The sequence below is a fragment of the Ochlerotatus camptorhynchus genome, unplaced genomic scaffold (genome assembly GCF_037179485.1).
Source record: "Ochlerotatus camptorhynchus isolate MF236.1 unplaced genomic scaffold, CSIRO-AGI_Acam_v1.1 ptg000927l, whole genome shotgun sequence".
NCBI lineage: Eukaryota > Metazoa > Arthropoda > Insecta > Diptera > Culicidae > Ochlerotatus > Ochlerotatus camptorhynchus.
The window spans coordinates 128899-200987 of record NW_027041373.1 but is presented as its reverse complement, the minus strand read 5'-3'; the positions used below and the strand labels follow the sequence as shown (position 1 = coordinate 200987).

The following is a 72089-nucleotide window of genomic DNA, read 5'->3' as shown; positions in this document are numbered from 1 at the left end:
ATTTTTGAGTCTCAATCAGCGATTTTATGACCGATGAGCACACACGATGAGTGAGAACTCAGTGATAATAAAATAATTGATTTTCACTCCACTTAATCGAAAGTGACATAAACAAAAAAAAAGAAAACAAGTAAAACATGTAATCATAGCAACTTATGATTTCATAATTCCGAGAAAAAATTGTTTGATTCGAAATGAGAAGTTGCAAACTTGTCCACAAACGATCAATTTCATTCCATTTCCATCTTTTCACGTCATGCATTAAAGAAGGACCAACTCAGCATTTTTCCTACCTTTTCAATAGTCGAAGGTTTTCATAAGCGAAAAAATGTTTGTCGAAGAAAGCGAAATGATTATCACTGATTGGAACAGTTTCTGATAAGAGTGAGCAGTGCATAAACAAACATCTATATTGAGAGTTAACACGAAATCGTGGAGTATGCATTATGCAAAATTCTGCTGCAATAAGGCACCCAGTAAAATAAATAAGAATAAGACGAACTGCGGATCGGTATCGTTGCTCACATTTTTCCTTTCTGGTCGAGACGTGCAGTGCAGCTTGCGAGTAGGCTCATTTCTGGCTCTACTCGTGCATATAAATAAGGCATGAATTTTAAAGTATGCTTTCCGTTGACTGATACATCGCGATTATGGAATATGCAGTCGAGCAGTATGACGAGACGCTAAATAGCACGTCGTTATTACCGCAAGGTGAAAACCAAGACGCTACATGCAATCAAACAGAAAAGTTATCAATGGGTTTGATGACGACTTATTGTTTCGAATGCATCTTAATACAATAGACAACAAATAAAAAAAAATCTATCTCATTAAAGAGGATGCACTTCAACCACGTCAAAACAGGGGCACCAGTGGTGTAGTGGTAAGCGTGATTGCCTCTCATCCCAGCAGGCCTGGGTTCAATCCCAGTCGGTGCCACCGGGATGTTCTGAGGCAATAACATCTCTGATGATGCCTTCCTTCAGAAGGGAAGTAAAGCCGTTGGTCTCCGGTTCATGAGTTGATGGGTCGATAAGTAGGGTCCAGGTGGTGGGAGCTGCCTCCCTGGCGTCGGTAACATTGATGCTCAGCACGGAAAACAAGATCAACGGAAAACAAATTAAGGAAAATTAACCACTTCAAAAATATTGTGAAGCTTTTAATAGTCACGATTGGAAAAGTTGGCTTTTCGGGCAGCGAATGTACTAACGTAAGATAGGATCGAGCACTTCGATCTAAACTTAATCTTCTCTATTGCATGATTTCCATATGTTGCCTTAGCCTTTTGCTGTGTACTGAATTATCGGTCCATTAGCTGGCGTATTAAAATAGTGGCACCAGTGGTTTAGTATAGTAGTAAGCGGGACTTCGGGACTCTCACTCCAAACGGTCTTGGTTCAATTCCAGTCGGTGCCGTCGGGATTTACTGAGGCATACAATCTCTAATCACGCCTTCCTTCGGAAACGAAGCATAGCCGTTGGTCACCGATCCATGAATTGGTGGGTCGCTAGGGAGAGTCCATGTGTAGAAGCTGCCTCTCTGACGTCGGTAGCATTGGTACTCAGTACGAAAAATAAGATCGACGGAAAACAAGATCGACGGCAGACAAATCAAGGAAAAAAATAAAACATTAAATGTGTTCTAGATGCACTTCTACAGTTATTAATTGAGAGCTTTCGATGCCTGTATAATTTTTACGTTAGTATGAGACTTCCGGGTTACTAGCTCAGTAGCATGAGACCCCTGAACTGTGTCACAGGGCCGGCATGTTACTTGGTACTTCGGAGGGGCCACGCGGAGCAAAGTTTGCAGAAACTGTGGGATTTCAATAGTGATGGTGAAATTAACTGAAAGCTAAAGTGTAGGTGGTCTAGTAATTTATTTAACTGCACAGCAAAAACTTTGCAAATTTTAATTGTGATGTAAACATTCATTCAAGTAGACTTGTATTGTTGGTTGCAACTAAAACTGGACTGCTCCAAAAATGCAAAAAGTGTGATAAAAGTGCACGTTTACGTCAAATCGTTTTGTTGTCTTGGGTGCAGTGCTGCAAAATCTCGACAGTACACGGTGATATTGACAATTCTGCTTTGGTTACTCATTTGAGCTAACAGTCATAGTCAAGACAAACCATGTCAATTGTCAATGACAATGCTGTCAGTGACGAACATGTGTAGATTTTTAAATTAACTAAATTTGTAACGAAATTATATGACTTGAGCAAAACAATTACATGGAGCTATTTTAGTGAACAAGCATCTACGTCCTGAACTACTTGGATAACAATAATGTGACACAGAATGTACTAAATTACACGATTTGTTACCAGGTGAATCTTTGTCATTGACGAAAAAATGAATGAGATTTTGACGAAAGTTTTTTTGAGGATCAAGTCTGTCAGTGACTATGTGACGAACAATTTTGTCAATATCGCGTGAAAGTCTGTCAATGACAATGACAAATCTCAGCACTGCTTGAGTGCACTTATTTCTTACTCCATAAGCAATAAGTGCACTAAAGACACGCAAAAGATTTAACGTAAACGTGCACTTTCATCACACTTTTTAATAAGTGAAAACGCGCTTATTTGTCCAGTTTGGTGGAAAATGCGTAATATTTCATTTCAAGCAAAGGAGCAACTTGTAAGCAATGTTGTTTACAAAGATGCGCTTTTGTATACAACTGTAATTTTTCATGAAATGCCTCAACATTTTACACGATTTATAATGTAAACTTATATGATATGTGACGCTCCATTTATGTGCATCATATTGAATAGAAATTTACACTTCTTTTTCGAACTGTGTGGAATTATGGTGCGGATTTTGAGTTTTATTGGGCTATTGTGGGGTGTGTTCTATGGGTTTCTGCTGCTTTGGTAAGTACCGGTGATGTTTGCTGGACGATGGCGGGCGCTCGCGGATGGTGCTTTTGTTGAGGCCGATGTTGTTTGACCGCGATGGCGGTCCGTGGCTTGATCAGTCCGTCGGCAATGGCGGATCGGTGGCTTCGACTGGTATGGAAGATGGCTCCTGATGACTGGAGCTGTGGTCACAAAAAATGCGGATTCGAAGGCTTGGGTTCGTGCGTTGCGATGGCTGTTCGCAACCATGGAATGTAGCGATCCATGTGCAGCTACCGAAGTAGCCTTTTCTGGGTCAACGTCGTCTCCCTTCGTTGGCAAATATCGACTGACCATGACAAGGCCACCTTGGTCGAGCCGAGAAGGGTTTTCCTCTTTTTCAATTAGGACTTCCGCGTCCGAGGATGCTCTCCTGTCTGGCGATTATCAAGCCGGAGAGTGGAAAGTCCTCGACTTTTAGACCAAGACAGTAGTGACTGACTTGGTCGAAACGTGCCCATCGTGAGGATTTGTACGTGGGACATAAAAAAAGTACTGAATGACAAATGGTTGTTTAAAACCAAGCCAAAATCAGAATTTGGTCAAACTCAGTTACCTAAACGAACACCAGAAATAGAAAAAGGTCGTTCACTGCACTTTGAGGCACTTTGTTCGGTTTACTTTTGTGCTTTAGACTTACTATCCACTCACGACTTGTAAGCACGAACGCCGGTTTACTTCTCAGCAATGGTTGCCTATCCCAGATATCAAAAGCCCTCCTTTTCCAATCCAGTTTTCCTTCCTTCCGTTCCTTATTTCCTCCATTTTCCTTCCTTGTAGCTTATCACCACCCATCCATACCATCTTCTTCTCCTACCTGAGCGGGAGAAAATAACTAATGAATACGTAATTCTGATCTGATACCAAAACTTGGTATTGATCAGCATGACATAAGAGAAAAAATACCAAAAAATTTCATTGCAAAATTCTTTGAAAATAACAAAAATTGATATTTGGATACCAAAAGAATGCCTGGGTGGTATGGTTTTGGAATTGCAATTGCATAATTTGGTATTGGAATGGTAGTGTGGGAACATTTTTTGGTATTTCATCTCTTATATCAAGCTCATCCATACAAATTTGAGGTATCGAGACATTCGTTCCTGCTCGGGTATTCAGTTTTCCTACCACAGTTGATCACAACACCCTTTCGATCCTGTCTCGCCCAATTATGGTTATAAAAATATCAATTTCAAACTAATCCTACTAACACAAATTTATACCTTTTTCCGTTACAACAATTTTACCAATAATCATACTAATCCAACTAACCCAGCATACAAAAATACTACAGTGTCCTCAAAAAGCACAAATTTAAATCCAGGACATTGTAACTAAACGGTTACAAGTATAATCATTTGTAATGTGGCAATAACAATCATGCTATAGGTCCAGGGAAGTCGAGAAATTGTTCAACCCGAAATATTCCTAGATTGGACCGAGAATTGAACACAGTCACATCCAGCATGGTTATAAATATAGTTTTCTAATTATTTTTGTTTCGTCTAGAATCAAAAATTAAAAAATACTATAATCACATCAATGAAACAATTTCACGATTTTACTAATAACTCAAAGTATATGTTTATGTTTTATGCTCGTTAATACAATTGTAAATTTTATCTTTTAATAGCTTTGAACTGGTCTTTTAACACTGTTCATGAAATTTAAGTTATTGTCGTGCCTCCACTAAACTGAAGTTCGTGAGTCTGAGCTGCGAATTTTGAAATCAAAATGTTCACTGATGTCGTATGAAATTCAAGTGATACCAGTGAAAAAATCGCATCAGCTTTCAGTCGCATGCACAATAAGTAAAAACGTTTGTAGCATATGAATTATTGGTTTACTCAAAACAGCATTTTAATTTAATCATGGAAACTTTACCAAATAATGCCCCAAAATTCATATTGAGGAGCTTGACTAGCTTGGTAGCTGCCGCTTTTGCTTACTCAGTAGTAGATCGTGGGTTTACTCCCATGCTCCTTCAAAATAAAACAATTACTATGGTCGTATCGCCTGCTTAAGCGAATCCTGTCCCATCTCCTACCAAACTAGCCAACTTCGTAGCATCTATGGGGGCGTCGGTAAGTCACTGGCCTCTCGTTAAGTAGATGCTATACCAGCAATATCCTTCCAGTCCCCGTAACGGATAAGATGGACGGGGCCGGCAATGGTAATTGTCATGCTTTTCCTGATCTGAACTCTGATTGGGAGGCTATGCACTCCGAAATAGATTTCCTTAAGCAATCTATACATGACAGTTGCCAGTATGCAATCTACGAGTTACTCCATTACAAACACAACGCAACGCAAAAGTTTAAAATTAATTGGTATATGTTGTTTCCTATAGTATGAGTTTACCTTTGTGAATACTGATATTATTAGCAAATTGTAGTATTTATTGACGATAGCACAATAACAATTCATAAGATATCCGTATCACCCCGATTTTCTCTTATTCATAGATAGGCGAAGAGATGTCAATTTCTGTGTGCAATTTCTAAGGTTGTGAAGCATCAAACAGTAAAACGCTTACAACATTCTGAGCTAATATTGGGCCTACTAACCACAACTCGCACTTTGCCTCGCTTGTTTAGGGAATTTTTACACAAATGGAATGTTTCCATTACAGATGACTTCCAAAACTATTTACCATTCCAAATATACTGTTAGATTTGATAGACATTTACAAATGGTCGAGATGTTTCCAAAAATCTATCATGCTTTCTTGACTCCAAACTCCGCATACGAATTCTGATTCCGTCCTAATTCATTGAAACACCATTGAATTCACTTTGGCGAAGTTAAAAACGAAATTGAAGAATTAATTCGATTGCAGTGCTGCTTTTTTTTGTGAGAAAAAAGGGTGTAAACATTCATTCCGTGCATTCTTACAGATTTTGTTTGATAAAAATCTTTTGAAATAAAGTATCGTACTAAACATATAATTCACTCTTTTGCACCAAAATCATGGATATACTAATTTTGATGTTTTCTGCTCCATAGGCCCAAAATGGACGATTGACCGAAACAGTTCTCTAACTTATCCTGATACTGGCTTACACCGGGGTGAAATCGACCAAAACGCGTACACAATTTAACCATCCCTGTACACAGTAATTTGCTGTCAGGTTTTCAGTCGTGAGCAAGTTGTCTGAATTTCTGAGTCCCACTTAAAATTGAGAATCACCGGTGAATTCATTTACGAGAAGGGTAAAGGTTTTATGGGACATAGATGGAACTGACGGAAACCAATTGCCTTCAAATCAGTTCAGTCATCACTGAGAATTTTACGATCGCACTGAGTTGAATTGATTGATTTATGATGATGCTTGACCCTCCGGGTCTTTGTACGAAAATTGTTTTCTACGATTTATTATAGCCTTTCAGTTCTGCCAAGTGCACGAAAATGGCAAAAAAAAATTAACTCCGGGGTGAAATAACATTCTACTCCACAGTTTACTTTGCATACTAGCAGTATCACATTTACGAACAGTACATGATACAAAAGCTCCCTGCAAGATTTACCGAATGACAACGCTTCAGGGTGAGAAGGGATATATGGATGAAATATTCTCGTTTGCAGGGATTGACTGGTGTTATCGTTTTTCTGCCTCTTTCGAGAGTGCGAACAACCTCAACACAGGCTTTTTCACGTGCAGTTGCTGGTGAAGAAACGTGGATAAGAAAAATAAGTGGATAATAAGAAAATATCCTGATATCTGCCTTTCCAGCATGACAAAAATGCTGACATATCGCAATGTCACGATATTGACGGGTAAAACCATTCCAGTGTTAGGGATAACACTTCCATTAGGAATTATCCATTTCGTATGAAATGGAAAATCCATTTATTTTGGAATGGTACGAAAAAGAAGATGAACTTACACTTATCCCATTAGTGATTCGAGGCTAGTTATAATGTTGGAAGTGTTTGGAAATCGACTTGCATTAGATTCACGTTATAACAACGGACGATGGCGATGGTTATTAATGCCAAATTGGTTTCTTATTGGCTGTCTTGTTTCTTTCTCAATTGGGCTCGGCATTGCGTCTTAATATTTTTATCAGTTTATGCAAATTTTGAAAAGTTGATTAACCTGAAGAGATAAATATATGTTCAATAGACCTGTTCATTTTAAACGAAATGTTCGGAATGTAACGGGTCAACCGTGATTACTGTTCGTCATGTTAATTTGTACTTCTGTGTAAATTTTCAGCAAAATCGATGATGATTTAGAGGGGCTTCAAGTTAATTTTATGTTTTTAAGGTAATTTACGACTTACAATATTTGTAGTTTGAATAAATCCCAGGTCCTATTATATTATTATTATATATTCAATGACAAATATTTAAAACAGGATCAAAACACAACTGGAAGAAGCAACGTAACATTGTTTGGTTTTCTCTAATGTATGTTCTACGTTTATATGACAGAGCAATTTTATTTTTCCATTCCCAGAGAGAAAATTACATTACTTGTTGATATATTTAATTGTATACTTGTAAATACTCATTTAATCAGATTCGGAATATGAATGATGGGGGAGCTTATTGTGTTCGCGAGTCTTCCGTTTAGGCTGGATTTACTGATTTAAATCTTTAAGTTTATTTTCAGCTCTTCGATGATGGAATTTTTTTACAATAATATCACAGACAAACAGACATAACACATTGAATATTTCTCAATGTAAAACATCGTCGCTAAAACATTACCGCCCTCTGTTGAGTACACTGTGGTGGGTAGTACACTGAACAGATGGCGGTAGTGTGTAAACGTCAAACTCAAGGAAAATGACTACGCGCGCCACAGGTGGCGGTACTACCAACTACGATACTTATAAATTAAACGGTAAATGCTTGTTCGATGAAAAACTTGCGAGTGTTATGTCTGTTTGTCTGTGATAATATTATAATGGTTCACTTTTTCAGCCTTCGTTCAGGAAAATACTAAAACATTGTAATGCATGATAACAAGTGCATGAAAACTGTTAACTGTCCAAATAACCTCGATTTTTCTGACTATTGATTCATTATTAAAGTGAAATTATAAACAGCTTTCGGGGACGCCATTTTATTTGCATAGCTTTGCTGCGACGAACACTTGAAGAAATATTATTATTTAAAAATTTATTTTCAGCTCTTCAATGATGAAACATCTTTTGAGTTCGTTGATGACGGAACATCTTTGGATTTATAACGTAATGATTAGTTTTTCTCAGTCTTCACTCAAGTTAGATCCATTGTTTTAAATAAGATAAGTTTATTTTCAGATCGATGAATATTTGAATATATGACATCATTAGATTTACAAAATAATAATACACTTTTTTCAGTTTTCATTCATGCGGGATGTATGGATTTTAATTATTTAAGCTTGCTTTCAGCTCTTCGATGATGAAACACCTCTAGGATTATATTATAATATTTCATATATATTATTGAATTTTGCATTTATATTATAAATATTCACTTTTTCAGCTTAGAGATGAACTAGCCTACAGAAGTTAAAGTAAAGTTAATGTAAAGTTAAAGTAAAGTTAAAGTAAAATTAAAGTTAAGTTAAAGTTAAGTTAAAGTTAAGTTAAAGTTAAGTTAAGTTAAAGTTAAGTTAAAGCTAAGTTAAAGTTAAGTTAAAGTTAAGTTAAAGTTAGGCTAAAGTTAAGTTAAAGTTAAGTTAAAGTTAAGTTTAAGTTAAGTTTAAGTTAAGTTAAAGTTAAGTTTAAGTTAAGTTAAAGTTAAGTTAAAGTTAAGTTAAAGTTAAGTTAAAGTTAAGTTAAAGTTAAGTTAAAGCTAATTTAAAGTTAAGTTAAAGTTAAGTTAAAGTTAGGTTAAAGTTAAGTTAAAGTTAAGTTAAAGTTAAGTTAAAGTTAAGTTAAAGTTAAGTTAAAGTTAAGTTAAAGTTAAGTTAAAGTTAAGTTAAAGTTAAGTTAAAGTTAAGTTAAAGTTAAGTTAAAGTTAAATCAAAGTTAAGTTAAAGTTAAGTTAAAGTTAAGTTGAAGTTATGTTAAAGTTAAGTTAAAGTTAAGTTGAAGTTATGTTAAAGTTAAGTTAAAATAAAGTTAATATCATTTTATATTCTGTTTATACTCACGAGTGCGAGTGTGTGTGCGTGTGTATGCGCCCGTTTTTGTGTTTGTGTACCTATTATAAATCACTACAATCAGCATTAGTTTACCAAAAACGATCCCGGCTGCTGCAAACCTTTCCCCACATTCAACATCCCAGTGATTTCTCGTGGAAGCGCAGAGGATTTCTCGGTTTCCTTCACAGCGAGTATCACGTCAACACATTCCTTCCCATTCCCTATTGGACCTGCATTCGGACACGGCCGGCGCTGGTATTGCTAAATATTAGATCTTCAGTTTTTACACATTGAGGATGAATGTTAGTCCCAAACATCATCTGTTGGTTCTCTGTGTAATTGCAGCTGATCTGGTAATAACAGAGTAGCAACCGTGGGCGGTCAATAATGCTAATGCTAATGCTAATGCTAATTTACGGCTTACAATATTTGTATCTCGAGACTGAAATAACGAAAACTGCTGTAACAACTTTCATAGCAAAGTTTAATGTGTCATGTATCAACTTTGTAACCAAAGGTTGACTATTCGAAGTGATTTTATTGAAGTTTGACTTAGTTTCATGCTCGAAGATATCTTAAAAAGTGAAGAATTTTAAAGTATTTGTTCTACGAATTTTCCACCCATATAATATAAAAATGTGTAGTGTACGGCATAATGTTCCTCATATTGTTCTAGAAGTTTCGTTCCAACATAGTTTTCGTGTATATTTCATAGATTGAAAGATAAAAATCAGAAAAGAGGCCGTTTAGCTAAAATTCACAAGACAACAGAACCAATAAAAGTCAATTAGATTGACAGAACATAGTTGCATTGCTTTTCAATGACGACCGATGACTGTTTCATTGATATATGATTTTTTCATAAATATGAATCCTCAGTAGACGTGTTTTTTTTTTATCAAAGGCAAGTGTCACTCGAGCCATTCAAAATGTTCGTTATTTTATAAATTGCTGTTATGGTTCGAGTGACACTTGCCTTAGCGTAAATTTCTGTTCAATATGATGCACATAAATGGAGCGACACATATCATATAAGTTTACATTATAAATCATGTAATGTTCTGAGACATTTCATGCAATGTAGCAAATATTGTAAACAAAAGCCCATCTTTGTAAACAACATTGTTTACAAATTGCTCGTTTGCGTGAAATGAAATACAAGTTTACGTAGATGAATGTTTACATCACTATTAAAATTCAGAATTTTTATCTGTGTGTGTTTCAGAACTGCTTCCTTTTCTTCTCAGTCCCAAAACACGCAGTATGAATGCAACGATATAACACACACTTGGAAAAACTCATGGAAATTTAGCTGCTCGAGAGTGACATATACGAGCGTCAATTTTGACCTAAATTTGAGTCATAACAGACGCGAAATTCACCTCAATCAAACGTACCTTTCGTCTAATAATGAACTTTTCCATCTCGGAACACTTAATATTACATGAGATGTTTGTTTACGTCTTATTTTTTATGTCAAAGATGGATTCCATCACGTGTAAAATTAGTTATTTTTAAGTGTGTGTGTTTTACACCGTCTCCAATATGCTCTCATGCATATTTTAATTTCGTTATTGTAGTATAACTACGGCACATACACTAACTATGCACTGGTGTTTTTTGCACTGTATTAAAACAAATGATTGGGGGTTATGCCGACGTGTTTGATGCGCCCAACTTTAATCGGCAATGAAGCATTTTTGTGACACGGTTATAACAAAAGTTCTTGAAAGGCGAGTGCCCGGATGGCACTTCAAAAAAAAAATGATAAGCCTTGGAATAAAGCGTGATTTTGTCTGCATACTTTGAAAACTTCATGCAATTTTAAGATTCCTAGGGACACATATAAGCAACTCAAATGACATAAAATTACGTACGTTAATATTTTAACAAGACGTAAATTAACGCAAAATTGTAATTTTACTCGTTCAAGTTTGTTGACATTATTAATTATAATGAGACGTATTTTTCAGCTTTCCACGGAAATGTTCCATCAAATGGTTATAGGGAACGGGATTTACATTACATATTGTACCAAATCACCAAGGTGAATTCTGACACAACATGTGAAAGATCCAACGAACCAAATGACTTAAACGTCTATGCTTCGTGGATTAAGACTCATGCAGGGAAAGCGACTGTTGAATCTGGTAAAGTAAATTTCGTTTACCAGATGCTGATGTCGGTTTACAAGAATGAGTTTTAATCCGTAAAAAATCATTGTTTACATATGGCTGACTGACTCTTTTCACATGTTACGCTTTAATTAAGTAGACCTAAAATAAAAGTTAATACAAACAGTAAAAGTTAATACAAACAGTTAATACAACATGTATTTAAATAAACATAAACATAAACTTTTTACTGTTACTGGCACAACTCCAAGTAATTTTACCAGTTCATCTTTGATCTGATACAAGGATTCACCACTGGGCAGACCTTTCAAGGCAACCTTGAACACATGTTCAGTTTTGGTGTCGTATTTGAAAAAATTGGTCCTGCCTCTCAGTAAGATACTTGAGAAGACGTTTGAATCCAAGGTTTCAGCCAATACACGGCATTCACGACCAATTTACAGTGAAAACTTCAACTTCACGAAGCTCAAAAGTTCCTTGTGAAGAGCATCTTTTCCTTTTTTTGAATTAAGCCGGGAAAGTTTTCGAAAATTTTTCCTGTATGATGGATCATTCTCATCATCCGTGGTCAAATCAAATTGATTGTTCAAATTAATTTTATCAGAAGGGGAACAAGCGATTGCCCTTTTAATTTGCACTTAGGCACCATGGCGGCAGTAATACGTCGATCCAAATCGACTTCCAAGCAGATTATTATAAGAATCTGAAGGATCAAAGAGGAGTTTTCCAAATCGATATCCAAGCAGGATTACCTCGAGTAGGGTCCAAACAAGGATCGAAGAGGAATACCCAGGTAACAAATTGATGCTTAACAAGTGTTCTTTCAACGATTTTAATTCAGGCTTAGTTTTAATAATTGTTGTACATAGACCACTTTAACCTTTGTCCAGCTTTTACCCATCTAAATCTGGTGATTTTAATCAGCCCAAAGCTTAACAACAATCTAAATTATAAGCTTTTCAATGCATTAACCAACAGTCTTTTCCAACCCTTGTTCAGCCTTAATTTTTTATTTAAAAAAAATATAATGGAAGACCGCTTCATATCTTATATTTTTTTATGAGACTGCTTTAGAATGTTGCTGACTAATTGGATCTACATATTTATATTGTTATTATATGTCTAAAAATTACTTTTACATTTTGGGATTCGAACCGGAAGTCGCTGATTCACAGGCGTCAACTATACCCACTCGACCACATAAGCATATTTGAGGCAGAAGGTATGATTATTAACATGAAGCACGTCAAAATTAAGTTGAATAATAGCAACCGGAAGAGTATTATACAGCAATGCCGAATTATAAACAATAAATTGTGACAGTAAAACATTCCTCTCATTTCAAGTGCATTAAACACAATGTGGACACAAGTGCGCGATGTATTTCGATGCTATTTTAGTGCTATTATTGAATTCTATTTTTGAAATGCGGTGTTAAAATTAAGTGCAATATAAAGTGGTGAACAGACAAAACACAGGAATACTAATGTTAATACTTCCGACGTCGTCGCAGTTCCCTTCTAGGTGGAACTATTCTTAAAAAGCTCCTCTTCCTTATCAATTGTCTCTAATGCTGGTGCTGCTTGGGATTAGAAAGGTAGGCAGTGAATTTAGAATAACTAAAATGTCGGAAATGCAACTGACGACATTTAACAATATTGTGCAATAAATTCATATTATTCTATCAAGCTATCATTTGTAGCGTATTGCTGGTTTGTGGAGTAGTATTAAGCTTAAATAAGTCTTGTTCAGTCTTTATATCAGCTAACTTACTGAGGTTGAATTATGGGGATACAATTCGCTTCATGCACTACTAATCAACTGTATATTCAGTCTGGTGTTAATCAGCTTCGTACACGTTAAATCAACCAATAATCAACCTTTGTTCTTACAATTCAGCTTGAATTGTTACTTGGGTAAGAGTCGAACAAGCTAGAAAATTTACAGGTACATTGAGCACTGGAATTGCTGTTTAAATTTGTTGTAGCTTTAGGTAGCAGCAACACTTCCATCAGCAAAAAGCAAATAGCTCCGCACGGCAAGAGAGCACGATGTGAACTAACGACGTTTATGTTTTCGTTTGCGTTGGGCCAGCGTTCGTTCACGTAATTTTAAGTCACCTCACACCGGAAAAGAAGTGTGCTCACATTATTTTGAGTACAGGCGTGTAAAATGATTTGTCAAGAAGTAATATTGTGAGATTAATTATGCAAAGTTTCTTTTGTGTGCGTCTTGTGAAACGTAAAATTAAGTTAATTTGTCATGCAATATTAAGTCTGTTTCTCAATTACGTCTAACTTAACAATCATAATTTTTTGTGTGTTTTATTGGGTCATCAGAAGGTACCATGACATTTCCTTGTTGAAAAACCGGAAAAGATCCGGCCGAGCAATTTTAGTGAGGACAGAACGAGTTATTAAAATAGCCACCAGTGCTGCAAAATGTCGACACTACACGGCGATATTCACTATTCTGCTTTAGTCACTCATTTGAACTAACAGTCATCGTCAAGGCAAATCATGTCAATTGTAAGTGACAATGCTGTCAGCTACGAACATGTGCAAATTTTTTAATTAGCTAAATTTGAAACAAAATTTGATGATTTGAACAAAGCCACTACATGGGGATGAAGTATCTACGTTCTGAACTTCTCAGAATTCACAAAATTACACTTTGTTATTAGATGAATTTCTGTCAATGACGAAAAAGTTAAGAAATTTTTACAAGGGTTTTTTTTAAGATCAAGTCTAGCAGTGAGTATGTAATGAATAATTTTGTCAATATCAAGCGAAAGTCTGTCAAATGACAATAACAAATCTCAGCACTGATAGCCACACGCAAACCAAAATGTTGATTGCATTTCCTATCTTCCTTCACAGCGCATACCACCGTGAATGATATAAGTTGACCTTGCAGACGATGTAGTGATTTTTTTTTCAGTCTACACTTTCGACTATACAAGCAAGCAATTTATGGATAACATTGTAGAACGAAGCACGACATAAAGTATGAGATGAAGTGAGCGCTTCTTATTCATTTTTAGCCTAATCGTTTTCCAAAGCATAAAGAGAGCAGTGGAGAAAGCACAGGTCTGAAGATCGCAACGTTTGAGGTTCGAGTGCAGGCGGCAATCTTTTCTCTATTTCTTTTTTTCATCATGATTCATTTCACTCACTAATACACTACACAATTATTTTTTTTCCATTTTCTTGCATTGGTCGTAGCTCGGTACATCTCATGCTCCGTTCATGCAATCTCCACTAACATCCTTCGATGATGAATCTTTCATTATTGTAAGCAAATCTTACATCCCCTGGTTGGGTGTATGAAAAAATAATACGCCACACAGCAAAAAATAAATTTAAATGTTACATCCAAGAGGATGCATTTCAAACATGTCGAACATCTTAAGTAATTTTAATGGCCACAAAATTAAACAAATGCAGTAGAAGCAGTTCGTTGTGCATCCACTTTGATGTGATATCAAAATAATTTGTTTGCTAAACAACCAATAATTTGACACTTTGTTTGCCCTTGTCTCTGTTTCTTTGAAGGGCAATTTTAAAGTTTTTTTCATTGAAGTTAAAGTGTGAACTGCATCGAACTCGTCACGCAACGTGTAATTATATATTGTTTCAAATGAGCTTTGAACGAATGTTTGTCTCAATCCTCTAACCGATGCCCATTAAACGTGTCATAAAAGTCATCAGTCCAACGGCCAGGTCAGAGGTGGTCGCAACTTATCTTGAAATTTACTTCCAATTTATATTCCGTCCCCAAGGATCCGAAAGTCAGTATAGCATGCTATCTGTGCTGTATCATAAGTGCCATCGAAAGGGATTTATTTGCTCCTCGTACGGTGTCGGTTTACCTCAGGATGCGATGAAAGACGGTGTCAAATTTTGGGGATTCGATAAGCATAAAATTTCCGAATCTGATGGGCATATTATGTCATTTGCCATCGCATGATGTATAAATGTCATATTAATTCTTGCAATTCAAATTTTTAAGCACTATAAATTTTCATTTCAAAAATCGAATATACAATCACCGCATCGAGCCTATCGGCACAGAAAAATATTTGACCTTTCCCCATGACGCATTCGCAAATTATGATCCGATGATTGATGGGGCAATACTGCTGTGCTATGCTGTGGTGCAAAGACTTTGGCACCCGAAATCACAAAAAGTGGAAAGCTAGCAAAACAGTAGAGACCCAGAGACACGTTGTCAATGTTTGCCAAGGGATTGCAGCAGCAGCGAGAGTGGCGAAAAGACAAATATACATAGATGGGAAAAACGATTTCGTCGTTGGTTGGCAGCAGTAAATGGGAATCCATCGTTCTGGCACTGGTTTAAGGGTGGAAATTTGTTCCTCGCCGTTTTCTGTGACTCTTTTTGCGATACCGTACTCGCATCAGTGCTGAAGTAGGTGGGGCTCCCCTGATGGATCAGTCCCCATGAGAGAATAGATCTTTAATTTCCCGATGCGGGATAGTCTTATGATATGGTTCCGTGAAGCCAAATTATGGGAAAACTCGACAAAAGCACGTTTTAAGGTTTTCTTCGGAAAAGAGATAAACCAAAAACGTGTAAAGGAATCATAATAAATTGAGATTTTGGTATCAAGATACCATCATGTAAAGAGAATCCTGATGTTGATTGAACTTATTGTACAAACCTTTTACAGTAGGTCGTTAAAGTTAAAATAATGGAATTATTTGAAAAATTTTGAAGTAATTTTTATAATATTTTCCATTAATGATCGACCGTAGAAAATCAAAATTATTAAAATGTATAGAATTTCTCGGAATTCATACAATTAAGGAGCCTCCCTTAGCTCAGTCGTTAAAGGCGCAGCTACAAAGCAAGACAATGCTGGAGGTGTCTGGGTTCGAATCCCGGTCCGGTCTAGGAATTTTCCGGGTTGAAAAACTTCTCGTCTTCCCTGGGCATAGAGTATGATTGTACTTGCCACACAGTTAATACTAATGCAAAAATGGTACAGGCATCGAAAGCTCTCAATTAATACCTGTGGAAGTGCATCTGGAAGTTGAGAGCACGCAATAAACTTATATGCGATAATCAATATGCTTGAAATGCAAAATTAGCGATACCGATAGATTCAATTTTCCAAATGAGTAGTTTTTGCCATTTAGCCAGAGTTTATTATTCAGGGCTGGTAGCGAGTCACTACTTAGTGACTTGGTAACTTTTTTTCTAGCCTTTATCTGAGGCATAAAATTTATTTCACGCCTTCCTTTGATTGGCAGGAAAGTAAAGCCGTTGGCTGCCGGTTCATGAGTTGATGGGTCGATATAAAGGGTCCAAGTGTGGGAGCTGCCTCCCTGGCATCGGTAGCATTGGCACTCAGTATGGAAAACAAGATCGCCGGAAAAAAATCATGGAAATAAAAAACACTTTTTTCAAGCCAGTCACTGAAAAGTCTCATTTTAAAGACCCTAAAGTAACTTTATTTTGTAATCAGTCACTCTTTTAACTTTTGTAGCTTGAATTTATTTTAAAAATGGTCGTTCTGGATCTGATAATTCAATCGATGCCGACATGTTGATGATGTGCTTCTACAGAGCTTTTTGACGTTTAATTGTCTATTTCTATCTATAGGGTTGATATATACAAGGAAAGATAGCATCCTGAATATATTGGGAACTTACAGGAAGCTTTAAGAACCTCAGGAACTTTTAAGAAGTCCATAGAATTTCAGAGAACTTTTCCGCTGACAAGAGAACTTCAGAAATATAGAGAATTCGAGGAAAATTATGGAAACTTTTAAGAAGTGCTAAGTATCTCGGAAAAGGTAGATCTAGATATGTTTGTGTAATTTCACAACTCCTAAGGGCAGTTCTCGTAACCTTAGTCCAGATACTTGAAGCAGTTTAAAGATCTATAAGCGTGAGTTTAGAAGTATTCAGGATACTTCCATGCTGAAACAAAATCGAAAACCCTTCAGAAATATTTCAGAAACTTCATGGAATTCCAGTGAATTTCAAGAAAGTGGAAAAGTGCTTACAGGAATTCCCTTTATTTCTGAGCAGAAATGAAATCTTCAATAGAATTGAGAGCATCAGGTAAGCTTCAAGAACATCAATACAGATCAGAAAATCAAAGTGCAATTCACTTCATTTCAATTAATTTGTAGAAACCTTATAGAAGTTTCGAGAAACTCAGGAAATTTCCGGTAACTTAAGCAAAGCTCTGAGTGAATTTCAGGAAAGAAATAAATATTTAAACGACATCCGATATCATGGAGATTCCAAATATTTTAAAATCTTGCGCAAATTCAGCTAACATTAGAGAACATCAGCGAAAATCCTTTAAATAAAAAAAATTGGAAACTTTTAGCAAGCACTGATGTTTTCAAGTAATTCCAGAGAACTTCCAAGAAGTTAAGATATTTTTAGATAGCTTCATGATATTCAGTGAAGTTCCGAGTACTTTGAGGGCCATTAGATAACTTCAGAACAATCCCATTAACTTAAGTAAATTTTCAGCGACCTTCCGTGGATATTCCGGGAATTCCATGATTGATCGGAAAATTTCACAAACGTTAGAGATCTATTAATATATAAGTATCTTTAAGTCCAAGAAGTACTGGCGGAAAAAATATATCCGTATTGTTTTTAAATTTTGCCTTGCAACACTTTCATGCGATGATACAAAATTTAAGGCAATTTGCATTATGTTAGCAATAATACAAACATATTTGCCACGTACAATAATGACTATATCATCTGCGAAGCCAATTATTTCGAAGCCTTGGTTAAAAGCCCAAAAAAATATTTTTGAGAAGATCAACTGATCCATTTGAAGAAAGTGGATGTATTTTCAGGCCAGTCAACATGCTTTTTAAGAAACTACTTGTAAATTTCAAATCCCGAGATTCATCCTTATACTATATTACAAAAGGATGAATAGTGAACTATGCGTTGGACCAATGATATCGTTCAACAGCATTCTGTACAACACATGAAAATTTTCTGTAAGTTTACAAATAACCAGGCTTGCTGAAACTCCTCAACCTCACTGGAGGTTTTCAAACACTATAGGCGAGTGCACGGATGGATTTAAGTTCACTCACTCGACAAAAAGTGACACAACAGCAGGGCCCTGTTTACTAAAAATGAACACATGAATAATACTCACGTAACATTTGAAACGGGTCTATCAGCTTATGTACACAAAACTTGTTAAGCCTTTTTCGCGCGAACCGAATACGCTCACGCAAACTAACAACACCATCGGGCAGATAAAATTCTCCCCTTCCCGATAGTGCTCTTGGTTTGCGTGGGCGTACTTCGGCTCTCGTGAAAACGACCTAGCAAATTATTTACAAAAGTTGATAGACCCTTTTCAAATGTTACGTGAGCATTATTCATGTGCTCATTTTTAGTAAACAGGCCCCCGCTGTGTGTCAAAAAAAAAATTCAGTAGATGAACAATAGTTCACCCGTGCACTCGTATATTGTCCTGCGAGTTTAGTCAGTTATCACCTCAAGTGAGTGGTGGCAGGAATACGGAAGAAGTAAACAAAAACTCCTCGAGAGAGAGGGAGAGTGAACTTCAGCGAGAGGATGATTTGACTTGAGTTGCGCTTTTCGAGACTCTGGATCTAGGCGGGTAATACAAAGGTGACACAGTAGGAAGAAGTATTAGTTCGTTTACTTTAGTTAATGATTACTATGCCCATTTTGCTATGGCAAGTTTTGCTATAAGAAATTCTCCTCGTGTTTATTAGCGAAATTCACATCAAAGGTTGATTAATTGCGTAGGAAATCCATTCGGCACGGCATTTTTGACCAGCATACACCTTCCGGTCGTATGAAGCAGGTCAAAAACTGTCGAAATCCACCCATAAAATTTTTTGTTTTGAATTTCTGTATGGCAAAATAGTGAACTTTTCGTGAACAGTAACGGCAAAGAACTCTCGCCTAACTTTTCAAAAGGTCCTATCTAACATTTCACTCTTTTCGAGAAAAACGAGGTTGAAGATTGACAAAATCTTTTTTGATACTATTTCAAACCAAATAAACTTTTGACATTTTTAAGACCTTTAATAGTAAAATGCGATAGTAAAATTGAAATTGAAATTATAATGTAACCGTTTCATACATTTTTTTTTCTATGAAAACGTGAAAAATGTTACATAGGACATTTTGCTCTTGTCAGGTGTACATTGGACATGTTATATAGGACGTTTTGTTATAATCACAGTTACATAGGTCATTTATGTTTTCAACATTATTTGTTTGTTTTAAGCATTATGAGTGCATAAATTAAGTTATACGAGTTAAACGAACAATATGAGTATTGGACAATGCATCGACTTTTTTTTAACGGTATATCGCAACACTGCGCACAGATTGTTTTGGTCGATCGTTGGTGGTCGCGTGAGCTGCTTTTTATTTGATAACAGTGTTATTTTAGGGGCTATTCATTAACTACGTAGACAGCTTTTCATTATTATTGACCCCCCCCCCATGCGTAGACAATTGTCCATATAACAATTTTAAATTTTGTATGGGTCGGGGATAATTGTCAACCCCCACCCCCCTCCCACCCATGCGAAAATAGTAGAAAAATGCTTGACATGAAAACTCCGATGTGAACAATCACATTTTTTTGGTTTGTTTGAACATTTTAGACGTTTTACTCGTATAAACACAAAGGACCGAAGTACAGATCTGCATTGTTTTGGTTTTTCTGATACTTCAGACGTTTGTCTTGATGAACATAGTCAAACGTCTTATGTAACAGTGAAACATCGTTAATGCAAATTTGGACTTCAGAAGTTTTGTTAATTTAGAATTTTCTCAATTCAATTGACATTAATCTGAATGTGTGTGTGTTCATAATGTTCTTAGGTACAAATGTTACAATGTGCATTTATAAACTCGATTTGTTTACATTTATTACTTAGGACCTTTTGAAAAGTTAGGCGAGAACTCACCAACACTGGGAGACCGTGATACTGTGATACTACCCGCCTAGACTCTGGATGACATTTTTGTTCGACGCAAGAAGCTCAGAGTTCACCCAGAGTGAGAGTAAGAGCGTGTGATAGAAAACATGAACATGAATGGCAGCAAACTTTACTCTCATTTTATCTCCCTTATCTCTGAAGCTCAGTGGAATGATTTGGCAGTAGGAATTCTACTCCTCAGAAAAATGCTACGCTCGGCTCATTCCAAACTCGCGAGCGAGGCTCCATCAAGCCTACAAATAACATTGCAATCCGCGGGTTTAGGTTATTTTGACGTAGAACTACGTCTTTGTCGACTATAGTAGGGTGCAAATTAAAAAATATGTGTTGTGAAATAGTGTTAGGTGTTGAACGCTTGTAACTTTGTCATTTATAGATTAAAATAAAATCCAAATACACCAATCGATAGGACATTACAAATCTGTTGAAGTAAATATTTTTTTTTCAATTTTCCACAAAAAACATTTGAAAAATGGACAGATGATAATTTTATCTCTGTTTTTTGATGAAATAATTTTCCCTAATCCAGTCATCATGATCGAGTACCATTTGGTTTTATATCGTTCTGCTTGAACCTGAAAAGATATAAAACAGCGTTGCTGTAATGCCTCTGCTCATCGTTCGTTCGCAAGTCGAATTAGCTCCGCGTTGTGTAGTGACGCTCTCGCTGACCCAGCCATGGGTAAGAAATCGCGCGGTAACGCGAGTGCCGGTTTACCGGGAAAACAGACTCTCCCAGGAGACGGCGCGACCACCGAGCCAGCCCAGAAGAAGCAGAAGAAAACCCCATTGCCCATCCCGACAGGCGTTGCGGACCCGCAGCCGGGGCCTCCCGGAACTAAACGACCCAGACCTGAAGACAGCAGCGCCACCGTATCAGCAGCAAAAAAGCTGCTGAGCAACAATCCGTTCTCCGCCCTGCAGAACGGAGCCCAGCCGCAGTCGGACCCTGAGACGGTGCCTAAAAAAGTTAAGTTGCCACCCTTCTATGTGAAGGGCTTCCCTCCCGGGCTATGGGAGCAGCTGGATTTCTACATTAAGCAGGGCCTTCGCTGCACCATTCAACGGTGCACGGAAGGCTACAAACTGATGGTCTCGGCCGAAAATCACTACAACGCAGTCCAGGCCCTCTTGGACAGGATGAAGCTGGAGTACACACCAAAAAATTCTGAATTTTACTGGTGATGTAAACATCCATGCATGCAAACATTCATACATGTAAACTTCCTTTACACGTAAACTAGCAGCTTGCAAGAAATGTTGCAAACAAAAGTGGACAGTTGCATACAATATATGGAATATTGCATGACATGTCTCATAAATTTACACGATATATAATCTAAACTTGTATGATATATGACGCTCCATTTATGTGCATCATAGTAACGGAAATTTACACTACTTTTTTTTAGCTGTGTACTTCTCCCACGACGTCGAGGCCACCAAGCCGCTGAAAGTGGTGCTGCGCGGGCTCCACGACATGGACACCACCACCTTAATGGACGAGATTAAGGCGAACGGCCTCAAGCCGGTCGAAATCCACAAGATGACCCGCAGCAAGGCCATCAAGTATCGTGACCAGCTCTACTTGGTCCATCTGCAGAAGAACTCCACAACCGTGAAGGATCTCCATACGACACGCACACTGTTCCACATCGTAGTGAAGTGGGAGCGGTATAAGCCAACCCACCGTGGCGTCACTCAGTGCTCGAACTGCCTATTGTTCGGGCACGGCACCAGGAACTGCCGCATGGCCAGCCGCTGCATCAAATGCGGCAAAAACCACAAGATCGACGACTGCGAAAGCATCGAGGAAGCCGCTCCCACATGCGCCAACTGCGGTGCTGCCCACAAGGCCACGAGTAAGGCCTGTCCGAAGCGGGCCGAATACGCCGAGATCCGGAAGAAGGCCTCGTCCAACAACCAGCCCGGTCGCAAGAAGGTCCCGGAAAACAACGCGCAGAACTTTCCTCAGTTATCACCGGTCCAACCACGGCCAATTCCAGTGTTGGCGCCGCTCCCGCTCAACCAACAGTTGGCTGCTGCCCAGTCGGCTGCCGCTGCAGTACCCAGTCAAGCCTCCGGCCCATCGACGGATCCCCCTGCTCCGGGATTGGCCGGTACAACCGGTGAAGCTACAGACGATTCTCCGCTGTCAACGGATGAGATCGTCACACTGTTGGCCCAGGCCATCATCATCAAGCGCACCTGCGCAACAAGAACACAACAGCTCCAAGCTATCATCTCCTTCGTCGCTAATTATGGACCGTGAACCCATAAAGATCGCCAACTGGAACGCTCGCTCCGTAGGGGCGAAAAACATTGAGCTTGCAGACTTCCTCCGCAAGCACGACATCGACGTGGGCCTTCTCACCGAGACTCACCTCAAGACCGGTGACAGCTTCTGGCTGCCCGACCACAGCATTGTCCGGCTTGATCGCACCAGCTCCAGGGGGGGCGGTGTCGCGGTCATCATCAAGAAAGGCATCAAGTACTGCACCCTACCCCACTACCGCACTTCCATCATCGAGGCCGTTGGCATAGAGGTGGAAACATCGACCGGAAACGTCCGGTTCATCGCCGCCTACTGCCCCCGGCAATGTACCGTTAGCAATGGTACAGCACAGCAGTTCAAGAACGACCTTGCCATCATAACCCACACCAATGCCCGCTTTGTAATCGGAGGGGACCTGAACGCCCGGCACGAGGCCTGGCGGAACTACCAGCAGAACCAGAACGGCCGCCTGCTATTCGACCATTCCCAGCATGGTCTCTATTCCGTCTGGTTTCCGGACGAACCAACCTTCACATCACCGACGGGCAACCCATCGACGCTGGACCTGTTCTTGGCAAACACCAGATTAGCCAAGCCGGTTGCCGTCAACGACCTGAGTTCGGACCACCAACCGGTGCTGACCGAGCTGGGCTACAACGTGGCCCCTGCACCGTGCCAGCGGAAGGACTACCATCGAGTCAACTGAGTTCAGTTTCGACGCGTGGTCGACCGCCACATCGACGACAACCCACCGCTCGACACAGTGGAGGACATCGACCGGGCCCTGGAGGGTCTCCACCAAGCCATATCCGTGGCTGACGAAGAGTGCGTTCGACGAGTTCCTGTGAGGGGTAAGTTTCAAGCAATTGATTCCCACACCAAACTCTTGATTCGGCTCAGAAATGTTCGTAGACGCCAGTTTCAGCGGACTGGGGATCTGCAGCGTAAATACGAAATGGTCGATCTGAATCGGCAGATCGCTTCCAGAATGGTCTCAATCCGGAACGAGAGTTTCGGGCGGCTCGTTCAGAACCTGGACGACCGTTCCAGACCATTCTGGAAGGTTGCCAAGGTGCTGAAGTCTCACCCCAAGCCCATTCCACCACTTAGAGTCAATGACGAACGGCTTATCACCAACGAAGAGAAGGCCAATGCGATTGGGGAGCACATTGCCCAGTCGCATTTGCTTGGCTCTAAAATCCCAAGTCCACTCGAGAACCAGGTTGCGCAGTGCGTCCAGACGTTAGATGCCTCCCCTTGTGCCGTCCCTCCAGAAGAACGGATTACAGAGGAACAAATTTGCTCAGCGCTGAAATACAGTAAGAACATGAAGGCTCCCGGGTTTGACGGAATATTCAACCTAGCGTTGAAAAATCTCAGCCCGAGGGTGCACTCGCTGCTAGCTGCCACCTTCAACAGATGCTTGGAGCTGCACTACTTTCCAAGCATCTGGAAGGTGGCAAAAATCATCCCGATCTGCAAACCTGGGAAAGACCCTTCACTACCGTCAAGCTACAGACCGATTAGCCTGCTCTCAGCGCTGAGCAAGCTGTTCGAAAAATTGATCCTCAGCCGACTAAACAAGTTTGTGGAGGAACATGACATTCTTCTTCCGGAACAGTTCGGGTTCCGCAAGGGGCATTCCACCAATCATCAGCTAGTGCGGATGATGAATAACATCCGAAGTAACAAAGCTGTATCCAAGTCCACAGCCATGGCCTTGTTAGACGTCGAAAAGGCGTTTGACAATGTCTGGCACGACGGACTTATATACAAGCTTTGTAACTCTAACTTTCCACCATACCTTGTGAAAATCACCCGTAACTATCTCCAGCAAAGGTCGTTCAGGGTGTCGTTGAATAGTTCCCTTTCGGGACAATTTCCGATCCCAGCAGGTGTTCCGCAAGGGAGTCTGCTGGGACCACTGCTTTACAGCATCTACACGTCGGACATCCCTCCTCTAGGAGACGGTTGCGTGTTCTTTCTGTTTGCAGATGACACCGCGATAGCTGTCAAGGGTAGGATGCCTCGTGAAATTACGAACAAGCTCCAACGATGCCTTGACACCTTTACTGATTATGCCACCACGTGGAAAATCAAAATCAACGCCTCGAAAACCCAAGCGATCATGTTCCTTCACAGACAATCATTAAAACTTAAACCGTCTCCCTCCTGTACCGTAATAATGGATGGTACAAGGGTCGAGTGGTCCACTGATGTTACTTATCTCGGGATGTTGTTCGATGAGAAGCTCCTGTTCCGCTCGCACATAGAGAAAACCCTAGTTAAGTGCTCCGCCTTGGTTAGGTGTTTGTATCCGCTCATTTGCCGCAGATCCCGCCTCTCAAGGCAAAACAAACTGGCTGTTTACAAACAGATCATAGCCCCCGCGATCTTCTATGCCGCCCCGGTGTGGGAATCGTGCGCTCAGACCCACAGGAACAAAATCCAGGTTGCACAGAATAGAGTGTTGAGGATGATCCTAGATCGTCCATTCGACACAAGAATAGCAGACCTCCATCAAGAGGCAGAAATTCCCAAAGTAGATTCCAAAATTGATGATATGACAACTAAATTTATTCAAAAATGCAATCTTTCTGAACATGCTTTAATAAGCAATTTGTACATAGTAGGTTAAGTGTATATAGTAGAGTAGGTTAGTTTTAAGTAGTTTCTCTTCAAATTCTAAAAACAAAACAAACCAATCCCACCAAGGTGGTCGACCGTGTACTAAGTCTAGGACTAATTCTGTAAAACAAATTTTGAATTTTGCCCATACCTAAAGATGAAGAAATCATTAAATCACTTAGTAAAAAAAATTTATATGGTAATCGTCCAAGTTAAACTAAAATAAAGATCATTTAAACTAACTAACTGCCTCTGCTCATTACCGCTTCGGACGGCGTGGCACTTGCAAGCAGGAGCAAGTCAGCGGATTAAGGTGGATCATGGCGTGACCACCTATCACAATGAGGAAATGAGAAACTTGGAAAAGTTATATATGCAAATCACCACCTCACCTCCCCCCCACCTTAAAGGACAACCCGAAAAAGACATGGACTTATCACTTATCACCGGGAAATAAATTGTAAGCTAAATACAATTATAAGTAAAAACAAAAGTTAAATACCTTTAATTTTTTACCCCCTTACCATAGAGCCAAAACTTTCAAATTTGAGGAAAACTTTGCTTAAAAAAGGCATACATTCTATTCTTTTCGTGAACTACGAACAACTGGCTGTAAAACATATCTACATCTATATATGCAATCAGATTAATATCCGAAGTCCAGCCTTTTTGCATATTCTGCACAAAAAATACTTTCTGCCCCGCCCCATTCATAAAGAACGGCGGGAAATCCTATCAGGTGCGGATGCACATCGTTCTTCTTGAACCTGAAAAGATATAAAACAGCGCTACTGTCGTGCTTTTGCTCATTACCGCTTCGGACGGAGTGGCACTTGGTCCTGTAACAAGCAGGACCAAGTCAACGGCTAAAGGTGGAATTGAGTCCCGTTTCACTAAACCGAAACGCAGAAAAGTTATATGTGCCAAACCGGTTCATAAGTTGATGGGTCGATAGGTAGGGTCCAGGTGAGGGTAGCATTTATGCTCAGCACGGAAAACAAACCAAGGAAAAAAAAGTGCACCATAACCGAAACATTGAAATACTTGAAAAATTTAAGATTTAGTATAAAAGTTAAAAATGCATGACATACATCAACTTTGCGTAGTTCTACGTCATACTGCGGTCGTGTATAGGACACAACCCTTTAATTTTTTTTAAATATTTCAAATAGCTTCCTTGATGCTAACGATGAAGTTATGTGGCAATAAATCGTGTATTTTTTACAAAAACGTATCCACTCTTGGCAGTCAATGGAGTTTTGAGGCAAAAACATAAGACTTAATATTTTCAAAAAGATACAAAAAAAAAAAACGAAAAAACATAATTGAAGATTCCAAGTTTCAAATAACAGACTCAAAGTTAACATTTTATACGAAAGATGAGGAGATGAAAGTATACAGTTTATAGTTCCATTAGAGTACGGCAGAATGAAAATTGTATATAGAGAGTAGAAAGCGAGCAAGGACAACTTTGAGGAAGGTACGAATCGAGATAATCATCTCTATTTACCAAACTCCCCCGTTTGGGATGGTGAGGGGTGAAGGCAGTTTTGTAGACTTCAGGCAATTTTGGGAGTTTTCAAGCAATTCCGAATACTTCAGAATAGTCCATTTCATATTCAAGGGAGATAGTTCATGAAAATTTAGTTTGAGTTCTCCACAGCCTCCGGTTTGTATTCTCCAGAAACTCTATTTGAATTTTTGTAGAAATTCACTTGGTATACTTCCTTGAATTATCTAAAAATATATCACCAGAATAAACTTAGAATACTTAAAATTGTATTGCTCTACATATTTCTCCGATTTTCTCTGAATTTTCCTTGGAATTTCCTTGCCTTCTCCTCAGTAAGAAACCCTATGGAAAGATTCTCAGAATTTTCATTGAATTCATTTCAGATTTCCATTTGAATCTAACTCCTTCCCTTGAAATTTTACTCACATTGAAAGTCTCGTCAGAATTCATTTACATTTCTCCTCCTAATTTGTTTGGAGCAGTTTCACGCCATATGACGAGTAAGAAAAACTTTGCATAATTGTGTGTTGTAGCCAATAATTCACATTTTTTCAAATATTCGGCCATTTTGGATGCTGTATTTTTGTTTTCAAAATGACGTTTGTGACATTTTGTATTAGTTGTAGCTCGAAAACTTCACTTCTGATCGAAATGAGATCTGAGAAAAAGTTGAAGAGAAAAATAAGGTCTTTTTGAGCAAAATACATATGATATTTTTTTTAGTCACTTTGAGTAAAAATTCCAAACTAGTGTTACAAACTCTAATACACTGAAACTTCTGTTTACGAAGTCATTTTAAACGCAGTATTCAATTAACATCCCTCATTTTACGAAGTAAATCCCAAATAACGAGGTTTATTTTACGAAGTAAATTCCAAAAAAACGAGTTTTTTTTGCGATTTTGGAAATCTGGGAAAATCTGTGAAAAAACCCACAATATGGGCATTTTTTAAATCACAGTGACATTTGTGAACCAGAAATCCATGCTTGACGCCATTTTGGAATCCATGATGGCGGTATACGGTTCATGAAAACCTGTAAAATACTGTATATACCCCACAATATGGGTATTTTTTTAATCAGGGTGACGTGTAAGAACTGGAAATCAATGTCTGACGCCCTTTTTAAATCTAAGATGGCGGAATGCGGTTACAGAAAACCTAGAAAATAATGTCAAATACCCCACATTATGGGTATTCTTGGAATCAGGGCTACGTTTACGAACTGGAAATCTAAATTGAAAATACTTTCAATACCCCACAATATGGGTATTTTTTGCACCTTGGATTTCAAAATGGCGTCAGACATAGATTTACAGTTCCTACGCTGTTCCTCCCTGATTGCAAAAATACTCATATTGTGGGGTATTGAAAGTATTTTACAATTTTTCATGAACCGGATGCCGCCATCTTGAATTTAAAAATTCCGTCAGACATCGATTTCTGGTTTGTTCACATTTATTTGTTACTTGTTACTGCTCTATCCATTTCAATCAATAGAATGATACAAAACTGTTTGACAAACTTTTTACAACGCACCAAACTTCTCAGCCACGTTTTGTAGTGTGTATGTTTCATTTAGAGAAAAAAAACAAATAAAATGCGTTTTATCAGTCGTGAATCATTCTAATCATTCAGCGAAATTTTTTGGTGAGAAAATTAAGTGAAATTAATGTTTGAATTTGGGTTTCTGAAAACGAAGCCGTCAATTCTTTTTTTAATTAGCATATCTTTTTTGAAAAAAAGCTTGTCACAATTTGCAAATAAATTGTAGCACGAAATGACGTATAAGAGAAAGTTTTGCTGAAATGTTAAGTTTTATCGGAACATATAAAATATTATTTACGAAAATCTTAGTAAAATGATTTTCGTAAATTATATATTTATATTTTTCGATAAGACTTAACATTTCAACAAAACTTTCTCTTAGACGTCATTTCATGCTACAATTTAATGAAAAATGTCAAAGACACCTTTAAAAAAAAAATTGTGACATGCAAAATGGCCGAGTTTTTGCAAAAATGTGAATGATTACCCACAACATACAGTTATTAAAAGTTCAATTGAAATCGGAGAGGGTGGAGCCAAAACTGTATTTTTTTTTATCCTTCTGATCTTTGGCAAACTCTCCTGGAATTCTTTTCCGAATGCCTTTGAAGACATCCTGGAATTTCTCTCAGATTTATTTGCTATCCTCCTTTTAGCATACCCCTCACTCCCTATGTATTCTAAAAAAAATCAAGAACTCATGCCCCAGATTGGTTTTCTCCCACAAACTTTCCGCTGAAGTTCACAAGAGTTCTGCTCCTCAGAAATTCCTATCATTTTTCAATAAAATTTTCATTGCATTCAATTCAGAGTCTTCTTGAAATCGTTCTCCAAACCATCTCAGGCTTCAAATGAAATTTAAAATTAATAAAAATTGCCTTGAAAGCAAATTGTGCTTGATGTTTTACTCAAAGATATTTTTCCCAGAACTCCCTTGGAACGAAGTCCTCAGAAATTATAATAATATTCCATGAGCCTTCACAACAGTGAATGGAATTTGATTCCAGATTCTTGAAAATTTCTTGAAGTATTGTAATAGAATAATAGAATTCAAAAAAAATGTTCAAAATTCAAATTAATGGGAGGTATGAATATTACACAACAAATGTGTGATTGAAAATAGCGAGGAAAATTTAACGTTTGTATTTGTATCTAATTATTTTCTTACTAAGCAATTTTAAAGAAAATAATGCATTTATTATTATTGATTTTAAATATCCTTAGTAAGAAAATTATTAAATTCCGATCAATGATGAGAATCCGTTAGATTTCTAGGTATTTTTAGGTGACATAAAATCCCCTGAGAATTCCTGGTTTTCCATGTTTTTAATAGGTAGTACACACCCTGGTAAATACCGTGTGTTTGGTCATTAATTTTTTATTAAATATTTTGCTTTAAAAGTGCATAAGTGTTTATGAGATATAAATGGAATAAGTCTAAAACATCAAACATTTATGTGGTTTTCCATCAGAATGGCTACTATCATTCTCTAAATTCACTAAGTGACAAATGTTTTACAACTTTATTGCCTATAATCGCATATTAGTATGGAAAAATTAGGCATTGATAAAATGGCAGTCGAAGTTACGTGTCAAAATTTTAAAAATCATAGTACATTTATTGATAATTTTTTAAAGTTAAAACCAGTTGTAATGAATTTTGCATGTTTTGTTATGTAAACGAAAAATATGGCAAATCGAAAAACAGAACTTTAACTTGAACTATAGATAATTGAATTTTAGGATGGGGGCTGATATGCGATTACTTTGATTGATGGGAAATACTGACTTGATGTTGTTTTTACAATTTTTAATGATCAAAGTCCATAGTTTTATCACATAAAATGAAAGTAGATGCCATTGATAGTGGATAGCGTTGTTATGTCAAAATTAATAAAAATCCATATGGCACTTATATGCGATGATAGGCAGTATAAGTAACTATTTGGTTACTTATTTCTTCAATATGATCACTAAAATCACTATTTTTGACAGCATGGATCGCTAACAGCCCTGTCAAATATAAATCTTTTTGTTGGCTTTATGCAAAGGCTTCCTTTGATATTCCAAATGCTTACAAAATTAAGAAACATTGAACAGAATTAGACAGCGTAATGTATTTATCAATTGAATACCTTATTATCGTGTTGCCACAATCGAGATATCACTGTACTATTTAATAGTTGTAGTACATTATATATTTAAGTAAGTAGTTGTCCATCTATTATACTACTGAACTTTGAACAGATAATTCTTATTTTACTAACGACATCTTATTGTTCTATCTAGTCTTTTCGTGAGTATAGTGGTGGAGGGGGTTGTTGAATAGTTCTTTTTATATTTACCATGCTGCATGAACCATGCGTACCTGAAATTGAAAAAAAAAATGAAACCATTAGTAACTGACAGATTCACTATAATCGATAAAATCTCATTTTAGGGAATTTTAGTAAAAAGTGTCAAAGTATATATTATTTATGCTGCAAACTAACTGCACCCTTTATCGAAATGCATCCTAAAATAACCATTTCAAGTGAAGCAATGCAATAATCTAAATAAGTAACAACATTGATCCATTTAATAGTAGAACCCTTGTACAAAAAAGCGGATCTGGGAACCAGTTAGCATGATGTAGTGACAACAGCATTGATTTATGGAGGGTATGTATCATAATTCGTTGTGATGACGAATTACTTCGAACGAGAGATAAAGGCACAAAAGGGGAAAGTGGTGTGTCACTGAGCTGATTGAAGCTCCGATTTTCGACTAAAGGAAACAGGATGGAAGGTTGAAAGTTGAAGGATAAATCAATATTAGCACCATGCATGACCCAATTGACGTTGTCTTTATCAGCTGCTTGGTTTTGCTTTAACCTGGATCCAGGTCAAATGCCTATCGACTTGTCAGGTAAGAATTTAGCGCTTGCTTGCTTTGTAGTATGTGGTTGACCCACCTTCACTATCGTACTCGAATTTCAGTTTATATCGACGATGGAGTTCAGCATTCGATATCCAGTTGTGAGGACACCAGGCACGAATTACATAACTACTGCACTGCCATTCTACGCATATCTGTCCCATGTTACTTTTGAGCGTTTTTCACTTTTGTTCATAAAACAGTACCTTTTTAGGTAGACTTTGGATTGAAAATAGAAAAACATATTGTTTGTTCTGGGTTTGTATAAAAACAACATCAAGCCTAATTGTCCCATGTTGAAATTCTACGCATAACTGTCTCACAAAGATTTTCTCGACTGAATTTATCATTAACGAATCGATTGGTGTACACAAATTATTGAAACAGGATTTATACAATTAAAGGAAACAGTATGAACCATTTTCGGAAGCGACAGTTTTATTTAATGTTGATACATATTAAGAAAAACTGGATTTCATATTAAAACGCAAGTTTCTAATTTCAAACAATGCAATATTAGACACTAACATAGGAACTCGCCACCCCCCACACTCCCCCTATAGTGTCTACTAGAGAGGGTCTAGTATAAAAGAGGAGCGGATTCAAAACAAACTGCCTTGGCAACCTATGCCTGGGTAGTTTCTAGCAACACTGCCAATGCAATCCAGATAGGCGCTGATTGATTGACTCTGGCTTTGACAGTTCGTTTGGTTCAAACCCAGCTAGTCCGCTCCTCTCTTATACTAGACCCTCTCTAATGTCTACGTGTTTAATGAAATAATACGTAGTATAAAGGTCAACTCCGTACGGAAGAAATTTGCAAAGTATTTCTTGAAATCATCGAAGCCCACGTTCAACGATCGTGTGACATATTGATCTTTTATCTACAGCATGTCAGCCTTAAATCTATGGTCGGACTCAAAATGATTAAGCACAATCTCCTTTAGGCCTACGTTCATCTTGCTAAGGAGTAGAAAAAGATGCTAAGAAGTTTATGTTCTAAATCATTAGTTTCTTGAGATGCCCATACTTTTAATGGTTTTATAGAAGTGTCAAAAAAATTATTGGTGGTATAATTTAATGATGGAAAGCTATACAAACTATCCAGGATCTTCCAAAACTGAGAAGAACGCAAGCACGCTCATGTAATCACAAGAGCAAAGGCGACAAACGCAACGTGACCATCAAAGCAACCCTGACAGTAACAGTTCCTAGTGGGACTAACATGCGTAGAATTTCCTACTTCAGTGCAAATTTCTAGGAATAACACTCCCATTACATATTGTTCGTATAAAAATAGGCTTAACTGATTTCATTGAAGGTAATTTCTGTAGTTTTCACTAAAACATATTGATTCTGTTGAAATGTGAACAATGCGCTAACTTATTTTAACGCATATTTCTTCCAATGAGCAGAAATGATTCGAAACATTATTCGCGATTTTCTCAGAAGCAACTTTTGAAACATGGGACTGATATGCGTAAAACGGCAGTGCAGGTAAGCAGGCTAATGAATACGTGTCTAGCTGGCTAGTATAAATGCACAGATTTAAAATTCCTGTTGATAATTTGATTTTTGTGCGTAATCTTTTCTGGATTAATCTCTGAATATTTCGTTAACTCGCAAAGGCAGTCCTATTCTCCTTGCACCTATGTCGCTCTTGGTCTTGTCGTCTGACACTATCTGGTCCATTTATTAGAAACTATCCATTTCCACCACTGCTTGCCCTACTACCGTAAAATATGATGGCTTGTCCGTGTTTACGTTGGTGACGAGATCGCTGCAGTTGAATTTTCGGCTAGGTGTCGTTGAGCTTACTCTATATATTAAAGCACCGTTGTGCTAATAGCGCTACATCATCAGCCAAATCGAAGTCGCTCAGGTACTCCATAGCGATAGGGTTGTCACACACAGTCAGATCTCCCTTCCTAGGGACCTTCACTAAGACGCATGCATCCAGTCTGTCAGAAGAGTCGCACTGTCTCATATATAATAGACAAGTTGATGCTACATTTGTGCGGATGGCTTGGGGTCAGTTTTGAGCATATCTGGTGATATGAGATTGACCTCAGGAGCCTCGTTGCATTCATGCTTCGAAAAGCTGTTTCTGTCTCCCGCAGCGATTTAGCCAGTCATTGTTTTTTCTTGATGCTACCGACGTCAGGGAGGCAGCTTCCACGCCTGGACCCTGCTTATCGACCCATCAACTCGTGAACCGGGGAACAACGGCTTTACTCCCCTTCCGAAGGAAGGCGTGATCAGAGATGTTATGCCTCAGAACATCCTGGCGGCGCCGACTAGGGTTGACCCCAGGCCTGCTGGGGTGAGAGGTTTTAGCCAGTCAATGGCTGGTTGACCGTCGAAAATTGATGAAGTTGTTCGAAATGCTCAAACCATCGTTTCAGCTGGTCCGAGATGAACCAGCCTTTAGCTGAAATTTCAGTTTCTGTACAATCGCGTTTTTCACTAGCATCTTTTTGGTTCATCCTTGCTCCACTCAAGCGTCGTGAGATATCGCCAGCTTTCTCCCCTGCTTCGGGAATCCACCCATGCTCGCACGTCACACCTCTAGAGAGCAAATACATGCAATTCCAAGTAACACTACAATCGTGGTCTTAAAGCGTTTTACAAATCTAAATCATGGTCTGCAGAACCTTCATTAATCCCAAATTGCTACTTTAGGACTGAAGAATCGATTTTTTTTGCTCTCTCTGAATTCTATGAAACTTCATATAAATGTTCACTAAGGGTTCACCCAGATTGACTCTGGCATAATGTTTCAAAATGGCGTATTTAATATGTTTAAATAAATCAACGGTGTGTTTCTATTCTCAAAAGGCAATTCGATTTCCTAATACTTTGTCTCAGACGTCATTTCGATAGATAATTCGTTTTCGTGCTATGATTAATTGAAAATTATCGAATAAGCTATTTCGAAAAATTGGGCGAAAATTCCAGCATTCACTTGGATCATTGCCTTAATTTGTTTTCCGTTAATCTTGTTTTCCATACTGAGTACCGACTCCAACTAGGTTTATTACCCCTGGCGAACAATTTGTGAAGTTTCATGGAATTCTGACAGGCAAAATCTGCAATTTATTTATTTTTTTCGCGATTTGGCGTGGATTTGATCAAGAGTCAAGGTACCGTTGTCGCTTTGTTTTCATAGCATCGTAATGTTTATTCAATTTGCACCGTCTACCTGGTTTGACAGTTTGATAGGTAGATTAGTCTTCATTCTAGTTCCATCTATGATCCACTGTTGTCGCTGCATACGTATCACACCCAGATTGTTCTCACTCGTCTCGATAAAGGCAAGCACATGATGGTCGTCCATTGTTCTTCTGCGCTGTCACCTTCTGGAACATCCACCACTCTGGTTTCAAGTTCTTCACTGTTAGAACTTCAAGGTCACAACCCTAATTATCTCTCCTCGTGACGATGGATCCAATAGTGCGTAGAAGAAGGCTCCGTCTCCATTTTCGTTGATGCAGATGTGGTCAATTAGATTTTCTAAGTAACCAACCGACCCACTCAGTGCTCTCTATTTATCGTGTACATACTTCAAATAAGTTAATTGACGGCCTTGTTGGTTTCTTGGTTGCGGCTGGAATGATAACGCTAACGGGTCATACAAATCCTAAAACCAAAAAAAAAAAAAAAACGCTAAATGATATTGAATTTCGAACAGGCAAACTATTAAACGCATTTTAAGATACTTATAATAAAAATTTTAATCCCGCTCCGAAAGATCTTTATAAACCATTCCGTTCAGTGGTTTGGTTTGTGGTTGGAGAATTTTTCATATTTTCTATCAATTGTGTTCAAAATAAGAATAATTTAGCTCAGCTAGAATAACCCCTACAGAATTTTAAAATCAGATCGGTTTTCCATGCCATAGTTTTTTGTATTTCTGCGACCCATAGATTGAGAAATGTTCCGTTATTGAATTATTCCTCAACGTTTTAAAAAGGACCTGTGATATAGAGTTGATACGCCTAATTGAAAACAATTTCTGCTTTTATTTGGGTTAAAATTTGTATCTACGAACAACATTATTCAACTGGTTTCTAGTAGCCCTTTTCGTGCAAGGGAGCACACGGTACCTTGGTTAAACCCGGGGCACATCCGACCAGGACATTTGCACCACACTTTGCAGTTCCATGATGGCCACCATGGTGAGGAGCATCATAGCTAGGCGCGGCCGATCGGTAGGCGTGGTGGGCATGATGTGCCTCTTGCACATGGTAGTGACCTCCGTGATGGGCGGCGTGTCCATAACCATGGTGTTCCTTGTGTACATGATGAGCAGCGTGGTGTCCATAGCCATGATGTTGTTCCTTGTGCTCATGGTGACCGTAGCCATGGTGAGCAGGCTTGTGTTGTCCGTAGGCATGGTGTTCTTTATGTTCATGGTGCACCTTGTGCTCGTGGTGACCGTAGCCATGGTGAGCAGGCTTGTGGTGTTCGTAGCCATGGTGAGCAGGCTTGTGGTGTGCGTAACCATGGTGTTCTTTATGTTCATGGTGTTCTTTATGTTCATGGTGTCCATATCCATGGTGAGCCTTATGTTCATGATGTTCAGCCTTGTGGTGACCGTAGCCATGGTGTTCTTTATGTTCATGGTGTCCATACGCATGATGTGCCTTGTGTTCATGATGCTCAGGCTTGAGGTGTCCATAGGCATGATGGGCATGGTGTTCTTTATGCTCATGGTGTCCATAACCATGATGTTCTTTGTGCTCGTGATGACCGTATCCATGGTGAGCCTTATGTTCATGATGTTCTTTGTGCTCGTGGTGTCCATATCCATGATGTTCAGGCTTGTGGTGCTCATGGTGTTCCTTGTGCTCATGGTGCCCGTAGCCGTGGTGTTCTTTGTGCTCGTGGTGTCCATAGCCATGATGTTCAGGCTTGTGGTGTTCCTTGTATTCATGATGACCATAGCCTTTATGTTCGTGGTGTTCTTTATGTTCATGATGTCCGTAGCCTTTATGTTCATGGTGCTCCTTGTGTTCATGATGCCCATAGCCATGATGTTCAGGCTTATGACCGTAGCCGTGATGATGTTCTTTGTGCTCATGATGCTCTGCCTTATGGTGTCCATATCCATGATGTTCATGCTTTTTATGGCCATAACCGTGCTCGTGTTTGTGCGCTTCATGTTTGTGTTCGTGTCTGTGAATTATACGCAAAATCAAGAGTATCAGTTTAATGTTAATGTTAATGTTAAAGTAGCTACTCGATATTGATGGGACCATAAAGTTATACAATTATCGAAATATTTATTAAAAATCCTGTAGGAAATCACTATTGCAGTAGCCATGAAATAAAATTTGGTTAAGGTTCTTCAACTCGTTATGGAGTTAGTTATGTGTTAGTATGTTAGTATGTGTTAATATGTCAATGTTATGTCATACATAAAGTAAGATCAAACGAGATAATTTTTAACTACAGGGTCTAACTCTGGTATTCCTGAGGAAGGAGCCAGTTTCTGACTTGATTCGTAGAAAAAAAATAATGAACAACATATTTGAATCAGCATGGAATTTTTATGAAATTGTAAATCATATGTGCTCTAAAATGCAATTTTCATACTCATATCAATATAACTTGAACACCAGGATAAATTTTGCAATTGTGTCAAGCCAGATATTTTTTATTTCTGCTCTTCTAACAGATTTTACACACCAAATAACATAAATATGAAGTTCGTAGAACAAAATGTTTGTAGACTTTGAAAAATTTACGAAGTCGTTTTTCGTCCCACATTTACAACTTTGGAAAATCGACAAACCATTCTGATACTTCCTAATACCGCAAGTTTAAGCAATTGAATGACATACACACATACACATTTGAAACACACAAAATTAATTTCGTTCTGAATAATAACTATGTCAACACACTTTTTATCACATTTTGTTCTTATTAAATAATCTGACAAATATAAAGGGTAAGATTTTTCAGCAAAAGCTTCTGCTTAAGTGTATCCTCTCCAATAGAAAAATTGAAAAAAAAATAGGAAAAACCACGAGTGAATCAAAAGCTGGATGTATTGAGATTTTTTTTATGCTTTTTGAGAAAACTTGCTTTATTGGTTCATTCTGAAGTTTATGCGTTTGATTATCATTGATTTAAGCAAAGCATATTTTTGTTTGGATCATAATCAATAAATATTCTGAACAAAACAAACGGGTACACTGAAATACTAAAAGTTACAGACAATTTTTTATGTACGTTTTATAACTTGAACAGTCCTTATGTTAATGGTAGCTTTATTAAGTGCCCAAGACCACATTTCTCTTTCCGGAGCTTTCAGTTTCTGACTTGGGAAATAACCCAACAAACGGTACATCAATTCCCATGGAAACTGTAAAAATTAAACTAAAATAAGACCACTGACCATTGACTTCCCAGGTCCACATTGGTCACATCCAGACATGTTCCAGTTATCTTCGGAGAAGCTAATGCTGACATGACCAAAATCTGTTATATGTGCAGTTCCACGTTAAATAAAAAATCCATCAGACTCGACCTTCCCTGATTTGCATGAATTGTGTGGCAATTATAATTCACATATGTGCTTGAATTCGTCAATTTAGTATCTTTCAAAACAATTCAAAATGGCGTATTCGGCATTATTCAATAAATCGTAGTGCAAAAACGTCACTCCTAATCGAAATGATGTCGGACACAAAATTAAATTAATTCTAGGATAAAGTATTCACGAAATATTTTTATGGTAATTTTGAGAAAATAATCCCAAAATGTGATGAAAATTTAAATAAAAAAAAGTTCATTATCAATATTTTTGATGTTTTTTTTTTTATAAAGTTCATGAAAAATTCCAATTTTGAAATATTGAAAACCTTGGACACTTAACATTTTTGAAAAAAAAAATCAAATAACAACAACTTCTGGTAAAATCTTGGACATTTTTTTCTAAAATATTGTTGAAGTTTTTGGACAGAAAATTGTTTTAAACCTAAATATTGTTGTTGGCACCACGGATCAGCACGTTCAGCACCACCCGTGAAAAGTTACCAAAGGGACGTAGATGAGTGACTTGCGAAGCGTTTACTCCGATAGGGCAGAGAAAGGTAAAATTTATTCCGATAGGGCCGCTCAATTGTATTCAATAGTAAACAGTGACAAGAGATAATTACGACTTGTGCATTGAAATTTCCTGAATTTGTGCTAAAATAATTAATAGAACCTATTGTAAGTACCCTGAATATGTTTCCATAACATACCTTACATCTAAATATTAAACTATACAACAGATACACAAATTGGAACAAAAAGCTGTTTAAGTACGGTGGATTCACTAAAGTAGAGGACAATAATTGTAGGTTAACCTAAGAATGTAAAATTTATCAACAAAAAAGTAAAACATAAAATTGAATTTCAGCTTAAAGCTAACTCACAACAACAATAACGAGTTTGACTCGAAGAGGTCCGAACACAGAATCCACTGCTGCAACAACAAACTTTAAGAATTATTTCTTGAAAGTAATTTTGACTTCTCAACCCTGAACTATTATGCCTGGAGTTCCACTGATGCCGGATGAAGTCCCAGCCGATGCTCAATGCATTTTATGCAAGCGACCGAATACGGCGGATGCGAAGATGGTCCAGTGCGATGGATGCAGCCGATGGTACCACTTTTCGTGCGCTGGTGTAGGTGATAGCATCGAGGCTGATGACCAAAGCTACCAATGTGTGTTATGCCGGCCAAGGGGTTCCCGTGCACCGTCGTTGGTAGGATCAACACCATCGACGACTGCAAGTGCAAGAGAGGCAAAACTTCAATTGGAAATGCAGCAATTGGCCGAGGAAAAAGAACTTCAAGCCAAGCTGATGGCAGAAAAGGCGAAACACGACCAGGAGATGCAGGAAAAGGCTTTGCAATTGGAAAAGGACAGGAGAGAAAAGATGATGGAGGATCTGATGAAACTGGAGAAGGAGTTCCTGGAACGGAAATTCAAGTTGCTTCACGCGCGATTGGATGAGGATGCTAAGGCAAATTCAAGAGCGAGTATGTGTAGCGGTGACAGTGCAGCCGATAGCGTCGATAAAGTTCGATGCTGGATCGACAACCACCAAGTGATCCTGAGTGCCAAATCTGGAAAAGTTATTTCCACTGGGCTCACATCGCAAGCGGGTGGCCACATCCTACCAACAGAATCGATGCCGGTAGCAAGCACAGCGCAAAACAGCTCGAATGTAGTTCCAGTTTCAGCAGTTACCAGCCAAGAAGTGGGATCGAAACCGGTTAGCACACAAGGTGTGTTTTCGAAAAACTTTGATGACGTCATCTCACCTATTGCGACCGTACACCAGGGAGGTTTCACTAGTGTCGCAGAACCAGCCCTATCACTTCCAACATTGCTTCAATCAACGCCCCGGGCAGCACCTGTGTCGCTGACGAGTATTCCAACTGTGCAGCCGACATTAACGTGGCAGGCGAATACCAATCTGATTCCGCCTGCAGTCAACCAGCTGGTTCCGGATTTAGATCCTCAGATTCCTGTACCGGTATCATATGGCGGACACAATCAACCACGAGAGGACAGACCTTATTGGATGGATCCTCGAGTTGGTCAGTACAATCCGTATGTAGTACCTACTTCGAACATGGTGAGTACTACCAGCTCAGAAGTTTTCACAAGAAGAACTGTAGAACCAACCAATCAAAACTATGTCCAACCATCACATACTTTCCAGCCAACACTAGGGCAGTTAGGGCACTCCGAAATACCTAGAAACGTATCGCACTTCGATTCCGATAGCTATTTCTTAAATAGGAACCAGCCTTTAAATTTTTCAAATCCTCTGGTGTCACAAAATGCTCCTTTCGCTGCTTCTCACACACAAACCGTACCCATGCTTTCGCAAACATGGGGTAATTCTCGACCGCCACTTCGTCCTCCTGTAGTGAGTGTCTCGAGTTATCAAACACCTATACCAGCTGTACCAAACCCACAGTTGCAGTATGGGGTGTTTCAGCCATCGTACGGCCCGAATGCGCAGCAGTTGGCAGCACGCCACGTTGTTCCCAAAGACCTTCCGTGTTTTACTGGGGATCCAACAGAGTGGCCGATGTTCTGGAGCAGCTATGATACGTCTACGCAGATGTGTGGGTACAACGATTCGGAGAACCTGATGCGACTACAACGAAGCTTGAAAGGGGACGCGAAGAAAGCAGTGAGCAGTTTTCTTCTTCATCCGTCAAACGTTCCGGAGATAATCAACACGTTGCGAGTTCTCTATGGACGACCGGAAGCAATCATCAACTCTCTTCTGGCTGAGGTGCGAGCAACACCGACACCGCGACCAGAAAAACTGGGGACTATAATCAGTTTCGGCCTGGCTGTTCGCAATTTCTGTACGCATCTAGTTTCGACTGGACAACAGGTACATTTGACTAACCCGATCTTGATCGATGAGCTAGTCGAAAAGCTTCCAGCCAACATTAAGCTGGATTGGGCGATGCATAAGCAACGAGTGCAGAACGTGGACTTGAGGACATTTTCGGATTACATGAACGTGATCGTAACGGCAGCTAGTAGTGTTACACCAGTCACTGCCAAATCCGAAAAGTCGAAAGGGAAAGCCGAGATACACACGGTGAACGTCCGGAACGACAAGGCAACCAACAAGAAACCAGAAGCTTCCATCCAAACGGGAAGCGAACGTCCTTGTGTGGTTTGTCAAACAGCCGGCCATAAACCAAAAGACTGCAGTAGCTTCAAGTCGAAGACGTTGGAAGACAAATGGAAGGTGGCCCAAGAAGTTCATCTGTGTAGACGCTGCTTGTATCCGCATGGTAAATGGCCGTGCAAAGCATCAAACTGCGGGGTCAACGGTTGCCAACAACGCCATCACCGATTGCTCCATCCGGGCGATCCACGAGAAGGCAAAGCAGAGGGCTCGACTCCGGTGTCTGGCGTAATCTCCGTTCATCAGCAACATCACCAAATTCTCTTCCGTATTGTCCCTGTAGTTCTTCACGCTAATGGTCGATCGGTTCAAACCTTCGCTTTCCTGGATGGTGGTTCCGATTCTACTTTAATGGAGCGGTCTTTGGCAGAGCAGTTGGGTGTACAAGGTCCGACTTCTCCTCTGTGTATGCAGTGGACTAACGGGGTCAAGCGTGTGGAAGAAGAATCCCAGCAAATTCAGCTGAATATTTCTGGAGTTACCACTGGCAAGCAGTTCACCCTACAAAAGGTGCAAACCATCGATGGGCTAGAACTACCGCGACAGTCTATACATTTTGAAGAGCTGAGGAACAAATATCCGTACATGAGAGGTTTACCTGTTCGAAGCTACAACGACGCTGTTCCAGGTATCCTGATAGGTTTGGACAACACAAGGTTGAAGACAACGCTTAAGTTGCGAGAGGGCCGTGAACACGAGCCAGTAGTCGCCAAAACTAGGCTAGGCTGGGTTTTATATGGTCACTCTGGAAATGAAGTCAGAAGTTTATCACAGCGAGTTCTTCATATTCGTACCAAGTCCCAAGACAACGAATTACACGAGCTAGTGAAGAGTTTCTTCTCTATGGAGAGCGTTGGGGTTTCGGTGACACAGGCGAAGGAATCAGCAGACGACAAGCGAGCTAAAGAGATTCTACAAGCAACCACAACCAGGACTGAAACCGGCAGATTCGAAACCGGACTTCTGTGGAAGTTCGACAACGTTGAGTTTCCCAACAGTAGATCCATGGCCGAGCAGAGACTGAAGTGTTTAGAACGTCGTCTTCATAAATCACCAACCTTGTACGACAACGTTAGGCAGCAAATCGCAGACTACGTATCTAAGGGCTATGCACACAAGGCAACTCCACGTGAACTGGATGAGATGGATCCGAAGCGGACGTGGTTTTTACCTCTGGGTGTCGTAGTGAATCCCAAAAAGCCCGATAAAGTCAGGGTCGTCTGGGATGCCGCTGCATCGGTGGAAGGCGTTTCCTTGAACTCCGTTCTTCTAAAAGGACCTGACCTGCTGACAGCATTGCAAGCAGTCTTATGTCGTTATCGACAGAAGGAGACCGCCATCAGCGGAGACATAATGGAAATGTTCCATCAAGTACTCATCATACTCCAAGATCGTACAGCTCAGTGGTTCCTGTGGCGGGACAATCCATCCGATCCGTTTCAAGTATACGTCATGGACGTCGCAATTTTCGGATCAACGTGTTCTCCTAGTTCAACGCAATTTGTAAAGAACCTGAATGCGGATGAGTATGCTGCGGAATTCCCGGAGGCGTCCGAGGCGATAAAGAAAAATCACTATGTAGACGATTACCTTGACAGCGTTGATTCTGTCGAAGAAGCAGTTCAGCTGGCATTGGACGTTAAGGAAGTGCACGAAAAAGCAGGATTCCTTATTCGGCATTGGATGTCGAACTCTCCAGAGGTGCTGCAGCGGATTGGGGAGAAGAACACGAAGTCGGTGAGGAGTTTCACCATGGACAAGGGTAGCAACCTGGAACGGGTATTGGGGATGGTGTGGCGACCACAAGAGGATGTCTTCGTATTCTCGATGACTTTCCGGGAGGATCTGCAACGTCTAATGGATGGATCCGTTGTGCCGACCAAACGCCAAGTCCTGAGCTTAGTCATGAGTGTGTTCGATCCATTAGGGATGATCGCTCCCTTCGTAGTTCATGGAAAGACGATAGTTCAGGAAGCGTGGCGATCCGGAATTGGCTGGGATGAGCCGCTACCTGCAGATATCGTACCCCGGTGGGAAAAGTATGTAAAATTACTTGGAACACTGGATATGGTTAAGATACCCAGATGCTACTTTCCCGGCTACAGCGCTGGAGCCTACGATTCGCTCGAATTGCACGTTTTCGTTGATGCTAGCAGTACTGCATACGCCGCCGCAGCCTACTTCCGGATAGTAGATGGCGGTAAAATACGCTGCAGTCTCGTGTCTGCAAAAACCAAGGTGGCGCCGATTAAGTTACTTTCAGTGCCACGGTTGGAGCTACAAGCAGCCGTAATTGGAACACGACTTATGAAGTCCATCATAGCAAATCACACGTTGCAGATCAAGCGCAAAGTATTGTGGAGCGATTCTTCCACGGTCTTGAACTGGCTTCGGTCAGACCCGCGAAAGTACAAGCAGTATGTAGCGTTCCGGGTAACAGAAATTCTGGATGAAACGGAGGTCAGCGATTGGAAGAAGGTGCCCACGAGAATGAACGTAGCCGATGAAGCCACCAAGTGGGGTCATGGACCATGTTTCGAAGAACAGAGCAGGTGGTTCAAGGCCCCAGAGTTCCTGTATAAGCCGGAGTGTAGCTGGCCAGAGGAAGCGGTAGAGTCGACAACAGCCGAAGAATTAAGGATGGTCCATGTGCACCAGCTGCCACCGACGCAGCCAGTCATCGAGTTCAAACGGTTTTCAAAGTGGGAAAGGTTAACCCGCACAGTAGCATTCGTTCTACGGTTTTGCTGCAGGCAGAAGGGCAAGGACGAATCAAAGAAGGACGGAGAAGTAACCTTGAGCAGTGAGGAGTGTAAACTAGCGGAGTCGACCGTGTTTAAGCTGATCCAAGCGAGTGAATACCCGGACGAATGTAAAATTCTGCGGAAAAATCACCAAGTGCAGCTAGAGCAACGTAAGCGAATCCAGAAGAGCAGTCGGATATTCAAACTATCTCCGTTTCTAGACCCAACCGGAGTCATGCGAATGGGATCACGCATCGCTGCCGCGGAGTGCGTTTCAGATGAAGCCAAGTTTCCCGTGATCTTGCCGAAGGATCACTACGTCACGCAGCTAGTGATTAACTGGTATCATAAGAAGTATAGACACGCGAACAACGAAACGGTGGTGAACGAAATGCGGCAGAAGTTCCACGTCTCAGAACTGCGAACAGCCGTCAAGAAGGTGGCAAGTTGCTGTAACTGGTGTAGAGTCTACAAATCGAAACCACAAGTCCCACCGATGGCTCCACTGCCTCCGGCACGCCTTACGCCGTATGTCAGGGCTTTCACCTTTACGGGACTGGACTATTTCGGTCCGATCACTGTTCGCTTTGGCCGTGGTGGTGTTAAAAGGTGGGTTGCGCTCTTCACCTGCCTAGGAACCCGAGCAGTCCACTTAGAAGTCGCCTACACTCTGTCCTCCGAATCCTGCAAGATGGCAATACGTAGGTTCATTGCCCGCCGAGGTGCGCCACAGGAAATCTACTCAGATCAAGGCACCAATTTCCAAGGTGCTAGTACGGAGCTAAGGCAGCAAATCGGTGCCATCAATCGGGATCTAGCGGGGACGTTCACAAACGTAGACACGCAGTGGAAGCTCAATCCTCCTTACGCACCCCATATGGGAGGCATATGGGAAAGGCTGGTGCGCTCAGTCAAGACTGGACTGGCATACATGGAGTTGTCAAAGAATCCGAATGAGGAGACCTTGGTAACTGCTCTAGCAGAGGTGGAATCCATGGTGAACTCGCGACCCTTAACCTATCTACCAATCGACAGCGAGGAATGCGCAGCCTTGACACCGAACCACTTTCTACTGTTGAGTTCAAGCGGAGTGGTTCAACCGGCGGTTCAGCCAATCGAGGAGAATATGGCATTGCGGTCGAACTGGAAGCAGGTTCAGGTAATGCTGGATCGATTTTGGGTGCGGTGGATCAGGGAATACCTGCCTGTCATCTCCCGACAACCAAAGTGGTTTGGAGAGGTCACTTCAATCAACATTGGAGATTTGGTTGTCGTTGTGAACGAGAGTGTAAGGAACAGCTGGATCAGAGGAAGAGTCACTCGGGTGTATCCTGGGCGAGATGGACGAGTCCGCAGCGCGGATGTTCAGACCTCAGCGGGTATCATGCGCCGACCGGCAACGAAGCTCGCTATCCTGGATGTAGCCAGAGAAGGAAGTATAGCTTAAGAGCACTTGAAGCAATACGGTCGGGGGCATGTTGGCACCACGGATCAGCACGTTCAGCACCACCCGTGAAAAGTTACCAAAGGGACGTAGATGAGTGACTTGCGAAGCGTTTACTCCGATAGGGCAGAGAAAGGTAAAATTTATTCCGATAGGGCCGCTCAATTGTATTCAATAGTAAACAGTGACAAGAGATAATTACGACTTGTGCATTGAAATTTCCTGAATTTGTGCTAAAATAATTAATAGAACCTATTGTAAGTACCCTGAATATGTTTCCATAACATACCTTACATCTAAATATTAAACTATACAACAGATACACAAATTGGAACAAAAAGCTGTTTAAGTACGGTGGATTCACTAAAGTAGAGGACAATAATTGTAGGTTAACCTAAGAATGTAAAATTTATCAACAAAAAAGTAAAACATAAAATTGAATTTCAGCTTAAAGCTAACTCACAACAACAATAACGAGTTTGACTCGAAGAGGTCCGAACACAGAATCCACTGCTGCAACAACAATTGTCTTCTGTTCTAAACCTTAACCTCTTATTGTAATTTATTAGTATAAAATATAATCTTAGCGCTTAATGGTTTCATAATTCCAGTAAAAAACTTGTAATTTCACGTAAAAATTCAAAAATAAATGTTAAAAACTTAAATATCTCAAAATGACCTTGACGGTTTTTTTTTGTTAACCAAAGCTCATCAAAAATTGAAATTTTTGAAAATTCCTAGGATTATGGACGCAAAGAATGAACGAAAATCGAAGAACAAGAACTTCAGTGTTTTGAACTTTTTGTTTAAACGTTTTTACATGAAATTTATACTCAGAAAACATTGTTCGAGGCATTTTTTTTTTGACAAAATGTCAAAAAAATTACCAGAAGTTCTCGGACTACAACTTTTGTCAGTTATAAAGTATCCATCATTTTGAACATTCAAGTATTCATTATTTATAAGCTTTCTTTGAACAAAAAAATGGACAAGGACATTTTGATATATTTGGGTTTCAAAATTTGTTTTAATGTTTTTTTTTTCTTAAAATAATTATAAAAATGTTTTTTTTTTATTTTTCCTCGAAAGACATTGTTTTCCGCTACAACTTTGGCTCTGACGTTATTTCGATCAGAAACGTCCAAAATGGCCGAATTTTAGCAAAAATATGAATCATTGCTTTCAACAAATAATTACGCAAAGATTCCTGCTAATCGGAGACGGTTGATTCAAAAATTCAATTGCTCTTTCTTTATTTTGTCTGGAATGGCTCAATATGCATTTTTTTCTATTAAATGTTATGTATTTTTTATTTAATCTTATATAGATATTTTTCCTATTTATTTCATGTATGACCCCAACTTTATTTCAAATCCAGAATAACATGGAATAATTATAAAAATTTACAAATTTTGATCCAAAAATTAGAAACTGTTTAAAGTTTCAGTAGCAAAAAATTGCATTTATGACGATTTTTAAACTTATGTTTGATTGAAAGCTCTTAAAAAATTTTGCACCTAAAAAAATCAAAAAAAAAGATACTAAAAAGAAATGTTTAGTTTGAAAAAGCCCATTGTGAAATTTTTTAGAAAAGTCATCATTTTTTAAATTGATGAGTGCACTTTTATGATATTGATGTTTTAGCATTTTTTTTTTCATTTGTAGAGAAGATTGTTTTTTTTTTACTATATGTTTTTATTTCTGAAAAGGAAATTAAGTTTATTTTCGTTTTTCATTCGTTTTCAAAGCAACTTACTGCAGTGGAGATGAACTAGCCAGTTGGCTAAAAATCTCGTTATAAAAGTTTTAAAAATAAATCACATAATTGCAGAAACTATACGCACTCATCCTTATTTACCTGAATAAAAAACCTTCCTCCTATTTCATATTTTTTTCATGGAACATGTTTCAATCGATCAGGAATCATATCTAGGTTTGTAGTGTATAAAGGATTAACGTAATTTTCGTTCCAATTTTAAATGGCTTGGGGTTAAAAATCATATTTGAAAAACTCGAGAATTTGAATATTACCGAAATTTAACACAAATCATACTCAACTTTTCCACAGTGAAAAGCTGCGCGTGGCTCCAGATCGACTGAAACCGATTTCATGAAAATTGATCAAGAGCTCATGAAATCAACCCGAGGACAAATGTGACATTCATCTATTCTCTTCATCAAGTCGGCTACAAAAAGGCTCGTATCGTGTTTGTTGCATGAGATGTTAGATAATAGCTTCATTCAACGAACTATTTATCGACATTAACAGAAATTTTCATTACATGGCCGTATTGATTCAAAGAGAAAGTCAACAATGAAATACGAGTATCATTATGATATTGCTTGAAACAGTGTGGTCTGTCATCGCTCATAATAACATTTAAAATGTCAAAATAACTTTTAACCGTCACAATTTATTTAAATACGAAGAAATGCACTAAAATGTCCCTAAAATCGTTAAAATAGGCCTTAAAACACATAACAACTAAAACTAGCAAAACTATAAACATAATTTAAATTAGCATTAAAAGCTTTGAATATAAAACCCCTAAATCAACTTTGCAAAGCCAAGATACCATTGAAAATTTTCTTTAAAAAATGTTCTTTAGAATGCCGTAGTTCGCAAAATCGCCAGAAAATTGACGTAGCACGCTAAGTTATATTTTTTTTAATTCCTAAGCTGTCCAAATATAATTGTTCAATAGCCTTTATAACACTATCCAAAATTGTCAATCAATCGAAAAGGAAAAGACACTGAACCTCCTAACAAAATTTCAGTATGACAAAATATTGCGAACAATTTATTGGAATTAGACAAAAATTAATGAAATATTCTGTGTAGCGGTTTAATTTGCTGAAAGAAAATTTAAACATACATTTTTAGGTCGCGGTCATAATGACTGATATGCCCTTCCTCTTCAAGTTTTCCAGACCACAAATCTCTGACACTGTTGCAACATCGCCAATTTAATAGTAATTCCTTGCTTGCTGCAGCAAATGTGAAGTTCCAGTTTCATTATTGTATGTTTTGTGAGAGCTGATATTTGTGCTTTTGAAATTTTGAGGTGATAGTAAGATCAACCAAACATAAGGTTTGGGCAGCGTTTAAATTAAAATTTACTTAAATTTTAAGAAACCTTTTGATGATTTAAAATCTGAGGCATTTTCACTAGCGATAAGCATAAATAAATTTAAATTATATTTTATTTCAATTTTGATGATCAAATTTTCATAACTTTAAAAATAAACTTGTGACAAATTTTGCGAGATCTGAACCAAATATATGCACCCAAAAGAGTGTTTAACCATTAGATACTCCACTTTGAATCCAGCTACATTTGATCACTTATATCTCATCAATGGCATGACGCATATATTAAATTTTCAATATTTCGTGCTATAACTTCTTGTATCCTATGCACTTCAATCAGCCCTTTGAGTAATATTCTCTAATTTGTAAGATTTTTATGATTCTGCATTTCAATCACATGACTACAAAACGTTTGAAAAACTAAGCCTTTATCAATCACAAATCCACTGATCGATTGAAAATATCCCATTATTTAAATGATAATCATCAGTCAAAAAAAAAACTAAATGTAAATGAAGACATATCAAAATGATTAATCACATAGAGTAAAAAAAAAAAACACTCACCCATAATGATGCTGATGATGCTCTTCGTGTTTTTTGGGTTCTTCATATTTGTGCTCATGGCTGTAAGTAATCCAAACACGCAGAAACCAAATCAACAAATTAGCATTACTCCTAGCATCCAAACAAACGGCAAGAAATGAAAACCTACGCGTGGTGATATCCGTGAGTATTGTAGCTCCGTGCTTCGGGATGCTGTTCGCTGGCCGCGGGATCCTGATCTTCATCGCACACGGTTTCGGTTTCCCCGTTCGCCCCTACGATATCCGTACAAGTAATAGCCCTTTTAAATCGCACGACCGGAACTTCACTGGTACCTGATGTGGTCGTTGTCGTCGTCGTCACCGGTGTCTTCGTATCGTCACCGACGGCATCTTTCACCAGTTTATCTCCACCGTCGAAATCGTCGGTCGTGGTATCCTTTTCTTCACCGGTCACATCACTTTCTACGGTACGTACTACTTTTTCGTCCACTGAATCAACGTCCACTTGAAGCTCGAAGGAAGGAACCGGTGATGCCCTTCCGAGGGCAACCGTTGCAACCAGTGCAAACAAAATCACAGTCTCGAGTTTCATGTTCATGCGTCTTTTCCGAGGGAGACGCAAATTTTCCACCACACACCAATGAACTGAAAGCATGCCGAGGTACCGGAGTGCTTTTATGCAATTTCGGTGTGCAACCCAAATTGATGAGTGATCACAGAGTTCAATGGCTTTTTTTTTTGTTTTGTTCCGCAGTAGAACCAATTGCTGTTCTTGCAGTTAATTACGGATTGGTGGTGAAAATTGATTTTTTTTTGTTCTGCAGAATGTTCAATCAAATTGTGCTAATTTGAAGTTATTGCAACCATCGCATAAATCGGTCTTGCAGTGCTGTTTTCTGGAGAAGGAAATACATTGTTCCATTGAATGTTGTGTGTTTGATAAAACCAGCACGAGGTTGAATGAAAAATGCATGTGACTTTTTGCCCCTGGATTATGTATCATACTGAGAGTATGATGAGGATCGAATTTTTCAATAGATTTAAAACAGAATTTCACTGAAAATATGGTGAACGATAGTATAGACTTTTCCAGAAGTCATCCGAATAATTCCATAATTGGGGCATGCAATCCAGGAATGTTTTGTATGTACACATATTTTTTTATCGCTGGAAAGCAACAAACTTTTGCTAGATTTTGACGAGCTGAATTTCCAGCAATTCATCCAGCATAAATAAACATAGCTGTTCTTTCAGAAATCCAGTTTGACAGTAACTTTGCTGCATTTTCTGCATTTTTTTTATCTTGGTAGCAGAAGGGTTTCAGCTATTTTTGCTTTGTATACCTTCTCAACGGGTATATAGATTAATGATTTTAAGAGATATTACAAGATATTTACATTGTTGATTGATCAATTTTTGTTTTTGAATTGAGTTTATTATTATTTACTTTCATGAGGATCTTACAGCTCTCTAAGGAAAACATTAACAGGAAATTAATTTCTAATGAAATAATAGTATAGTTAATAAATTGCAATAATTGTTTACCATTCAGAGAATAACGGGAAAACATAAAAGTCCAACTGACAGATAGCACATGCATATTTTACTGGTTCCCAGTACTCCATACCAAGCGTTGCTGGTTTCCAGTGAAAAATTGTTTTGCTGGACATTCTTCACCAATCAAAATGGCTGGAAGCCGGATTCAAACTTTGGTGTGTACGTAGCGTTAAATTTGTTTACCTGATTGAGTACCATTTCAATCACACCCGGTAATGTTAGCTTGGCGATATTCGTGAATAGTTTTATTAACCATTTCATACATGTTCCATAAACTAGATCCTGGTCAGGGACGTCTTAACCATCCTTGGGGCACTTGGTATATTTTTAATTGCGGGGCTCCCTATGATTTGATATTATTTTATTTTTTTTTTGGATACATGCAATGCGTCAATCATTTTTTGATTTAATTTCTTCTTCGAAACTACTTTCATTTTAATATACAATTGAACGGAATAAGCTAAATCAGTTTACGTCAGTCTCATACTGTTAATAGAAGTGTATTGGTATTCATAAATATTTCCTACTCATTCTTGAGCAGTTGGTGGTCATTAAAATATCATGATATGAGGATTATTTCCACATTTGGGAAAACCAATTTCTTAAATAAGAATTTTGGTTTTATCACAGCCTTGTTGATTTGGCTTTATAGAATGTTTTAAAACTTTGATACAACTTACTACTTGAGTTCTGTCCATACAGTGTATCTCAAAATAGAGCGTACTCCAAATGGGCAACGAATGGGCAATTTTTTTAGACTTTTGAGATCTTGGCTAGTGATTGAATCTTATTATTCATTGATTTATCAGTATGTATGAAGTTTTAGTAATTTCAGTAAAACGGTCAATTTCAACTTCAATCACAGTAGGCGGATTTTAGTAACATTAGTGGCATTTTAAAGATCTTTATTATGACTACACATTAGCAAAATTTCAATATGTTTGACCAATTGTATTTCAAGAAAATGAGTTTTTTTCTAAATCAGCTCTAACTTCTTACACACTCATCCAAATAAGCCCAATACTATACCGATAACCAATAAATGGTTGATGAGCCAGCAGCCAAAAATTTAGATATCTATCTTTTTCAGATATGCTCGTACCAGAGATGCCAGATTTTCTTTTTCAGAATTCTATGAAAAATGTTTGTGAATTTCAGAAATGTCTGTAATTTGGCTGCATAAAATTAGCAAAATGCATGTGATGAGGAAGTCATGAAATAGATGCGAAATTTTAAATGTCATTAATAGTCATTTTCGAGCAAAAACCACCTGCTCTTAATGAATTAACGTTAAAAGCAATTAATAAAACAAATAAATTACAACTACACGACAAATGAGGTCGACTCAAAGTTGAGATTAGTTCACTAATATTCTTGAAAACGTAGTTAACTCATAGACTGAGTCAAACTTTTCGAGATTTTAAAGGAATTTTTTTTGACGTAGGACTACGTCTTTGATTTCTATATGGGGGTACACTTTGTGAAAACCGAAAATGGAACATGTAACAAATTAAGAAAGATTTTGAACGTTAATAACTCAGCTGCCCCTGGTCCAATTTCAATAATTTTATCACCAATCGATCAGAAATATGGCTACGCATTGATAACAATGCTTTCGAATGCTGATTTTCAACAAGAAACTATTGAAAAACTGGTAAATGTCCAGCATTGTCGAAAAGCGTCGAATTAACTAACAAATCCACCAATTACCTACATGCATATGCTGCTTCCCCAGCACAGTCGTCAGAGAGAAGTAAGTATACGAAACAAGTCGAATTGGCATTCGCCTTAGATCCTCGGGCGCGTGCGAATAGGGAGGATGGAATTGCGTAATGTGCCAAATTCATCGCCATATTCAGAACCAAACGAAAATTCTTCAAGATAACCACCATCCGTTGTCTGGCTCGCCGTGGCGGTATCTGACGTATCTCCGGTTTGATTTACGAGGTGTGCTGAAGGTGTTCCTGAAAAATGAGATCCGTGATGCTGTCACCTACACTAAACACGCCAAGCGTAAGAGGCCATGGATGTCATCTACGTTTTTGAAGTGACAGAGACGCACTCTGTTTGGTTTCAGAGGTTAAATCATCACCAACATTGGAAACAAAACGGTTCTTTTCAGGGCCACCAAGCTTATTACAGTAAAGAGTAGGAATAGAATTCATCTGCCTGTTTGTCCATATTCAGAATCACTGACCACACAAAATGCTCATGTAATCAAACTGGAAGCAGGGATACAAATTATTTTGATCAACTTTGATCAACTTTGAATCGCCACGGCTAGATATTTTAGATGGAAGGAGCAACAATCTAGCATCTAATTCGACGAAGACGGCAGGAAACATTTCTGGATCAACAATAGAATAGGGCCCATCAGCATTTGTAAACAAACCGTTCCAAAGTCTCACAAATCGAAGGCCGCTCACACAAACCAACACCAACATCTTGTAGGTAGAAGTTTCCCCTATCCAATGATGGTGTTGGTTTGTGTGGGTGGCCTTCGCTTTGTGAGTAAAGGGATTTGGAACGGTTTGTTTACAAATGCTGATGGGCTCTTTTCTATTGTTGATCCAGATTTGTGAAGCCGAGTTATTTACGAGTGTCGATGAAGAGAATCGATCAATGTAGATAGGACTTATTGAAAAGTGACGCTAGATTTGTTTTCCGTACTGAGCTTCAATGCTACCGACGCCAGGGAGGCAGCTCCCAGAGATGTTATGCCTTAGAACATGCCGGTGGCGCCGACTGAGATTGGACTCAGGCCTGCTGGGGTGAGAGGTAATCATGCTAACCACCGGCGCCAATATATATCACGGCAAATGAGAACGGCCCAAATTTGAGTTTAGATATCTCAGAAATAAGAAATAAAGTGCAGGAGCTCAGCGATGAATAAATTTGCCTCATGTTTTCCCAGGTTTTTCCAGGATTTTCCAGGGAAAAATTCACGAATTTGAGAAAAGTAAAGGTTGGATTCACTCAGTCTATTGGTACTACTCCGAGACTGAATAAAATTTTCGTCAATTTCCTCATTTTCTGGCAGATTTTTTAGGTTTTCCACAGGAAACCATGTGACAAATTTACTCATCGCTGAGTTCCTTCTTCACTTTTGGAGATAATGAGTTAACTAAACTCAAATTTGGGTCGCTCTCATTCGCCGTGTACGCAAAAATAAAATAGCCAGTGTCGCTACTTGATAGCAAACTACTCATAATGGGAGGAGTCTTTGTAGCTTTTATACCACTTGGTTGCACATCATTCTGCTTTAACCTAAAAAGATATAAAGCAGCGCTGCTGTCTGGAATCAGCTCATTTTCTCTGCTTGATCGTCAAGCAGTTCAGTTCGGTGTTAGCTCGCTCTCTCGAGTTGTTTGAAAAGTTCGTGGCGATAGTGTTCGCGCTCTCTTTCGCGGTTTGTCGTGCGTGTGTGTGTGCCCCGAAATGGGGAAGCATCGGTCGCGAAGCCCGGCGAAGATCCAGAACCCCGGTGAAGGAAGCTCTGGTGTGCCTACCTCGAACAGGTTTGCTGTTCTCCCCATGGATGGGAATATCCATCCAGCTGTGTTGGAAAAACGCAGCAAGAAGAGGAAGAAGAATCGAGGCCAATCCGATGTCACTGCGACGAACGCCAGCGACATCGGTGATTTCGGCGACGCCATCGGCAACGAAAATTCTACCGGCCCGATTGCGGCAAAAGTGAAGCTACCTTCATTGGTAGTGAAAAATGCCCATCTTAATGAGCTCATCGCAGATTTAGCGACGCTGGGCGTAAAAGCCGAATACAAGTTGGGCAGAGTCGGCACCAAGGTGGTGATCCGTACCAAAGCGGAGTATGACTTAGTCGTCGCCCACCTGAGGACTTCCAAGGTGGAATTCTTCACCCACGACATTCCCGGTGAGAAGCCATTCAAGGTCGTCATTAGGGGCCTACCAAACTTCGACCCGAAGTTTATCGAAGCTGAAATCAGAGACCGGTACAAGCTGGCCCCAAGTGCCGTCTATCGGATGACAAGGAAGGACGAAAATGTGAAGGCGTATCCGGATAGCCTTTTCCTGGTACACTTCCAGAAGGGAACGGTGACGCTCAACGCGCTGAAGGCCATCCGCTCCATCAATTCCATCATCGTTCGCTGGGAGCCATACCGTGGCGGCCATCGTGATGTGACTCAGTGCCAACGGTGTCTGAACTTTGGACACGGCACCCGCAACTGCAACATTAAGCCACGCTGTGGCAATTGCGCTCAAGACCACGCCACCTCCGACTGCCCTGCGGATGGAGCCGTGGCGTTAAAATGCGCCAACTGTGGTGGTGCTCACCAAGGTTCCGACAGACAGTGCTCCAAACGCGAGGACTTCAAACGCATCCGAAAACAGGCGGCAACTAACAACCAACCAGGACGCAAGAAGGACAAAGTCCCGGCATTTCGGACGGAGGATTTCCCACCTCTTCGTGCTCCTCAGCAAAGGCAAGAGAATTCGCGGGTGCATTCCGCTCAAGCAACTTCTGGTGATTCTGCTGGCCAAAGCTCTCCATCCCCCCCTGGATTCTGGAGACAACCACCTGCGCAAAACAACAACCCCGATCTGTTCTCAGCGGATGAACTGATGGAAATTTTCGTCAACATGTCCGGTGCTCTTCGTAAGTGCCGCAATAAGCCCGAACAGATCCAAGTGCTCGGTAAGTTCATCATCCAGTATGGTGTCTAAACCGCTAACCATCGCTACCTGGAACGCTTGCTCTGTAAAAGCAAAACAGATTGAGCTTGCCGACTTCCTCCGCAAGCCCAGCATCGACGTGGGCCTTCTAACCGAGACCCATCTAAAGTCCGGCGACAGCTACTGGTTGCCTGACCACAACATTATCCGGCTTGATCGCACCAGCTCCAGGGGGGGTGGTGTAGCGGTCATCGTCAGAAAGGGAATCAAGTTCTGCACTCTGCCCCACGTCCGCACTTCTATCATCGAGGCCGTTAGTGTGGAGGTGGAATCACCAACTGGAAACGTCCGGTTTATTGCTGTTTACTGCCCACGCCAGTGCACCGCCAACAATGGACTAGGAACTCAATTCAAGAACGACCTGACCGCCATCACCCGTACTAGCTCCCGATTCATCGTTGGGGGCGACCTGAACGCCCGCCATGAAGCTTGGCGGAACTACCAGCGGAACCGGAATGGATGTCTATTGTTCGACCACGCACAACATGGACTGTACACTGTGCAGTTTCCGGACGAACCAACTTTTATCTCTCCGGCGGGAAATCCCTCCACCCTGGATTTTTTTCCTGTCAAACATCGTACTATCCAAGCCAGAGGCGCACAACGATCTCAGCTCCGACCACCAACCGGTGGTGACTGAAGTCGGTGTCAACGTGGTTCCTGCTAGAAGCTGCCTGCGTAAAGACTACCACCATGTCAACTGGGTGCAGTACGGACGAATGGTGGACAGCAACATCGATGAAAATCCACTGCTCGACACTGTAGATGACATCGACCGGACGTTGGAAGGACTCCAACAGGCCATATCCGTGACTGACGAGGCGTGTGTTCGACAAGTTCCTGTGAGGGGTAAGTTTGTTGCTATTGATTCCCACACCCATTTACTTATTCGGTTGAGAAATGTTCGTAGACGCCAGTTTCAGAGGACTGGAGATCTGGGCAAAAAACGTGAAGTGGCCGTTCTGAACAGGCAGATTGCTTCCAGAATGGACTCACTCCGAAATGAAAGTTTCGGGCGTGTTGTCCAGAATCTGGACGACCGCTCCAGACCATTCTGGAAGGTAGCCAAGGTCCTGAAAAATCATCCCAAACCCGTTCCACCTCTCAAAGTCGAAAATGATGACGATCGGCTTTTAATTACCCCACAGGAGAAAGCAAATGCGATCGGCGAGCATGTCGCTTCATCGCATTTGCTTGGCTCGACTATCCAAAGTCCGCTCGATGATCAGGTTGCGCAACGCGTTCAAAACCTAGATGTCTCCCCTTGTGTCGTGCCTCCGGCGGATATGATTACAGTACAACAAATTTGCTCAGCGCTGAAATGCACCAAGAACATGAAGGCTCCCGGGTTTGACGGTATATTCAACTTGATCTTGAAGAGACTCAGCATGAAAGTGCAGTCTCTTTTAACCGCTATCTTCAACAGATGTTTGGAACTGCACTACTTTCCAAGCATCTGGAAAGTAGCAAAAATCATACCAATCCGCAAACCCGGTAAGGTTCCAACATTGTCTTCAAGCTACAGACCAATCAGCCTCCTTTCAGCGCTGAGCAAATTGTTCGAGAAACTCATTCTCAATCGTTTGCTCAAGTTTGTCGAGGAAAATAACATTCTCCTTCCGGAACAGTTTGGGTTTAGAAAGGGGCACTCCACCAATCACCAGCTAGTGCGGGTGATGAATAACATCCGAAGTAACAAAGCTGTATCCAAGCCCACAGCCATGGCCTTGTTAGACGTTGAGAAAGCGTTTGACAATGTTTGGCATGATGGACTTGTGTACAAGTTTTGTAACTTCAACTTTCCTTTACATCTGGTTAAAATCACCCGTAACTACCTCCAGCAAAGATCGTTTAAGGTATCGTTGAATGGTTGTCTTTCCGACACGTTTTCCATCCCAGCAGGAGTCCCGCAAGGCAGTCTGCTGGGCCCCTTGCTTTACAGCATTTATACTTCCGACATTCCTCCCCTCGGTGACGGTTGGGTGTTTTTCCTGTTCGCAGATGATACCGCAATAGCCGTCAAAGGAAGGATGCCTCGCGAAATAACGAACAAACTTCAACGATGCCTTAACGCCTTTGCTGATTATGCCACCACGTGGAAAATCAAAATCAATGCCTCCAAAACACAAGCGATCATGTTCCTCCATCGGCAATCGACCAAACTGAAACCGGCTCCATCTTGTACTGTAATCATGAATGGCACAAGGGTTGAGTGGTCTGCCGAAGTAACCTATCTCGGGATGTTGTTTGATGAAAAGCTCCTCTGTAGCGCATGTAGAGAAAACTGTAGTTAAGTGTTCTGCCTTGGTTAGGTGTCTGTATCCGCTGATTTGCCGCAGATCCCGCCTCTCAAGGGTGAACAAACTGGCCGTCTACAAACAAATCATAGCACCTGCGATCCTCTACGCAGCTCCGGTGTGGGAATCATGTGCACAGACTCACAGGAACAAAATCCAGGTCGCTCAGAATAGAGTGCTGAGAATGGTTCTTGATCGTCCTATCGACACTAGAATAACAAATTTACACGAAGAGGCAGGCATTGCCAAAATATGTAGATTCCAAAATTAACGAAATTAGCACTAAATTTACACAAAAATGTATTTTATCAGAACATTTTGTATATAGTAGATTAGGTGTATATAGTAGTTGTAGGTTAGTTGTAGTTGTAAATAGTAGTTATAAGTAGTCTCCTTTTTCAAATTTTAAAACAAACCAATCCCACCAAGGTGGTCATTCTCTAAAACAGGCCTGATAGGACTAGGAACTGTAATTAATAATAATTGAAATTTCACAGGAACTAAAGTTGAAAAGACGCATCTGTGTCACTTGATAAGTTGTACATGTAAACCACGCAAATTCAAGAAATATAGATCATTTAAAGTCAAAAAAGTCAAAAAGTCTGGAATCAGCTCATTTTCGCTTCGGACGGCGTGGTCAGCAATAGCAGCAGTACGAAAGTGGCTAGTCCACTTTTCTATAACCAACAAGCAACAATTGACTGGTCGTGGAAAAGGAGGTGCCAATCGTCATCGCAAATTCTTCTAGATAACCACCATCCGTCGTCTGGCTCGCCGCGGCAGTGTCTGACGTATCTCCGGTCTGATCTACGAGGTGTGCTGAAGGTGTTCGTGGAAAATGAGGTCCGTGATGCTGTCACCTACACTAAACACGCCAAGCGTAAGTGGCCATGGATGTCCTCTTCAATAAAACGGCCCTTTTCAGGGCCATCAAGCTTACATCAGTAAAGAGTTGGAATATAATTTATCTGTGCTTGTTTGTCCATATTCATAACCACAAGCCGCCAGCGACCATACAAACTTGGAAGCAGGGGTACAAGTGATTTTGATTGAGTCTCGTAATCAACTTTCGTTTTGAAAAAGATTACTACAAATTTGGTACTCCTACAATTCAAAAACGGAAAGAGTTGAGATAATAGATATTTGATCAATTAAAAGAACTTAATGCTCTTCACATTTATTCCGTCCACTAGCGGTCCTACGTCAAGCTTACGTTCGTGCCCCTAGGCACAGACCCTTCTACTTTTTTTGTTGGAGGAATGTATTGAGTTTATTTTGCTTTGAATAAAATTAATCGAAATTAGTAATAAGCACACCACCACACTATTTACCCTGCACCGGAACCTGGAATCGAACTTGAGACGACCGCATTGGCAAACCTTGACACTACCAACTTCGCCACGCCAACACTTTGAAGTGACGTAAACACAGCTACATTATTTTTTAGAACACGATCACTGAATAGAGACTTTACAATAGTGCACATGAATCACTTTTCTCGACTAGTTGCTTCTGCTTTGTAAAGGAGCAGAATAAAAGCTCTAAAACTACTCGCGTCTAAAAATAAACCTAGATGACTAAAAAAATACTTACAAAGTAACTCTAACACAGTTGATTAGCTGAATACAGGTTATTTAGTTGTTGAAAAGCACTTTAGATGATTATGTTACTCAGCAAGAGTTGTTGGTTGTGTAGAACCCATCAAATGAATCATATTTTTACTTTATTAGCTTTTTTTTGCAGCTACATGTTGAAAGTGGATTAATAGTTGCATAGAAGTGACATTTGCGTTTATCAGCTGCTGTTATTCAGTGCGGCTGACAAATTGAATAATGGTTGTGAAAAAGTTGCGTAAACGCCCTCCAAAACTATTTTGCTAGCTTCTGCTTGTAGCTGTATCTGCAGCTTTGTTTCAGCTACTTTACAGCACAATGCTGGAAAAGATGGCTTATAAAGCTGAAAATGTAAGTTAGAGTTTTTCAAAAATAAACAAATTTACTCGATTCCCACTTCCAAGTTCAGGACGATAGCCCAAAGAAAAATGTAGGTGGAATACCAAAAATAAAATCTTTTTGTGAAGATAGCCAAAGAACGAGGTTAACAAAATTGCCCAATCAAGTGCCAAACCAGAGATCGAACGATTTACAGCTGAAATTGCTTTGCGATTTTTGAGCGAAAATGATCTTACTAAGCAGCAATATCAGAACATAAGGAACATACGTTGAGGATTTTTTTATTGCTTGTGCTTTGTTAATTAGGGTACGTATATATTTTAGTCATTTCACCCCATTCTCCGGCGAACGGCAAATAGTTTGGAAAAATGACTGCCCATCATCTATCAATTTGAGCCGCCCCATCAAAATGGTGGAAGTGGAAGGCATGAAGCTTCAACTACAAAATCAACAGTGTCACAGAAACACACTCGCAGGCGTGTGACCTTTGTGGAGCTTCTGGCAAAGCCCTAAGTAATCCCATCGATGCTCAAATTTGTGACGATCCTGACAAAATTGAAACAATATCTGTGCTTCATGCGTACATAAGAAGTATGTAACTTATACTTAACGTTGCGTACTGAATTCCACTTAAAAATGGCGAGTAAGTAAAGGAAACGAAATCTTTATAGAAAGACAACGTACAATAAAAGAAGAGTTAAAAAAAGGACTGAGAATAAGTGAACCGTTGCCATCTAGAGGTAAGTTCATTTTATCGTCTTGTTAGGATACACATTCGAATACATTTTCATTTCAACAGGCTATAGTAATGATGGCAACACCGCCAGAAGATTTTTTCAGAATCCAGAAATAACGGCAAAAATTAAAGAAATTGAGGAGGATATCCTTCGTCGATTCGTTACAATTCTGTGTGCGCTATCTTTTTTTTTTTTAGTGTGCGCTATCTAGCAAGCTTGAAATCGACGTAAAGGCATTCGAAACCTACGCAGAAGAGACTAGAAGGTTGTTTGTCCATTATTATAGTTTTTACCCTTTGTCACCTACGGTACACAGGATCTTGGTACATGGACCGACAATCATAAGCCATTGTGATATTCCGATTGGTTTATTATCCGAAGAGGCGCAAGAGCGACGAAACAAATCCATTCTCGACAATTCAGTCGTCTTGCAAACATCGAGGACGTATTCCATCGACTTTTGCTGTCCTCTGACCCGATGATGACAATGCAGAAACAGTTTCCTCACACCAAGAATGAGCAATTTCCAGAACCCGTGTAAATGCTGCTGCAATAATCGACAATGCAAGATAACAGGTAGTTGTTAGAATAAAAAAAATATTTTGAATCTAGATATCTCATCACACAAGCACACATGTTCGAGAATATTCATGAAGAAACTTTGTGCATACATTAGTACAGCGTTCGCCAACGTGCAGCTAGCGAAGCATAAAAGACATATTCCATCGTTTCTATCGCATGCAGCCAGCAAGCCGTGCGTTGGCGAACGCTGCTTGAATAAACATTGTAGTCTATGAATTCAGACTGGTAAGCGTGATTACCTCTCACCTCCAGCAGGCCTGGGTTCAATCCCAGTCGGCGCCACCGGGATGTTCTGAGGTATAACATCTCTGATCACGCCTTCCTTCGGAAGGGAAGTAAAGCCGTTGGTCCCCGGTTCATGAGTTGATGAGTCGATAGGTAAGGTTCAGGTGTTGAAGCTGCCTCCCTGGCGTCGGTAGCATTGGTACTCAGCAAGGAAAACAAGATCGACGGAAAACAAACCAAGGAAAAAAATAAATGAATTCAGCTATCTCAAATATATAAAAGTAAATGTCCGGCAAACTTTCACCTTTGATTAATGATAAATGGTAAATTTCAGAAAGTTAATGATTTTTTGCTAATACTTGCTACTTTTCGAGAAACCGAATTATGAAAATCATGGTTATTTTCACTATTTTGGCTAATATTTCGCTTGTATCGACCCAAAACATTGGGAACGCTTCCTTAAATCTTGAAAACTATCCGACTTACACGGCGTTAAAAATGAAGGATTTGTCGTTTGCATGGAAAATAGTACAAAAAACGTAAATTTGAGTTAAATTTTACAATATTTACTATATATTTGTTATTTGAAGACCTAGAACTTTTAGTCTTTCGGCATTTTGTTATATTTTTTTATGTTCTACAATTTTGCTCAAGACATCAAACCTCTATCATGTGAAATAAGAAAGTTAGTATCGCAGCACCATCTATGCGGAGAAAATTGGAACTAATTGTCATGACGTGCATGTTAAACCGAGAAACTTTGCAAAATACATCAATTCAATATGATTCGGTTCCTGGCCCATTGTGCACTGATTTGATAATAGCACACTGTCCTTGTAAATATCACCTGAAAATTATTGGTAAACTTCATGAAGATAATGTCACTTTTGTAGCTCAAGGAGTCAAAGCTCTAAACATTTGCTCTGTGACTGTGTTGCACAATTTTATAAACGATGCAGATATCTTGATAAGGGTCTAATAAGACCTTGGGAAATGTGGGCTGCTGTCCCCATTCAGGTAATACATTTAATAAGGATTACCTGGTTGGGATAATTGCTTTCAATAGTAGTGGTTGTTACTTAAACAAAAGTGGTATACAACATTACGTTGGCATAAATAAAATGAAGTTACAATAGATCAAAGTAGTGGTTGCGGTCGTATTAAAACGCACGATATTTTTTTATTGCACAAACAGGAAGTATTTTGGGGTTAAATCCCTAATCTTAAAATTTACTATTTCTGATCACGAAAAAATTATTAAAATAAAAGTTCATTTAAGAACCTTTCGATATAAGATTTGTTCATCGGTTTTTAAGAGTTTCCAAAGGCAAAAGCACAAGCATTCACATGATGGTTTTCGATCACAAATTAAATGTACGCTGGTAGATCACATTTTCAGTGATAAGTGACAAGTTGATAAATGGACAACAGGGTCATGAATCCGATCGACGTTGTTCATTTGTCAAGTTGTTACTACCCACAGAATTTAACCATTTTTGGGTAGGTTCAGTTTTGACTGATCTGAATGAATTCTACGTTGTACGTCACGCAACATAGTCACTGATCAAATCATTTTGAACTACTAAAATCATAAACTCTTGATCTTTAAAATTATCACACTTTCCAAATCTGCAAAAATATTTGATGGTTAGTTTTAATTTGCTTCAGTTGTATTAAAACAACCATAAAAAAATCAAGCAAAAACGTGAAACATCCTGGTAGAATGTGTCATTTGTAAATCGTCTGGTATGGTACATAGATGGCCAGGGAAGTCGAAAAAAATTCCAACCTGAAAGATTACCTCAACCGGGCCGAGAATTGAATACCTTCAGAGTGGAAGTACCGTGCCTTGACTGTCTAGGCTAAATAACAGGGACCCGTAAGTGTATTCCCACTTTAACCTTTAAATGATCATTAAAAAATGGCTGTCAGCAATCACGTCGTTAGCGGAGCACCTGTTCTCCCATATTTACCCATCAACATTTATTGCGATGGTTTGAATACCTTTGCTTTGTGCCAGGTGCGAAAGAGTTTCAAGGAAAATTAGTATAAATTATGATAGACCACGTGCAAAATAAAAATAACACAGCAAAAGTTCAATATTGCTCGCTACCATTATTTTCCTCTCATTTCATCGCGTTTAGTGTTCATTTAGCTGATTGTTATTGTTATAAACGTCTGCAGTCTATCTGCTGCGTCACCACCGACCGGGGCCACGCAGCTTGCGGATTTTCAGAAAATGGCTCTGCTTGATTGCAGGGCTCATTCGCAATCTGTTTATGCCACCGTGTAGAGCAGAGAAGGCTCACTCGTAGTCCGCAGCTCGTGGCACCGGGGGAATTTTGATTAATGTTCATTTAAATGATTAATGACTGTGGAGGATATGATCTATTGCTGTCTCGTATCTAAATGAATAATTTATTATTGCGACAGATGGTGTAGATAGATGAAAAGTAAAACTCGCGAATAATCTCACCAAGCTTCATTGGCTTTCACTTGATCCATTGACAAATTTGCAAGAAAGGTTTCCATTTGAGTTCGTCTCATTTTTGCGGTCCATGGACAATCACCCTGAGAAGGTAGGTTTCTTCTGTTCCTAAAAGGGTCCAAATGGAAGTGGCTGACAGGCAAACGTCGAAGCCCATTGATTCAATTTGGGCGAGTATTATCCTGACAGCGCCGTAACATCAATCAAAGCTAATTTCCCTGCCAGAAATACCCACTGACCTTCACCAGTGGTCCGTGTTTGAACGTGGTATTCTCTAAATCTTCACCCTCGACCAATTAGTAGCAACAAGTAATGATTAGAGCCCAGGCAAGCCAATTTCCCTAATTAACCACGACACATCGTGCGCAGTCTCGGTCTCTAATTTCGTTGGTGAAGCAAACAAATGGTTATACCCAGCCGCATACTAAAGCAAATGGAGCTGTTTATTCTAGGATTTGCACGAAAAACGGCCTGCGGTGGAACGTCATCCATCAGCGTCACGGTAACAGGAACCTAGCCTTACTTTTAAAGCAAAACCGTTGTGTTGGCTTAGCACATGTTGCATGTCATTTCTTGGAAGGTTCAAAAGACTGCCACGTTCGTTGGGGGGTAGTATGGCTTAAAACCGCCAACAATAGTGGCTTTACCGCAAAGATGCGGTAGGCGGATACATAATTTAATCATCATGCAACTTCATCATATTAAGCACTGTGAATCGATTTGAAAACTGCGGCCAATTAAATTAAAAAAAAAAAAAAACAACGCTGTTCATATATATTGCTTTCCATTAGTGCTTGAGAAATTATGAAAAATGTAAAAGCGTTCTCAATGCTCACATTGACCAGTGTTTTCCGAGTGGGTTTTTTATGCTTCATCATCAGAGCTAGATATTTCCTGTGAACTGACATACAAAGGAAACATAACGAAATTATATTCCTCCCACTGCACATCGATTATGGTTCGTGAAACACCCCGCACACATAGTCGAGATATAAACGTTCTCTACCATGTTCTATTCCCACCAGAGTGGAAGAGCGATTCAGCACTTTTGCACCACACCGGCACGCTGCTGCTGCTTAACCAGTGTGTTCTAATCTAATAAAATTTCATGTTGAACTGATTTGTTTTAGCACGAAATGAAAGAAATACATTCGGTGCCCGACTACATTTTGCACACGTTTGAATCTATGTTTTTCTTACTTGGTCGCAAATTGTTCGCCATGCTTTGGTTGTTCGGTACGGAACGTCTACATGCAGCTGATGTGAGCACGGACAGCAGCAACATACCAACCTACCCACATCCGATATGCGGGCAAATGTATTACTACAGCGGAAGGATCACACTGGATCTATGCGAACCAGCGTGTTATCTGTTATGACATTTCTCGTGAGTCGTAAGCTGTGTACCTCCACGTTGCCGTACTTTTGTTTCCTACAGCACGAAATTTGATTCATCAGCCGGTTATGGTGATTGGCTCTGACAGCGACCGGAATTACCTCGATGCGTCGAATATAGTTGGCGGGAAACATCACTCACATAAACGGAAGATTGTTAAATACGTTGTGTGGGATTTTGCGCTTCCAATTCGCTAGGAAGCTTGGAGTGACGGATACGACAATTGAAGGGCATCACTGGATTAAGGCGAGGATTGTTTGTACGATTTGCATCGACACAAATCAACCCTAGATATGGGATTAGGGTTGTGTTCCACAACATAGCTATTTGTGGTTATTCCACATGTATATTATATGTATACACTTTTCGCGATTTAGCTATGTATGTGGGTCATTCCGTTCAAGTGTATACACAATTTATTAGATTTGTGGTCAATATCGCCGACTTCAACCAAACTTTTCCGGAATGCTTATTTTGAAATTCTAAGACAATTAATTGTTGGAATTTGCTCTAAAGTGCTTGGTTCCCTTTAAGCTACAATCGGAGATGAACCAGCGTCTGGCTGAAAATCTCCTTAATAAAGACAATCAACCAACCAACCAACCTTTAAGCTGGATATTGAAGATTTTTTGAAGTTATATTGATAATCTTACATGTTATATGGCGCCATTGGTGTAGTGGTAAGTGTGATTACCTCTCACCCCAGCAGTCCTGAGTTCAATCCCAGTCGGCGCCGCCGGGATGTTCTGAGTAATAACATCTCTAAAGCCGTTGGTCCTCGGTTCATGAGTTGATGGGTCGATAGGTATGGTCCAGGTGTGCGAGCTGCCTTCCTGGCCTGGCATCGGAAGCATTGGTGCTCAGCACGGATCGGGGACCAATGACTTTACTTCCCTGATTACACAGGTTTCACTCCTACGAGAAGACAACCTCTCCAAATAAATAAATAAATAAATAAATAAATAAAAATAATGAAGAATTATATTACTAATTGTACATTTTAATAAGTTTAACAACAAGTTTAAAGTTACAGATTTTGAATTTTAAAACTTTAGCCTCAAGTTTAGATTTTATTTAATTTTAAACTCATGATAATATTTTTTAAAGAGTAAAACAAATAAATTAAAGGGAAGCTTACCACCCAATAAACTCCCATGCGATAACTATCGACGAACCGACATGAATGACCATGAATAGCTTTTCTTCTATATAATTTTGATACTTTCTTAGCCATCACTTTCATCGCCCATCTCGATCATTTGCTCTGTTCAGCCAAACACCAAGATCAAGACTGTGTGCCAAATACCATGATGCAACATTAGTATTGGCCTGCCACAATGCATCAAATAACAGGTCTCATTGGAAAATGTAACCAACAGGGAAAATATACAAATTAATAAATCTGAGACTTCATTTTTTGTAATGTTCTTGGCATTGCTGACGTGTTTTATTGTTGTATGCTGCTATGTGTTTAGTGAAAATGTAGTTAGAAAACTGTAAAAAGTGTAAAACTTCTTCAGCTGGTAGATTTTTGACGAACTGAAACTTTTTCATTAATTTCGGGTTTGCTCAGAAGTTGTTAAAAAAAATAAAAACAAAAAGATTTTTAGATTACTGCGAAACTGAAACTGGTGCTATTTCGCAGATGAAATTCGGTGAGATCTATCTGACTATAAACCAGTTATAAATGTCAATTTCCAAATACTACTTAATACGTGCCGGAATTCAAAACTTCACGTTTCGAAATCAGGAAGTGCCTTTGCAATAACATTATCCACATGATAACATTAGTGTTTACATGCGGCGATAATTTTATGTGATAGTTACCTCGGAATGGACTTAAATATCAGGTATTCTGAAATGGGTCCACGGTTAAATCAGAATCCTAAATATATTATTATATCACTATTACGTGCTACGATAAGAACTTTTTTTTAACACTTTATTTGTTCCAAATTCAAAATAAATTACATTTCATTTTAACCTAGGTGCTCCAGTAACTACAGTAAATTACCAGCCTTAATTGTTATGATGTACATCTATGTAAGTGTTTTTACATTGTTCATGCATTGGCAATTCAGTATTTAAAACAGGTTTTTTAAACCTGTATGTTAGTATAACAATTGAAATCTTAAAATTATAAACTAAAACTAAATCTTATCTAAGTATAAAGGGAATTAATCGTTGCAATTAAGAATTGCAACGATTTTTGCCTGAAATTATTAATTATTTTGTTGGACATTTGTTCTAAAGTCATTCCAAATTCTATGTACCTCGGTAGTACTGTACCAGGGAGGCAACTTCAAAATCATCTTCAGAACTTTGTTCTGAATCCTTTGAAGTGCTTTTTTCCTGGTAGTGGCATATTGGCACAGGGTAAAGCATGGCCGGTCGAAAAACTTGTTTAAATATTAGAAGTTGTACGATAAGAACTCATTTTTGCAACTACCGGCGTGCTAGTCAAAATCAAAAATTAACAACCTTGATAGCAACGACCGGTGTGTGCAAACAGACAGCTAACTAAAATATGAAACAACAAAGTTGTCAAAATAGCAATCCGACTAGCAACGCACCGCACGCAGGTCGGTCCTTTGGTGGTCTACTCGAACATTTGTTTATTCGACCTTTTACTTTTTGACATTTTGTCCTTTGACCGTTTAAATCTGCTCATGGAGCCATTGGAAGATTTTCAATTACATTTTGATTAGGTAAATTCATAATTCCGTACAGATTTTTAATTGACTAAATCGTGACAACATACGCGTCACATTGAATAAGCAAATTCCTTCGTTTCAATTGTTGTAGTAGGATGATGTTATGTAGAATTAATATTTCAGTTGTGACGCGTTTGTAGTCACGATATAATAATAAAGTAAATATGCACGGAATTTTGAATTTACTTCAGTAAAATATCGTTTCACTTCTTCAAATGGCTCCATGAGCTGATTCAAATAGCTTGAAATTAGCATAGCTATTCTCGCTCCTTCACAATAATCAGTTATTCGTTCACAATTCCAGTATTTCCGAATATGTACGGTGGCTCCTTGATGTCATCTTCGGCAAATCTCAATTTTGTTTACCATTATCATACCCAAGCGGAGTTTGCTCGTACTCATATTCAGACACACGTCCAAACAGCATCACTGCTTATAATCCCGGGAACGAGGCTTGGAAATTACGGCTTCACTTACGGTTCCCATCTTGCTAATGCAAAAATTATAAGACAGCCGCCCCATCGCACACCACCACCGTGATCAACCTGGCTTCGCATATGTAGGAAAGCGTTGGCATACGGTGACTTTCAATGTTTGTGAAATTGAGCTTCGTAAAATTTTCATGACACACACTCACCACCTTGGTAGCAACATCTCTTGTTGGGTGCTACTCTGCAGAAGCGAAACGGTTGAAAAAATAAGTATGTGAAACTAGACTGGTGCCTCGTGACCTTTCGAATCCAAGTTGGCAGATTTCAGTTTTAAAATACCACACATGGAGAATTTGCCAGTTTCGATACATGGAATTATTAAGAATTTCAGTTTTAAACATATGGGCTAGTTAAACAAATTCAATCGGTGGTAAATGTTGACTTTATCGTGAGGGACAAAGAAATAAGTCATCGCCGAGTATTGAGAATAAGGTAAAACTTGAAAATCTTCAAAAAATTAAAAAGGAAAAAAAAACATCAATGGTACATAACATGTAGAACTGACTACTTAAAGTTGAGCTCAAATCCTACTACTACTTTCCTAGATATCAAAAAATATTTGAAAAAATTGTGTATGGAGTTTTGATTGTTTATCCAAATTACTCATTTTAAGAACCGAAAACTGATTAAAAATGATAACATGTCAAAACAATCATTTTATACCTTTCTTCTTACGATCTGGCGTAATATTATTTCGCAAGCAACTTCTGTCTGCTGAAAAACTCCAGCAAGTTTACAATGCATAAAAAAACACTTGCACTACACAGATAAAAATTCGGAATTTTAATTGTGATGTAAACATTCATTCACGTAAACTTGTATTTCATCTCACGCAACCGAGCAACTTGCAAACAATGTTGTTAACAAAGATGGGATTTTGTATACAATATTTGCTACATTGCATGAAATGTGTCAGAACTTTACATGATATATAATGTAAACGTATATGATATGTGACGCTCCATTTATGTGCATCATATTGAACAGAAATTTACACTACTTCTTCGAACTGTGTAGTGTCATGTTTTCCTAAACAAACTGATTGACGAATAAATCTGTCTCATACGTACGTAAAATCGACAATCGTGAAACATATGGATAATCCGTCATCCTATGCACCTTCCCGGTGCACAGCAAAAAAATAATATTGATATCACATCAAAGTGGATGCACTTCAATCGTGTCAAAAATATGGTGTAATATTACATGACAAAAAGGACAACATTATCATTAATACAGTGCATGAACTGACATTACGCTACACGGGAAAAAATCCGATCTCCGAAATGAGAAAAATGACTCATGATTTCATGAACACAGCGTATTTTCATGTTATGAAAATACACCATGAATAATATTAATGATATCATGAGCAACTTTTGCGTAACGCTGCAAACATTTCCAAAATCATGAATCATCCGAGTTGAAATCATGAGCTAAATTCATGGGTTTAACTTTCAACCAAAAAACGCAAAAAGAATCAAATAAAGCATCAAACTGGATTCGAACCAAGAACCTTGAGATCATTGGACTCATACTTTGACCACTAGACTATCAGTACTTGTATGAAATGGAAGACAAAAGGCGTATAAGAGATACCTATGTAGTGCGGTTTATGAATACGGTTTGTCAAGTACGTGTAACGCTTGTAGCGGTCTTGATTCCACTGCATTATGAAATCATGAATTTCCATGACGAAATCATGAATCGTTGTTACGATTTCATGGGATGGCAAGTTTTTTCATTTCATGATTTTTTATTCATGAAAATGGAATCGGATTTGTTTCCGTGTACTTTCCCTGCATTTTTTTATTTGTGTTGCCATAAAAATTACATGAGATTTTCAACATGATTGAAGTGCATCATCTTGGATATAATATTAAAATTATTTTTTTGCTGTGTGGTACACGGAGCATTTTTTTTCCTGATTTGTTTTCCGTCCATCTTGTTTTCCGTGCTGAGCACTAATGCTACCGAGCGGCGCCGGTGGTGTAGTGGTGAGCGTGATTACCTATCATCCTAGCAGGCCTGGGTTCAATCCCAGTCGGCGTCGCCGGGATGTTCTGAGGCATAACATCTCTGATCACGCAGAGCTCCCACACCTGGACCCTATCTATCGACCCATCACATCAACTCATGAATCGGGGACACACTGCTTTACTTCCCGTGATCAGAGATGTTATGCCTCAGAACATCCCGGTGGCGCTGACTGGGATTGAACAGGCCTACTGGGGTGAGAGATAATCACGCTTACCACTACATCACCGGCGCCGCTTACCCGAAGCATGTGTGACAAATTATGTTAACTTCCATCTGGGTTCCCGAGACATGACTGGGTATGGCCAATTTGGGCTCTAACGGTTTTAAAATATTCTACAAGTCTACATCATGGTTAATGGAACTCGAATAAAAACAAAACTGTTACTTGGGTTGTTCATTTTAGGTGCAACAATTCATCATAAGCAACTAAATTGCGATCAACCATAGGCATATATTCTTATGAGAAAACTTGATTGTTACAAAATTTACCATATTTTAACTGTACTAAATCAAATAAAGGACTTATTACGATACCCACTTTTGATGATTAATGTCATGAAGCACTCAAAAAATCGTGATTTTTTGAGAATTGAAAAAAAAAATGTCATGACAAAATGGAGCATCTAGGAGGCCGTGACAATTTTTTTTCTTCTTTTTGTTGGGGTTCCACCTAATGTGTAAAAAATATATAAAAGAGTTTGGTTGCACTACCCAAGTAACAGTTTAGGTTTTATGAGGGTTCTGTAGATCATGATTTAGACTTTAAGAGTGCTTAATAACCTCAATAAAACTTGTAATGCTACTTGGGTAAATTTCGATTCTTTAGAAATATTTGATTTGAAAAAACGATTTTTTAAATTTCATCGTGGCCACATCTAAATCATTTTTTGAAATATTCTTGGCTATCATTTTGAGCTTGAGTACCCTAGATTTCAGACGAAATATTATATTGGGCCACCCCAATATACACACTACAAAAAATTATGAATTTTAATGGTGATGTTAATATCCATGCATGCTGAAATTGAAGCATGTAAAATTCCTATTCACGTAAACTAGCAACTTGAAAGAAATATTGCTTACAAAGATGGATGGTTGCATACAATATTTAGAATATTTCATGAAATGACTCTTAAATTTACACGATCTGTAATGTGAATTTATATGCTATGTGACACTCTATTTATGTGCATCATAGTGACAGAAATTTACACTACTTTTTTGAACTGTGCAGTGAACATATTTTGCAGAAGAATTTCTGTTGCTAAGATTACAAAATACATATTTGAAGTTTTCGGGAGTCTGGATTGACAGTGGGGATTGAAGTGTATTAAAAAAAAACTTGTTGAACTTTAAGATTTTCAGGAGATTTGTTTGTTTCGTTTTTGACGTTACACGGGCTGGCGCTTTAGGTCTAACGTTCATATAAGAGATTTGGTAGAAATTTTCATAAACAAAATGATCCTATACATTCAAAAGCGAATATCTCAATAAAACTAACAGGATTCATAATGCAATCTTCAGCAAAGTTGTTACTCATTATTGTAGTTTAAAGTTTTGAAAATCTGAATGAAATCGAGAATAAGGAAATTTTTTTATGATCGATAGAGTGTACACAGATAAAAATTCGGAATTTTAATTGTGATGTAAACATTCATTCACGTAAACTTGTATTTCATCTCACGCAGCCGAGCAACTTGCAAACAATGTTGTTAACAAAGATGGGATTTTGTATACAATATTTGCTACATTGCATGAAATGTGTCAGAACTTTACATGATATATAATGTAAACGTATATGATATGTGACGCTCCATTTATGTGCATCATATTGAACAGAAATTTACACTACTTCTTCGAACTGTGTAGGATTGTCATTTTTCATGTATTTTATCCAAATTCTTTATACAAAATACAAACTAAAAGCGCCAGCTCCTCAAAGAACCAAATGAGTTGAAACTTTCGGGTAATGGTTTTCTCACCTAAAGGCACAAATCTAGGCGCTGGCCCGTACAAAACTACACAGTTCGAAAAAGTAGTGTAAATTTCTGTCGCTATGATGCACATAAATGGAGTGTCACATAGCATACAAATTCACTTTGTAGATCGTGTAAATTTAAGAGTCATTTCATGAAATATTCTAAATATTGTATGCAACCATCCATCTTTGTAAGCAACATTTCTTGCAAGTTGCTAGTTTACGTGAAAAAGAAATTTACATGCTTCAATTTTACCATGCATGGATATTTACATCACCATTTAAATTCATAATTTTTTGCAGTGTAGAGCTTTTATTTTTGTGGGCCAGTCTATTATCGCACTTTTCAAAACTGAAATAGTA

The 72089-nt window shown here is 39.1% G+C and overlaps 3 protein-coding genes across 3 annotated transcripts; 1 reads left to right on the top strand and 2 right to left on the bottom strand.

The window, feature by feature from the left end:
• Nucleotides 1-35074: 35074 nt before the first annotated feature.
• Nucleotides 35075-36804, bottom strand: LOC135715462 (histidine-rich glycoprotein-like). The gene is made up of 2 exons (XM_065238733.1): nucleotides 36755-36804; nucleotides 35075-36182 (listed from the first exon to the last, which is right to left on the bottom strand). Exons 1-2 carry the CDS (start codon nucleotides 36802-36804, stop codon nucleotides 35075-35077), a joined length of 1158 nt encoding a protein of 385 aa, XP_065094805.1.
• A 1745-nt stretch (nucleotides 36805-38549) lies between these two features.
• LOC135715461 (uncharacterized) lies at nucleotides 38550-44921 on the top strand. Its single transcript, XM_065238732.1, has 2 exons — nucleotides 38550-39647; nucleotides 39996-44921. The coding sequence occupies exons 1-2, from the start codon at nucleotides 38550-38552 to the stop codon at nucleotides 44919-44921; spliced, it is 6024 nt and encodes a 2007-aa protein (XP_065094804.1).
• Nucleotides 44922-48571: 3650 nt separating this feature from the next.
• Nucleotides 48572-49148, bottom strand: LOC135715465 (lateral signaling target protein 2 homolog). The gene is made up of 2 exons (XM_065238734.1): nucleotides 48724-49148; nucleotides 48572-48635 (listed from the first exon to the last, which is right to left on the bottom strand). Exons 1-2 carry the CDS (start codon nucleotides 49146-49148, stop codon nucleotides 48572-48574), a joined length of 489 nt encoding a protein of 162 aa, XP_065094806.1.
• Nucleotides 49149-72089: the final 22941 nt, after the last annotated feature.

Coding starts and splice junctions, on each gene's coding strand:
- LOC135715462 (XM_065238733.1), bottom strand. CDS start 36,804: ATGGTTTGTCGATTTTCCAAAGTTGTAAATGTGGGACGAAAAACGACT. Junction 36,183..36,754: donor GTGGGACGAAAAACGACTTC/GTAAATTTTTCA, acceptor TATAATTCACAG/ACACGAACACAAACATGAAG.
- LOC135715465 (XM_065238734.1), bottom strand. CDS start 49,148: ATGAAACTCGAGACTGTGATTTTGTTTGCACTGGTTGCAACGGTTGCC. Junction 48,636..48,723: donor ACTCACGGATATCACCACGC/GTAGGTTTTCAT, acceptor GATTACTTACAG/CCATGAGCACAAATATGAAG.
- LOC135715461 (XM_065238732.1), top strand. CDS start 38,550: ATGCCTGGAGTTCCACTGATGCCGGATGAAGTCCCAGCCGATGCTCAA. Junction 39,648..39,995: donor TAGTACCTACTTCGAACATG/GTGAGTACTACC, acceptor CCAAACCCACAG/TTGCAGTATGGGGTGTTTCA.